Source organism: Parasteatoda tepidariorum, chromosome 3, assembly GCF_982258835.1.
Source record: "Parasteatoda tepidariorum strain Cologne lab strain chromosome 3, Ptep-v5.0, whole genome shotgun sequence".
NCBI lineage: Eukaryota > Metazoa > Arthropoda > Arachnida > Araneae > Theridiidae > Parasteatoda > Parasteatoda tepidariorum.
In genome coordinates, this window is record NC_141757.1 from 111536 (window position 1) to 183624 (window position 72089).

The window sequence follows — 72089 nt, forward strand, 5'->3', positions numbered from 1 at the left end:
TAATCCATAGTTATAATCATACCAAACACAGAAGTATAAAAATGGAACCAGCCTCAGTGAATATCGATAATCAAAAAGAAGTCTGGAATAATTTATATAGTGATAAGGTGAATATTGATAACCCTGTTTTTCAAGTAGGTGACACTGTTCGCATTAGTAAATCAAAACTTACATTTGAGAAAGGATATGAAAATAATTGGACTCGAGAATTATTTGTCATAGATAAAATAGTTCATCGAAATCCTGTAGTGTATAAATTGAAAGATTTAATGAATGAATCAATCGAAGGTACCTTTTATGCAGAAGAATTACAAAAAGTAGTCAACTCGGGCTATTATCCCGTAGAAAAAGTTATCAAAAAGAGAAAGAAAGGAGGAAGCACGGAATATTTTGTTAAATTTCTAGGTTATCCTGAAAAGTTTAATGCCTGGGTGAGTGATATTCAAAAAGTATAAATAGTGAAACTTAACCTATGAAGACTCATTCTCAAAAATGTCTTTCTATGTGACGCTACCCTCTGATAGCTCCATGCAGTTTTTTCCTAACAACAAAATTTCCCATTTTAAGACGCAGTTACCGATACCAGTGGATTTAAGAGGTGAATGGGAAGTAGGCCTATCTGAAATCATCTATCCGCATTCTTGGCTGAACGTAAATGAAAATAACAATTATTTTCATTACAAGATAAATAATGGTAATATCATATCGACTGCTAAGCAAACAATTGATGTGGGCTGTTATGAATCAATGTTCGATATTGTATCAGCTATACAACTTGCTTTACCTAAAAATCCTAGTCGATTTACAATAAATTACAATAAAGCTACGAAACGAGTTAAAATTAACGCCGTTCAAGGTTGCAGCCTTCATTTAGAGAAGTTAGGCGAATTGTTAGGATTTCAACGAGATGCAGTCATTACGGGTAACCAGAAAAGCGAATTTGTGGCTGACGCATGGTCTAATTTTTCCGTTTTTTACGTCTACTCAGATTTAATTTCACCACAAATTGTCGGAGATACGCAAGCTCCTTTACTGAGGATCGTTCGAATAAAAGGATATGATGGTGAAACAATTAGCCAGTATTATGATAGACCTCAATACTTACCTTTAACGAGACACTCCTTTCAAACTATCCATGTGGAGCTCAGATTGAATTCAGGTGATTTCGTACCTTTTGAAAGTGGTAAAGTGATTATAGTTTTACATTTCCGCATGAGACAAATACTATAAATAGTACGATGCGTTTTTTGAATCATTCATTTGAAGAGAAGACGTCAAGATGAGTGTACCGTACGTTTGTTGTGCTGAAAAATTCGAAGATCATTATGCGAGTCAAATTGGCTCGGGTTTGTCCTATTATAAAGGTGTTAATTTCCAAAAGGGCTATGGACTTGGTGGTATATTTCGTCGATTATTTAGAGCAGCACTACCCTTTTTAGTAAGAGGTGGTAAAACTATTGGAAAAGAAGTTTTAAAAACAGGAACTCGAGTAGCATCTGATGTATTATCTGGAGAAAACTTTGAGGAAGCCGTCAAAACAAGAACTAAAGAAAGTGGAAAAAATCTAGCACGAAAAGCTATTGATAAAGTGCAGTCTATGGTCGGGAAAGGAAACTATAAAAGGAAGCGTAAGAAGCAGAAACGATTCATTTCATCTAAAGCACGCAAAGTGAGTGGACGTGATATTTTTGATCCATAAAATGGCATTTTTGTTGAAAGATTCTCCTGAGTGCGTAAAATCGGAATTGGAACTTTTTACTTTACCTGGAACTCAAACAGTTATTCAAGATGGTCAATGGATACAATTTCATCCTCTTTCTAACGTTTTTGATAATGCTCCCGTAGAGTTTCATGTCTCTGGAAGTGTAGAAGATTACATAGATCTCAGTCAAACACAATTGTATGTGAAAGCGAAAATAGTAAAAACGAACAATACAGCTATCACTAAAGATGATGTTATAGGACCTGTGAATTTATTTCTACATTCATTATTTTCTCAAGTAGATGTGTCTTTAAACGATCGTACAGTTTCCAATTCAAGTAATACCTATCCCTATAGGGCCTATATTGAAACTCTCCTAAACCATGGATATGATAGCAAAACATCTCAATTAACTGCTGAGTTATTTTATAAAGATTCTGAGGATGGTTTAAATAAAAGAACTGCTTTTTTCAAAGAAAGCGCAACAGTGGACATGATTGGCTGCATTCATTCAGATTTATTTCATCAAGAACGTCTTTTACTCAATTTAGTGGATTTGAAAATAAAACTAATAAGAAGCAAACCAGAATTTTGTCTACAAGGATCTGAAGGATTTAAAGTAGTATTGGATCATGTCTCTTTATTCATTCGAAAAGCTCGTGTGAACCCTGGAGTGCTTCTTGGTCATGCTAAAGCACTCGAGAAAACAAGTGCAAAATACCCCATTAATCGAGTCCTATGCAAAGTGTATTCAATTCCTAAAGGGAGCATGTCTTTTATTCAAGATAATATATTTTCGGGTCAAATGCCTAAAAAGGTTATTATTGGTTGTGTAGATAATGAAGCTTTTCATGGAACATTGACAAAATCTCCTTTTGATTTTAATCATTTTGATTTAAATTTTATTGGAGTGTATGTAGATGGACAACCTGTGCCCCATAATCCATTGGAACTCAACTTTTCACAAAATCAATACATTCGTGCCTATCAAACTTTATTTGATGGAACGGAACGAATGGGTCAAGATAGAGGAATATTTATTTCCAGAGAAGACTACAGGAACGGAAATACATTATTTGGATTTAATCTCTCCCCAGATCTATGTTCAGGAGAACATTTAAATCTGATTAAGCATAGCAATTTGAGATTAGAACTGAAATTTGCCAAATCACTGGAAAAAACAGTATGCGTTATCGTTTTTGCCGAATTTGAAAATTTGATTGAAATTAACAAGTCAAGAAATATTTTATTCGACTTCGGAAATTGAAGAATGGATGGATTGCAACTATTCTACATTTTATCGCAAGATAAGATAACAACACCTTACTTTCAAGGCGTATATTCAAGAGATACGCTTCCGAGTCTCCGAGAAAACACATGTGCTATCACGAATTCAGATGACTCATCACAACCTGGAACTCACTGGCTAGCGTTATTTGTGAATGATCAAAGACAGTTAGAGTTTTATGACTCATATGGGAAACCTCCCGGATTTTACAAAGTGAATACCGCTTCCTACACGGACGTACTATGGAATTCCAAAGTGTTTCAATCACCTACATCCAATGTATGTGGACAATATTGTATTTACTTTTTACTCAAACGCTGTCAAGGCTATTCTATGTATCATATTTCAAATCAATTATATGTAAATGATTTTCAGATGTATCAATTTGTAAAGAAAAAATATGGTGTAAGATTTGTGTTTAGAAAATAAAAAAGGAATGAAACTAAATCTAGTGTCTCTCATGTCATTATTATAAAATTTTACATTTAAATATTGTTATGTAGGCAATAGTGTAACATTTTTAATTCTTTTTAACAAAATTTTCAGAAAATATTTTTATTCTTGAGGAAAACTTTCTATCTTTTTATGAAAATATTTGTTTTTTGCAAAAAATTTTCTCTTTTAAGATAATATTTTTTTGTTTTTGTAAAAATATTTCAAACGTTTTAACAAAATTTTTCTATCTTTTAAGAAAACATTATGTTTTTACACAAAAAATTTTTATTTTAAGAAAATATTTTAACTTTTTGTTAAAAATTTGCTAGTTTCGTAAAAATATTTCAAACTTTTTAACAAAACTTTCTAATATTTCAGAAAATATTTTTATTTTTATAAAAAAATTTCTATCTTTTAAGAAAATATTTACGTTTTTGCAAAAAGGAAATTTCCAGTTTTTCAGAAAATTCTATCCCTCTTTCTAAAACTTTTTGTATTAATTAATAAAGGGTGAAATTTTTCCTTGATAATATAAACTTTTTCACCTGTGAAAAAAATGATCAATAAAGACAAAATACATTTTAATAAAATAAATAAAATTTTATTCAAAGTTTCACCCAAGCACTTCTGCGGGCATACATCATAGGTTTCTTAACAATTTTATTTTTACTATACAATTTTTTATTTACATCTAAATGTGATGGTAATTGAATATCATTTAATGTTTTTAAAAATACATTTCTCCCCACTGGAGCTGATTTTCTATTTCGCAAAAAGTCATTGATAAGATTAACTATATTACTTCCAGGAACAGTTTTATCTTCATGAATAATTTCACCTTTAGCGTTCCAAAGGAGAGATTCATTATTTTTTAAGAATTGATACATATCTTTAGCTTTTTCTTGAAATCGAACTGGAACAGCAGTTAGAATTTTTCCCTCCAAGTCTTCAGTTTCTTTTTTGATATTTGAAGAGATCTCTTCTGCAGACTCTACTAGAGGATCGTCTATGTTCGTAATTTCCTCATGATCGGTTTGAGGTTCTGGTTTTTTCGGTCTCGAAATTGAAAAGTGCGTATACTTCTGCAAGATTTGTAAATACAGAGTTGCTTTCTCGTCATCTTCTAAGTCCTTTTTCTGTAGAATATTCTTCATTTGTTGATCCAATTGTGATAAGTGTTCCGCAACTTGTACTCTATCCTCCGGAACCAACACAAATTTCTTACTGTACTCCATGAATTAAAGAACTAATCACAGAAATAGCTGCAGGTAATAAAAATGATAAAAATCCTTCTCCTTTCTGTACAAGAATTTTTTTCTTCTTATACAATGGCAATTTCTTCTTAGAAAGTTTTCTTAAACTTTCTTTATGAGGAGCTAATTTATCTTTCTGAGATTTCGTGAGTGGTATATTACCACACAATACATTCAATACACACTCACACAAAGTTTTTATTTCACTTTTTGAACACTTTTTTAAAAGAGACTTGCAATGTTTAGTTTTAGAGATCAATTTCATGAGCTCTAATGTTCGCTCATTACATACGGACATCTTACTTTCAAATGATTTGAATTTCGAGTGCCTGTCCTATTTATAGGTGTTGATAAAAGTTGAAAACCTTCAAAAACAATGGTTAAAGTTGTCATCTAATTTCCTTGAAATTCACAGTTGAAATGAAGTTATCGAGGTTGGTACACATAATAAGTATCTCCAGGAAACATACCAGTACGCATGCGTAAAGATTCTTCCGTATCACACTTTAAATCAATGAGTAAATAACCATAAGGTTTTGATGTGGCATCAGCATAACATTCTTGAAAAAAATTAACTTTACGAGGGTACAATTGACGTCCTAAATGTGTAATTTGCGATTGATCTCTTCGATTCTTAAATAATACAAGATAATGAGCATTTAAGGATATTTCTCTCATTTCCTTTCCTTTATGAAAAATGTTTTGAACCACAAAAATAATGCTAAGAGATTTATGATGGGAAAATTTTGTAAATAATTTCGTCAATTGAGGATCATTTCCCAATTCACTCATGAGATCATCAATCACAATTAGTGCATCTGAATATTGATTCAAATCGGAGGGAAGTCCTTCTTGAAAAACAACATTAGGCATCTCATCATATAATTTTTGATAAACGCCATAACACCATACCACATGTTTTGGAAAAGGATGTATCATTTGGTTTTCAATCACATTTTTTATGAAATAACTTTTACCACTACCTGTTGGACCTGCGAGGACAGCTGTAAAGGGATGTTTGAACTTCAAAAGATCCATGATGAATGAAAAACTTTACTCTCGCCACCTCTATTTATCGTTATCTCTTATCACCACAAGATGAGTTCAATCCTCAGCATTAATTATATTTAAATTAAATAATAAAATAGATTTAAAGTTATTTTATCTCTAACATTCCCACACAGATGGCGCCACTAGAGTTAAAATATGATATCATGTATTTATTATGTTATAATTAACACGTGTATGGTCAGTACCGTTGCCATCCAGAGAAAGTTATAATAACATTAAGAGGGGCAGAAATAATTATTTAATAACTATCAAAGGTTAAGTGAAACTATATCGATTAAACTGTATTAAGATATCGATATCAAACAGTTTTTATTTATACACGTGTTCAAAATACAAAAGTTAAACTTATTAACACATATCTAACCAAGCATTCGTGGGTCAGTGGTTATGATATCCAACTACTGACCCACGAAGGCTTTTTAATGGCGCGAGTTCGATCCTCAGCCTTAATTATATTTAATAAATAATAATAAAACAGAATTAAATATTAAAATAGATTTAAAGTTATTTTATTCCCACATAGATGGCGCCACTAGATCAAAAGCATGATATCATTTATGTGTTATGTAATAAAAGATGACGTCATAACTTCATAATATACAATATCTCCCCCAAATAACAAAGTTTACAAGTGTTGCCATCCTTAAAAACTAATATTAAAAATAATAAGTGTTGCCACCCTCAAAAAACTAATAAATTAAATAATATTTAAAAAAACGAAACTAAATTAAAAACAGAAACCGAAACTAAAAATATGTTAGGCTTAAGAAAAAAAGAAATAAGCTCCCCATGACGTTGCAGACGAAGTTTCGATTTTCAGGCGGGCAGAAATAAGCAAGCGGGCAGAAATAAGCAACTTCCGGTTTATAGGAGGGCAGAAATAAGCAACTTCCGGTTGGGGCAGAAATAAGCAACTTCCGGTTGGGGCAGAAATAAGCACCCCTTGACTGCCTATCACTTCCGCCGCATAGATGCCTGCCCTTACTACTCATATACATAATTACAAGTAATGTATAAATACATGCGTACATTTAAATATATGTAATTACAATATACACATACATTGCGCATATATTAAAAAAAATTTATATAAGTAAAGATATTAAAGTTTGTTTTAAAATTTATTCTAAGGCTTATAAAACTCGACCTCATATTTTTTGAAAGCAAGCGATAATTTTATTTTAATTTTCTAAATATTATTTTCACACATAAAATTTACCGTTTTTTTTTGCCATTTAAAAAATTTCTATAAAACATGCATTATGTTATTAAAAAAAAAAATCTGTATTGTCAAACAATTCGTGAAAATACCTGAAAATAATTCTTTATTCAAAGAATTTCAAAATGACTTAGAATAATTAAAGCTGATAACTAAATTTAAATGTCGTTTGATTTTGTCATTTAACTTGCTTGAGTCATTATAAGTTAACTTACATGCATTTTATTTATTGCATTGTACACATATTTAGACGTAAATGTATTGTACATATGTATACGTGTAATGTATGTACGCATGTACAATGTATGTACAAACATTCACGCATTGTACATGCATATATAGTACAAATGGATATGCATACATGGAACATACGTGCATGGTACATGTGTGGATACATTCATTGGACATATGTACATTGCACCATATGCATAGATAGGGATAGCATACATGTACACATGTAAAATTTGTACGTAAGAATTATGCTCAATATATTTATGCACATATGTACTGTATATGTACATTATATGAATATGCATCAGTACGCTATATGTATATACATTTCTACAATATATGCATCTCAAATGTGTGTATGTACATATGTTATGCCTGTCGAATGTATGCATGAATATATCTAAAATATAAATTGCCCAATGTACGTACAATCGTACTCAAATGTATTATGCATATTGGAATACATACATTGAGCATGAACATATTGTGTATATGTACATCCATACATTGGACATGCATATCATGTACATGTATAAATACATATATTGTACTAACTATATATATTGTACATACATATATATACCTATATTGTACATACTACATATATACCTATATTGTACATACTACATATATACCTATATTGTACATGCATACATATATTATACTGTTCATAAATACATGCATGCATGGGGCATACATCGTACAGACAATGCATGTATGTTTGTACAAACAACAAGCACTTGTATATACATGTGTACATGAACATAGATATACATTTTACATACACAAATATTTGCATAAAATGCATATATTCATTGTATATAAATGTACATGTCTGAATTGTTTGCAGATACATACGTAATTATTAGCTATATACATACATACATATATTTTATACTTACAATATAAGTGTATGTACATATGTGTGAAACTAAAATGTCTCAGCATATGCACTAGATAAAATCATATGTACATACATTTTAGTTACATTCATTTGTACGCATACAAATACATACAAAATGCAGTACATGTAAATGCGTGCAAAATGTATCATTATAAAATACATTATACTATCTAATGTAAAATATAATCATTTATAAGAATACAATAGTTTTGTAATCGTGCATTTAGATTACATGTAACCATAATGACATGTAATCATATATTTTGATTACTTGTAATCATAATTACCCGTAATCAGTTTCGTTGTGATTACTTGTAATCGCAATTACTTGGAATCATGATTACAAGTAATTGATTACTGTAATCGAAATTGTAATCATGATTACAGCTGTAATCAAAATTTTTTGAAAGTTGTAATCACGATTACAAGTAATTGATTACTATAATCAAAAAATTTAATCGATTACATTTTTGGCCAACTCTGATACATACATACATACGTACGTACATACATTAACATATGCATACATACATTCATAAACATATATGCATACACACATGCATAAATATACATACATGCACATATACACACATACATACATACATAAACATATACAAACGAACGCATATGCATACATATATACATAAACATATATATGCATACACACATACATAATATACATACATGCACATATACAAACATACACATATACATACATACATAAACATATACATGCACACACATATACATAAACATATAAATACACACACATATATATAATATGATAGATACATAACATGATATATATATATATATATATATATATATATATATATATATATATATATATATATATATATATATATATATATATATATATATATATATAAATAAATAATGTGATATGCATATGTATTTATATATAATATATATATAAATACCACTAGGCTAACTGTTGAGTTTTCCATGGTCTTCCTCTCCATGCAACGCAAATGCGAGTTAACGCAAATTATATATATATATATAGTGGTGAAATAAATAGGGAGAATTTGCATATTTTATAGAATTTGCGTTACATGGAGAGGAAGACCACGGAAACCTCTACAGTTACCCTAGTGGTATATATATAAACATACATATATTATATATCTATCATATTATATATATGTGTGTGTATTTATATGTTTATGTGAATGTATGCATGTGTGTATGCATGTATATGTGTATGTATGTATGCATATGTGTATGTATGTATACACATGTATGTATGCATGTATATTTGTATGCACGCATGTGTATATATGCCTGTATGTATTTGTGTATGCATGTATGCGTATGCATATTCATGTATATGTGTATTTATGTAGATGTGTATGCATGTATAAATGTGTGTGTACGTAGATGTGTATGCATGTATATGCATATGTATCTATATGTGCATGTATGTGTATGTATGTAAGTAGATGTGTATGTAGGTATAAATGTATGTATGTTATGTGTATGCATGTATAGGTATACATTTATGTATATGTATGCATGCATATGTGTATGTATGTATATGTGTATGCATGTATGTATGTAGATGTGTATGTATGTGTATGCATGTATATGTATGCATGTATATGTGCACGCATTGTATATGTGCATGCATGTATAAGTGCATGTATGTATGTACATATGTATGTATGCATGTATATATGTGTATCTATGTATACGTGCATGTATGTATGCAGATGTGTATGTAGGTATAAATGTATGTATGTTATGTGTATGTATGTATGCATGTATAGGTATACATTTATGTATACGTGCATGTATATGTGTATGCATGTATATGTGCACACATTGTATATGTGCATGCATGTATAAGTGCATGTATGTATGTACATATGTATGTATGTATGCATGTATATATGTGTATGTATGTATACGTGCATGTATGTATACAGATGTGTATGTAGGTATAAATGTATGTATGTTATGTGTATGTATGTATGCATGTATAGGTATACATTTATGTATACGTGCATGTATATGTGCATGCATGTATATTTGCACGCATTGTATATGTGCATGCATGCATAAGTACATGTATGTATGTGTGTATGTACATATGTATGTATGTATGCATGTATGTATGTATACGTGCATGTATGTATGCAGATGTGTATGTAGGTATAAATGTATGTATGTTATGTGTATGTATGTATGCATGTATAGGTATACATTTATGTATACGTGCATGTATATGTGCATGTATGCGTGTATGCATGTATAGGTATATATTTATATGTATGTATATAATGTGTATATATATACATATATATAATCTAAGTATATATATATATATATATATATATATATATATATATATATATATATACCGCTAGGCTAACCGTGGAGGTTTTCGTGGTCTTCCTCTCCATGTAAAGCAAATTTCATAAAATATTCAAATTCTCTCTTTATTTTACCATTATATGCATATTTATATAATATATGTATATATACAATGTATGTATATATATATATAATATATGATGTATGTATATATATAATGTATGTATATATATAATATATGTATATATATATAAGCTATGTATATATATATATATATATAAATAATGTATGTATGTATATAATATATATATATATATATAATCTAAGTATATATACATACCTCTAGGCTAACCGTAGAGGTTTTCGTGGTCTTCCTCTCCATGTAACGCAAATTTCATAAAATATTCAAATTCTCTCCTTATTTCACCAATATATACATATTTATATAATATATATATAATGTATATATATATAATATATGTATATATATAATGTATGTATATATATAATGTATGTATATATGTATAATGTATGTATACATATAAATAATGTATGTATATATATAATATATATATATATATAATCTAAGTATATATACATACCGCTAGGCTAACCGTGGTGGTTTTCGTGGTCTTCCTCTCCATGTAACGCAAATTTCATAAAATATTCAAATTCTCTCTTTATTTCACCAATATATACATATTTATATAATATATATATATAATGTGTATATATATAATATATGTATATATAACTAATGTATGTATATATATAATGTATATATATATATAAATAATGTATATATATATATATATATATATATATATATATATATATATATATATATATATATATATATATATATATATATATATATATATATACATACCGCTAAGTTAACCGTAGAGGTTTTCGTGGTCTTCCTCTCCATGTAACGCAAATTTCATAAAATATTCAAATTCTCTCTTTATTTCACCAATATATACATATTTATATAATATATATAATATATGTATATATAAATATATAGTATATGTATATAAATAATGTATGTATATATATATATATATATATATATATATATATATATATATATATATATATATATATATATATATAAATAATGTATGTATATATAATGTATGTATATATATAATATATATATATATATAGATAATCTAAGTATATATATATACCGCTAGGCTAACCGTGGAGGTTTTCGTGGTCTTCCTCTCCATGTAACGCAAATTTCATAAAATATTCAAATTCTCTCCTTATTTCACCAATATATACATATTTATATAATATATATATAATGTATATATATATAATATATGTATATATATAATGTATGTATATATATAATGTATGTATATATGTATAATGTATGTATACATATAAATAATGTATGTATATATATAATATATATATATATATAATCTAAGTATATATACATACCGCTAGGCTAACCGTGGTGGTTTTCGTGGTCTTCCTCTCCATGTAACGCAAATTTCATAAAATATTCAAATTCTCTCTTTATTTCACCAATATATACATATTTATATAATATATATAATATATGTATATATATATATATAGTATATGTATATAAATAATGTATGTATATATATATATATATATATATATATATATATATATATATATATATATATATATAAATAATGTATGTATATATAATGTATGTATATATATAATATATATATATATAGATAATCTAAGTATATATATATACCGCTAGGCTAACCGTGGAGGTTTTCGTGGTCTTCCTCTCCATGTAACGCAAATTTCATAAAATATTCAAATTCTCTCCTTATTTCACCAATATATACATATTTATATAATATATATATAATGTATATATATATAATATATGTATATATATAATGTATGTATATATATAATGTATGTATATATGTATAATGTATGTATACATATAAATAATGTATGTATATATATAATATATATATATATATATAATCTAAGTATATATACATACCGCTAGGCTAACTGTGGTGGTTTTCGTGGTCTTCCTCTCCATGTAACGCAAATTTCATAAAATATTCTAATTCTCTCTTTATTTCACCAATATATACATATTTATATAATATATATATAATGTGTATATATATAATATATGTATATATAACTAATGTATGTATATATATAATGTATATATATATATAAATAATGTATATATATATATATATATATATATATATATATATATATATATATATATATATATATAATCTAAGTATATATACATACCGCTAAGTTAACCGTAGAGGTTTTCGTGGTCTTCCTCTCCATGTAACGCAAATTTCATAAAATATTCAAATTCTCTCTTTATTTCACCAATATATACATATTTATATAATATATATAATATATGTATATATATATATAGTATATAAATAATGTATGTATATATATATATATATATATATATATATATATATATATATATATATATATATATATATATATAAATAATGTATGTATATATAATGTATGTATATATATAATATATATATATATATATATATATATATATATATATATATATATATATATATATATATATATATATAAATAATGTATGTATATATATAATATATATATATATATATAATCTAAGTATATATATATACCGCTAGGCTAACCGTGGAGGTTTTCGTGGTCTTCCTCTCCATGTAACGCAAATTTCATAAAATATTCAAATTCTCTCTTTATTCCACCAATATATACATATTTATATAATATATATATAATGTATATATATATAATTAATGTATACATATAATATATGTATATATGTATATATATATATATATATAATTAATGTATACATATAATATATGTATATATGTATATATATATATAATTTTATAATTTTTTTGTTTTTAAGAAATTGAAAAATTTAATGGAACATCATTAAACCATTTGTAATTAATCTTTTATTTGATTATTTAATTTGATTATTATTAAAATATTTTTTCTAAATAATTTAAAAATTTATTTGAATATAATTATTAAATGTATTTACAAGAGGGATTTAAAAAGAAAACATTACTAAGAAAAATGAATAAATAAATAATGAAATAAGTTTTATCCATTGTAAACGTAAAGTGTAACGTTAAGAGTCACGTGATATATGACGCTTAGGCAGCGACGTCAGAATTTAAAGTAGAATCATGTGACACGAGACTCTTGTTCAGCCTCTCAACTGAAGCTCCGCCTCTTCCTTGCCCACAATTATGTCCTTTGATGTGCTCCCTGGATCGCTTGCGTTGAATCGCGCCTTGGCGAATCTTGTTGGCGTCACAGATCACGATACGGAAATATCCCCAAGCTATGCTTTAAATGCACAAATTCCTAAATGACTTATTTTTAAATTATTGATTTAGAAATTATTATTTAATAATTAAAATATGATCCTTTAACTTTTCCTAATATATTGATATTCTGTGTTTCTGTAAGGAGTTACTAATACCATCACCAGATGGCAGCTCTACATGAAAATGCATTCTACCAAAGGCTTTGTCAATAGTTTGGTAGGTAGGTGTTTTATTTACGTCGCACTGGAGCTGCACAATGGTCTATTGGCTACGGTCTGGAAACATCCCTGAGGATGATCCGAAGACATACCATAGTAAATTTGATCCTCTACAGAGGGGATGTCAGCAGTTTAGAATTGTGAAATTGAATTGCCAAATTAATTATTAATATGTAATGGATGGTTGACCGTGAAAAACTAAGCAGTCCCTCTACAAATTCTTGCAAGCTTGAACGAGTGCTCGACTTCGCGTGTAGGTCGTCGGGCTACCGAAGCGGGGGTGTCATCCAAGCAACCAAGCCGCAAAACACTTCTGATTTTTTACTGCTATCTATTAAGCCTCAACTCAAAGAGACATTAATGGAAATACAAAGCTATAAGCTAACGCAATGAGCTCGTCGCACTATTCTACAATCAACAAATATTGCTTTTTTTTGAAAAAACTGGAAGAAAGGACATTTTTTTCCTCTTACGGATTTATTTTATTGACGAAATTGCCTTTTTCTACAATACTCTTTGACACAAAGCATGGCCGGCCAACTTTATAAAGGGTATTTACGACTCTGTGAAAAATGGGGTGTAGATGTTACTAAAAAAGGAAGAGATTTAGGTGAAGTCATTCGGCAGCAAGTTGCAAAAGAATTTTCACGAGGTGAAGCGACTAACATATCAAATTTAAAAGAATGTGAGAAGAAACTAGAATCGTTGAATCGTTTGGCATCCAATTATTATGGAACCAAATATAAACGCGGAAAATATGTTTCTGCGAGTAATTTGACATTAGAACAATGTAGAGAAGTACTTTCTACTGAAGGATTAAAACGAATTGAAGAATCAAAGTATTCGATTTTTGAGAGAATCAAGCTTTGGATACAGAGAGCTTATAACTGATTCATTCTTAATATTTCCTCGTTTTGGCATAATAATTGCCAAGTTTTGGCAACTTTTGGAGTGTCCTCAACAAAAATAGCAATCAGGAATACGAGCTGGTTTTTAGTGATCTTTTTTAGATAAGTAAATCTAAAATGAAATATTTAACTTCCTAGTTCCTGTATAAGAAGAGAGTGAAAATTAAGTTTGATAACTAATGTCAAAAGTTCGGAGATTTCCATATCGTGATTTGTGGCATAATACTCGCCAAGTTTTGGCAACTTCGGGGACAATATTTTAATTTTACGTAAATTTTAAAATGTTGATTTAGTGTAACACAAGTCACATTATTTGTTGTAAATCACTCCAAGTAACATGAGTGCTTTAAAATAAAATTCTGTTGTTGAAATTACAGTTAATATCATTGTATATTGCTTTAATTAATCTTATTGATGAATACTAATTTTAGAATTCCTGTATGATTAAAAAATGCGTTACATGATAGAACTTTAATCCTTGAATTCATAAATTTCTCCACCTATTTAATCTTTTACTGAAATAAAGTTTATTAATAAAATAACTTTTGAAAAGTAATTAAATCACGGCCTAGGTGCATCATGAAGGAGAATGGGGGGGGGCACAAAAATTTACTTTAGAATCTGCTATATATTTTTTAAAGAAAGTTAATATTAAATGGTTGCCACTTGATTTCAGTGACATTTTTATTTTGCTATGATAATTTTATAGAAAAGAAATTAAAAGCAATATAAAATTTGAAACCTTTTATAGAAATTTTATTACGAATTAAAAAGTGAATCAGAAAATATAACAACTAAGTAAATGTTTATCAAATCCTTATTTATTTTTATTTAATAAAGGCAATATACCCATCATATTATTCATTTATAATATCGACTCAAAAGAATGACAGATGGAAATTTAAATGGAAAAAATTTAATCTGAGTATATATATTATTGAACTCGTAGAACTAAAATATTTATTGCTGCAAAGTTCGTTAAAAAAAACTACTAAAAATGTTTCATAACTTTAACGAAAGTGCTAACTAAAATTGTAGTCAATATGTGAAAACAATTATTTATGCTGAATCCAAAATGCATAAATTCCCAAGCATATAAAAATATGAACCATTTCAATAATCAAAAAGGAAGTAAAGGGAGTTATTTCAATTAACATTTGAAAAAAAAATGAGATTCTAAAGTTAATTTTGCTTATATTATACACTAAATATACATTTCAGTCCTTATTAAATGCTTTGATAAAAGAAACTACCCAGACTAAAATCATTTTTCTTGAAGATTTGACGAAATGATTTGTCAACATTTTGAGTCCTTCAAGTTCCATTAATTATTTTGTTATTTCTTGCTCTATATTGTTTGTCTAATATAGGTACTCTTCCTGCCACAAAGTCTGCATCAGTCTGGTGTTATGGGAACAAGAAGAGGGCATTTTAGGGAGGGTATCTTCGATGAAGAGATCTCCTTTTCTCTCGCCGAAACCAGTCAGTCCTAAGGAGGAACTCCGCACACCTACTTGAAATAATCATACCTCGTTACCATAGTCACCGCCACAGCTCCAGGCGAATGTCTGGAAGAATACCTATCTTAGACAAACAGTAGTCATTAGAGCAAATCCAGATTTGAAGCGAAAAATAGATACGAAAACAAAGTTGTTGCTTATTCTATGAAATTATGGACATTTATAGTTTTGAAAAGAGGGAAACTTTATTTTTTGATGTATTATTATCATCTTGTTAAATATAATAAAAGATATATGAAACTTAATTTAAAAGAAGTTTTATATATCTTTAAATCTTATATAAGAATTTTTAAAAGGCAGCAATTTTTGTATTATTTTCATTGACCATTGACCATACATATCGTGAATGAATTAAAGTAAGTGATATTAAGCCACACAATTCAAAATATCTTAACTAAGAAGAAAGGCAATTTGAAACTATAGTATTTTCTTTAAAAATAAATTTTAAAAAGACAATTATTTACTTTGATTTTTAGACAATTATGGTAACTGACATTTATGCACATAAGAATCAAATCTTTCAAAAATATGCCAAAGACTTAAACACAAGGCACTAAATGTGTGTGTTTAAATTGTGTAACTATAAACTTTTTTTTAAATAAAAATAAGCATTGCTAGAGAAGTGAAAAATTATAAAACATTGTTTAATAAATTCTTAAATAGATAAATATATTCAGTAATATTTAGGTCTTATAAAATATAATCGATTTTATTTATTATTTTTCTTCTTTCCCTTCCAAGGGTTTCTTCAAAATTTGAGAGGAGATTAATCAGTATTTTATGATATCACTAAATATTTACATGTCAAATATAAGGGTAAGAAATGCATATCATGGCCACGTCGAACAATTTAATTTTCAAGCTGTGCTCAAAACGGTAATTCCCAAACGATTTTAAATTTACGCTGTCGTATATAGTAAGTATGCACTACATAAATGCAAACTTTAATACACTAAAAAATAACAACCAAAGGCAGAAAAAATTTTGAAAAATACCTTATCAAAACAAGGAAAACCAAGAGATTTTTCACTTCATTTTTTATTTTAATTTAAGCATTAGACTAGATTAGTGACAGCTTAGATTGAATTGTGAATATTTATAGTTGTTTACAACCTTTTTTTTCTTCCTTAAGTATAAATGATGGTATGGTAATGAATTTCTCTCATAGAAGATTTAACTTTTAAAAAGTTTGATATAAATAAATTATTTTTTATGGTGATATTTATTATATTGAAAGGGAAAGATTTTGTTTGACATCTGAATTATCTGCAATTAGTTTTATTTATTTAATATCTGAATTCAAGACATCTAACTAATGTTTCATTCTGTCAAGAATTAGTAAGTATGCCGGTAAAAATGAGTAGTTAAAAAAAAACTATACTATTGTATAATAAAACTATGTTTTATTACTAGACCTTAATGTTATTAGTACAATTTAATTAAATATTTTTTTTTTTTTTGTATAATCTTAAAATAAAAATATTCACTTACCATAAAAGAAATGTAATTTTTTAAAAATGGGTGAAAAGAGCAAATTTTTAAAAGTAGGGGAGAGTGGGGTCAATTGTAACATTTTTTACTTAACTATTTTTAACTAATAAAAAATCCAATATATTATCAGTATTAATTGACAGACGAGTAAAGTAGACTATTCTCTACTAGAAAAAAATAAATAAATACCTTATTTTAAATGTTATTATATTAGTAATTAACAATTTTCGACAGTCGTGCACTTGTTACAATTGTCCCCACTTACGGGGTCAATTGTAACAGTTCATAAATTCAACTAAAACATACTTAATTATACATATTATCATAGTTGTGATATATTTTTTTATTGATCAAAATAGTAGTGATATTTTAGGAGTAAAAATAATAATGAGCAGAGACCTAAATGGTTAAACTTTTAACTTTGAGGGGTTAAAAATTTTAATTTATGCTGTGAAAGGTGACAAATAAAATAATGCGCATGCAACATAATATAAATGATACAGGAAACTATTCGTGGTTCTTAAAGAGTTAAGTAATTGTTTGTAAGCATAAGATTATTTATTTTCAGCTGTTACAATCGTCCCTTTACTTATTGTTACAATTGTCCCCAAGACGCCATTTCAGCTTCATTTGTTAAAAACAATGCTAGTTAATTAACTGAACTAATCTTTTTTTTTCTGAAATGTTAATTAAGGTGTCCACTTACATATTCGGTTAATAATTTTTATTTATTTAAACAAAATTACTTTGTTACAATATAATATTCTAATACCAAAAAAATTACGTAGCGTGAAAATATCTTTTGTGATGTAACTCTTTCAAAAGTACCTAGAAATGGTTGCTAGCAGGGGTGTACATGTAGATTTATTAAATACACCTTGTGCGCCACCTAAGAACCAAATCTAAAACCCGTCACTCGAAATTTTTGCTCTGTTACAATTGACCCCACTCTCCCCTACTTCTCCTTAAGAGTTGAAATTCTAATCTTAAATGAAACTGTCTTGTTTTGAAAGACCAAACTTATGAACGAATACACTCCAGAAAATAGATGCATTCCCGAAGTCTTAATTAGTAACCAACCCCTTCCTTCAAAATAGACCGATATTCACTTCACATGCGTTCTCTAACAACTGTTTTTACCAGCACCAGAGCCGGATTATACCTTTCGTGGGCCCTAGGCATAGCCTTTTTTGGGCCTTCCCCCACTCCTCCCCTCTTTTCAAAATATATGCTAAAATTTTCTTGCATATTTTTTTTTTACATTTTTATTAATATGGATTTTAATTTACAAATTTGTTTATCGAACTTTATCTGCAATACCGACATACTACCGATATTGCAGTTGATATCGATAATACCATTATGATTAGTTCGATCGATAACAATGTTAAAGATAAACTTGTGAATACTTTTCCTAACGTTCACATTGCATTAAGTATATATTTGTCGATTCTTGGATCAAATGCAGAAGGAGAAAGATCTTTCTCTAGATTAAAATTGTTAAAAAATTATTTGCGTTCAACAATGATCGTTTGGCATCGCTCGTACTTATGTCTATTGAATAAGACTTTTGCGTAGTTTTGGAATTCGACAGCTAATACAAGATTTCGTTGAATCCAAAAATCGCGAAAAAGTAATATATTAGATCATAAGATTCTGCAAAATAATTTATTACCGAAAAATATTATATTTTTATTTGTATCTTCATAATTTTGTGCAAAATACACCTGTTGCTTTTAAAGCTAAATTATTTTTGTCAACAAATTTTTTTTCCCAAGTTTTTCGTAGGCCCCTGAATTTCGTAAGCCCTAGGCACGTGCCTAGTGTGCCTATGGATGGGTGATCTAATGTAAACAATAACAAGCGTCCTTAAACCGGAAGAAATTTAGAAAATTTCCGGTGTATCCCTCCGCTTATGTTATGACTACGAGGCGATGTGAGAACAAGCCTAATATTCTATGCAGTTTTGTTATTGTAATTTGGGTTCAAATCTAAACATAATTGTACCATTCATAAGAGCTTTCAGAAATGTATTGCTTCTTAGAGGTCGTAAGGCCAAAAAAAAATTTTGGAAAGTAATATCTCATAGTGAATAATTCTTAAGGTTTGCCATGTTTTGTATTTTATCCCTTATTTGGCTACATTTGAATAAAATGTCGCCAGAAATATCTCTAAAAATATATCTTTTTAAGTTAGCCTAATTAGAAAATATTGTAAATTATAATATTAATATGATAATGCTGAAGTTTAAGGGCCGAAAGAAAGAACTCGGTACATGTGAAATACTGCAAAAGATATGATGCAATAATATGATGGAGCGTTTTTTCAATCTGCGGCGTAAAAATATATCGGAAGTAGTAACCCGGAAGTCTTGAAAGAGCAATTTTACCACTAGCACCACCACCCTTAGCTTTACACGATCACCCATCCATAGGTTAATCCGGCCCTGACCAGCACCCATGAGTTAATACATGGAACAAAAATACCCAAATAGCTTCTTAAAGCAGACAAGTCAATCATTTAAATTTGTTTTTAAAGGTGACCTTACATCTTTTATGAACACATTAGAATAAGCCAAACTAGTAAGAAGAAAAATACAGTCAAACTCCGCTATAGTGAATCTTCAAGGGACCAGAATTTCGGTTCACTATATCCGTTTTGCAAGCGATTTTAACTAATAGTTCCAAACTCCCCCTTTTTATGACACATTATTTAAATAAATAACCAATAAAATGACTGAAAAATAATACGTAGTATCAAAAAATGTGTTGACTTATATTTTGTATCACTCTTCACTTTGCGGACAAAAAAAAATTAGTAATCCTTAGCTGATGCACAATCCTCAACACCGGAAACACTTCCCGACTCTCAGATGATTTTTCCAGAATTTATGTTATTCCGCTTTTTAAAACCTGTCTAACCAGCCATTCGAACTCATAAAAGTCTCACTTTGCAAATTCATCGGCTTTGACTTGAAGCATTTGTCCAGACAATTGCGGCATCTTTGAACCCATTCAATAATGAAACGAACAAGAAAAAATGCTTGTTGCTACATTCCATGCAATAGATGGATTTAAAAATCGTTTATTTTGAAGTAGAAATTTCAAAATTATTACAAAAATGGGGGAAAAACAGTCGAAGACAGAAAAAGTTCATTCACTCCTCTCTTTTTTTAACTCACTATATCCACAAAAAATAGCATTATATGTGTAGCAAGGCACAGGTGCGAATATTTCGTTCTCTATATCCGGGAGTTCACTGTAGAGGGGTTGGACTGTAATAATAAGCGGGAAAAGATATAATAAATGCGCATTTTGACAAAATATTGAGGGCAACCCCCCTCCCCCCACGTTACGCCTATGAATCACAGTTCATATGTCTCTACTCATCTCATGAAAAAAGTATCTTCGTAAAATAAATTAATGTGAGCAAATTTTATGTTAAGTCATAATGTCTCTTAAAATACTTGACCATCATCAACTTTTAGTATTTAAAATTAGTTGAGGTATGAATGAAGTAATTGAAAGAGTTTAAAATTCCTCAACACTATGTGGCAACAAACTTTAAACTGATTATGTCTGATTCGCAGGGCTGAATAAAGAACATCAATACAAATAAAAAGTATTTTTCTTAAATAAAATTAAAGTAAATTTACAAAATAAACAAATTTATATAATTTAATAAATTTAACGCTTTTTGCAGAGGATCCGGTCAGAATTTCTCAACTAATCAGAAAGAAATCAGAAAATTTCTCAGTTAATTCTTTGAAGGGTTTTCAACACTAATCACGTATTTTGCGATTTTAAAGCAAACTTAAAATAATTTTGACATTTCTGGTGTTTTATTTTTTAAAAGAATTTCCTGAAGGGCAAGATATATATATATTTCATTTCAACACTATTAAATATAACCTGATTTTGTACACAAACTTCCCGTCAACACAAGTCATCTAATAGGTTTTTAAATTTCTGATAAAAATATTTTCAATGTGGGTCTCGAGTTAATATTCCTGTAAAAAAAAATATTATCGAACTCTAACGAATTATTAGGGATAAAGGTTCAAATTCAGTATACTCCGCGGAATTGGAGGTACTGGGATCAAGTTTCAATGATATATATCAGTTACTCCGTGGATTTAAGCGGTGATTGGAGGTACTGGGATCAAGTTTTTAAGCAAAACAAAGTTACTCCAAGGACTAAAGCAGTGACTTGAGGTACTGGGATCAAGTTTTAAGCAGAAGAAAGTTACTCCGAGGACTTAAGCAGTGATTTAGAGGAGAAGGGTTCCAGTACTCAATTGAAGAGTTACTCCGATGATTTAAGCGGGGATTTGAGGTACTGGGTTCAAGTTATAAGCAAAAATCAGTTACTCCGCGGATTTAAGCGCTATTTTGAGGAGATTGGTTCTAGTACCCAATTGAAGAGTCATCCCGAAGATTCCAGTAGAATTTTGAGGATTGGAGGTACTGGGATCAAGTTATTAAGAAAAACAGAATTACTCCGATGATTTAAGCGGTGATTGGAGGTACTGGGATCAAGTTTGAATGAAAAATCAGTAATCCCACGGCTTCAAGCCGCGATTTGAGGTACTGGGATCAAGTTTTAATGAAAAATCAGTGATTCCCAGCTATAATTAGAGAATTGGAGGTACTGGGATCAAGTTTTTAAGCAAAACAAAGTTACTCCGAGGACTTAAGCAGTGACTTGAGGTACTGGGATCAAGTTTTAAGCAAAAGAAAGTTACTCGGAGGACTTAAGCAGTGATTTAGAGGAGAAGGGTTCCAGTACTCAATTGAACAGTTACTCCGATGATTTAAGCGGTGATTTGAGGTACTGGGTTCAAGTTATAAGCAAAAATCAGTTACTCCGCGGATTTAAGCGCTATTTAGAGGAGATTGGTTCTAGTACCCAATTGAAGCGTCATTCCGAAGATTCGAGTAGAATTTTGAGGATTGGAGGTACTGGGATCAAGTTATTAAGAAAAACAGAATTACTCCGATGATTTAAGCGGTGATTGGAGGTACTGGGATCAAGTTTGAATGAAAAATCAGTAATCCCACGGCTTCAAGCCGCGATTTGAGGTACTGGGATCAAGTTTTAATGAAAATCAGTGATTCCCAGCTATAATTAGAGAATTGGAGGTACTGGGATCAAGTTTCAATGATATATATCAGTTACTCCGTGGATTTAAGCGGTGATTGGAGGTACTGGGATCAAGTTTTTAAGCAAAAGAAAGTTACTCCAAGGACTTAAGCAATGATTTAGAGGAGAAGGGTTCCAGTACTCAATTGAAGAGTTTCTCCGATGATTTAAGCGGTGATTTGAGGTACTGGGTTCAAGTTATAAGCAAAAATCAGTTACTTCGCGGATTTAAGCGCCATTTAGAGGAGATTGGTTCTAGTACCCAATTGAATCGTCATTCCGAAGATTCAAGTAGAATTTTCGGAGAACCTCTTTCAGTAAAACCTCTGACTGTTCTCCGCGAATTTATAAAAGTTTTCTTACTACCAACAACATTTATTATTATTATTAACGGAATTAACTCAATTTTGTGCTTGTAACGATGGTAACTCTTTATCTCCGTCTTTAGAAAAGGCGTTCAACGCTTTTTGTTTCAGTGTTTCATAATCGAATTATTCTTTTTCTCCTCACTCACTTGAAAAGCGTGTTTAAAATTTTAATTTACAATATTATTTTATTCATTACAATCAATCAAAAATATTCATTTAATATACTGAATCTAAAATAGTTAAAGATCAGAATCATTTCAGTTTAAACCATGAACGCGTGTTAGAATTTATAATCGAATAATTGTATAACGTGTAAAAAAATGTATTTCTAGAAAAAGACTTTTATTCATTATTGCAGTGTGGTGGCCCATTTACCTTAGGCGTCCTACACACATGTTTAATTTGTTTAATGATTAATCCGGCCCTGAGGATACCAGCAAGTGACGCAGTAAAGGGTATCTCGATCCTAATTGGTTCTCAAACGAGGCAATTGTTTCTACCACTATATATTTACACAAACACAGCACGTAGCCATGTAGAACATAAACAAACTTATTATTACATGACACAAAAATATATATCGATTACAATAAAATACATAAATAATAAATCTAAGTTAAGTAAAAAAAAAGTAGACTAGAAAAAATTATATTTCAACAAATTCGATGTGTTTTTCGGTTCTTAATTAAATTAACTGACAAACTTAACTCAACTTTAATGCTCCATATTATTGATAAAGATTAGCTGGTGCAGACGTCATAGGTCACAATCGTTGTAGGGATTGTTGTTGTTGTAGTTCATTTCCGTCGCACTAGAGCTGCATAATGGGTTATTGGCGATGGTTTGGGAAACATCCCTGAGGATGATCCGAAGACATGCCATTGCAATTTTGATCCTCTGCAGAGGGATGGCACCCCCGCTTCGGTAGCCAGAGGACCTGCACTCGAAGTCGAGCACTTAACGATAGAACAGTTTAACGAGGACCAATACCGCACACCCTCGGTCCCTACGCAGACACCCAAATGGTCACCCACTCACACACTGGGTATGAATGGTGCTTTCAATATAAATGTAAACAATAACAATCTCGAGCTCCATACCTGCTCAAGTTCCGGTTAGAAAGTTTAAAGAAATGAATTAGATAATTTCTGAGCGCAAAACTGCCATATTTCATAACATATTTATGTTATTAAGTAATTTTGGTGAATTTGAAGTGAAAATTTATTTCAGTTATTTTCACTTCAAATATTCAGTTTATTCAGTTCAGATATGTTGTTAAAAAAGGTGACTTGGTTGCTAGATTTTGAAAATCTCGCTTTTTTGGCAGTCCTGATTTGGCCTCTTTCCATTGGTTTGTCACTGTTTGATCTTGTTGCAAGCTGCTTTCACCATCTTGCGTTAGTGTTAGCATATTGTTCGAGCAACAAGATTAAGTTTATAAATTATAATTCAGCTTTAAATTTGAAAGTTGGCATACATTATTCAAAAGGTAAGAAGTGTTTTATAACGATTCTTTTTTCAAATGTTAGGTTTACATATTTATTATTGATATAACCACATTTTACTTCTACCTAACTCTACTATTTTGCAATTAATGTTAAAATTATATACCCTTTATAATTTTAACATTAATAATATAATATAAGCGAACTGTCTTTTCACTATTTTCTTATCATATAACGACATCTTTAGTTATTGCATGTGATATTTGAACTTAGAATTTATTGTAAACACAAGTTAAAAATAAACAAATACAACATTTTCAGGAAACAACTTAAAAAACAACGATTACGTCCTGAGCCAAATGGCTTCAAAATACACCAGAAACAGTAACCCGGAAGTATAGGCGATAAAGAGCCTGCAGCGCTTTCTAGTATAGAAAACACTGTCCATTGGTTGTCTTCTTTTCAGACTGCAAGTGCTCGATTACTAACGGCGGCTGCTGAGTCTTGCCAACAATACAAATGTATCAATAGAGACTCATATTTTCTTAATTTTGATGTTTGCTTTTTAGAAGAAATTGGTAGTCGGAAATGTAAAGGATTTAGATAAATGTAAACAAATGATCAAAGAAGTTGTAGACTCTCAATTGGTTTTTGATATCCTCCAGTAAACTGTTAAGATTAATTCGCACTACTAATATGAAATAAAAATGGTCATAAACACAACAAGGTTGTAAAAAATAACTGAAATGCTCGATAAAAAGAATTTTTCACATTTATTTGGCTTTTTAAGTCTAGAAAGAGTTACGTTAGGTAAGATGAGCAAAAAACTAACTTAAAACAATTTATTTTATTCAATAATATTTATATTTTGTTTATATTTCTTTGAAATATTTACTTGTTTTCAAAAACGAGTGCTTAAAATTCAGACTCCTTTGTTAAGGAAAATAACCTTTCTTAATAAGTTTTTAAGCAAAATAACCTTACGACGCTGTTGAAGATTAAAAGCGTGGTTAAAAATTAATTATAAAATCTTTAAACTTTTTGATAAGCCAATTTTTATTTCACCGTTTTCCATGCTTTTGTTGTAGAAGCAGTTAAAAAAAAAATCACAAGTATCTGATTCTAGTGCCATGAGTATATAATTCATAACAGTACCTGAGCGTATCAACAATCATCGCTTAGGTGTCAAAGGGTTTTTTAACTTGCAAAATTTTAAAAAACATGAGGTTTCACATTTACGCTTCAACAAGCATTCTTAAAGAATTGTCAAGAAAAAATAAAGAAAACTTGAGTGAGAGAAATAAAATGCCAAAGTTTATAAAGGAAAAAAAAAAACACCTCTTGATAGGCTTTGTTTTGATTTAAATTATAAATTTTAAATTAGAAAATTTTTCTTTTATCAATACAATATTGCGAGGAGCACTAAAAAAAAAAAGAACTTAATAAGAAAGTATGAGAAATAAAATAAATAATTGCAAAATAAAACAATCAAGCAAAAAATAGAAAATAAAAATTTATTTTCAAGTTAAAATAGTTTAAAACTACATTCACCTATAGATTGTAGATTGAAATATATATAGTTCTGCATTTCACGACAGGCAGAAATGTCTATGGTGAAAAAAAAATTCTAAAGTCGCTAAGTTTCCTGATTTTGACAAGTTTTTCCAAGAATTAAATGAAATGAAGTGTAATTCTTTTGCTATCATTGAGTGTTGATGTTAATAATAAATATTGAAGATGGGAAAGGCTTATGAAGAAAATAACTTAACTTGTGATCTCGCATAAAAATAAAGAGTTGAAATCGTAAGAAGGAAACGTAATAAAAATATCTGTTTCATATGATATTGTTTAATTTAATAGGTAAAAAAATGTGTTCATAATAGTGGAAGGCTAGTCAATTGTTATCTTTTATTAGCATTTGAAAAGTGACTTGGGAATAGATAATGTGCTGTCATATAAAGTTTGTACTGTATTTATTAAAGTACTTTTTTTTATAAGTCCTAACTTTAATAGCAATTTTCTTTATTTCGAAAACATGTTTTTTCCAGGGTTGTAGTTTTGGACCTCCTAAACTTGTTTTGGGGTTTTACAGTCTGTCCTAAACTGACTAATAATTACATATCTCAATAAATATTTGATATTTCTTATACAATTTGCTTTAACCTATTAACTTATAAAAGCTCCACAATTCATTGAACAACAAAAAATGAATACCTTAAATATGAATAAATCTGCTTTTAATACTGATAAATTGTTATTGCATAAGGATAAATAATACAACATTAATAAACTTTTTTAATGAAACAAAAACTTTTCTTCATTCTGTTTCTTGTTCAAAAATTAACCTTTTATTTTTCACAATATTTTTCTAAAAATTGTTACATAACTTAATAATGAAATGTACTTCTTCAGTTAGGTGATGATAATGATTTCATTAGAAGGGAATGTTGGAACATCTCCCATAGAAGTGTTTCTGGTGACCTTCTTTGTTCCTGCTTCTTCATTGTTGATGCTCATAATTTCAAGTATTTTTTATTCAGATAAGTGAGTTAAACAAATAATATAAAATATCTGTAAAGACTTGATTGTAATCCTTAATATTATTTTGCTACTCTTAGTTAGAAGCAAAGGTAGAATATTTTTAACCCTGTGGCAGAATTTTTTCTGGCTTTATGCAACAAACCTCTCTAATAATAATATCTTTCTGCAAGATACTTTTAATAATAATAAATATGAAAGTTACTTATTTAAAGTAACAAAAGCGTCAACAACAAAAAAAGCAAATAAATAAATAAATTGGATGAAATAAAACAATTTTTTAAACTAAATACATAATTTTTCTATTCTAATATTATGGCCAATATTCTCGCATTTTGTAGGGGTAAAACACACTAATTATTTCCTTTTTCGCATTTTGTATAAAATCGCACTGAAAAAGAATCGCACTGAGATCTGTAACAGTAACTACCGAAAAAAAAAAGATCAAAGGCGAATGCACGCAAATCGAACTCTTCAAAAAGGGGTTACTGAATGAGTGTTTTCATTTCAAGATTCAGTTGTTGTAATAAATAATATGTTAAAAATATAGGATTTTAAAAAGTATGTGAAAATCAATAGTAATAACTGCATATACACCGGAAATTTCTGCAGAAAAGAAAACGAAATTTTTTTACCTAATTATTCTTTAGTTTTCATTGTTCTCAAATGAAAATAGAAAAATCACAAGCATTTTTTTCCACTCCGATGCAGGAGAAAGGCATCTTTTGAATATAAATCTAAGGAAAAGATGAAATCTTTCAAAAATTTTTGCAGAAAGGAAAAACCATAATTTTTTACTTCCTAAAGGAAAAATCTTCCTACAAGAACTTTGCGACAATGCTGTCATGTTGCCACAATTGTGCCACAGGTATTTTTAAATTGATGATGTAAAATAGGGGTGGTCAGATAATGCCTTTTCGGCAAAAATTGTAATAAATTCATATTTTATACCAATTTTCATATTTTAGTTCCGCCTTAGTCAAGATTGTAATTTCAACCAGTCTGATATTGACAAGTGGTTTTTGTGTTGCAAAGCCAATTGTCTGAATGGTTTTAAAGGGTATTAATTTTAATAATTAAATTTTATGTTATTCAAAATAACTTGAGTATTATAAGCAAATGATTTCAAGCAAAAAATCACACTTGTAACATGTGGATTAATAATAGTTATTTTTATAAAATCTCTTTTTTTTTTCTAATAGATTTCAGCTGCTAGTTTTTTTTCCCCATTGCTTGTCTAAGTAATTTTAACCTGTACACATTTAACACATTGTACTAGCTTAGCCGGGTTTTGTTAATAGTTAATTGTCCTTTTTAATAAATTAAAGTGTAATTTTTAATCTTAATTTCAAAATATTTCCTTCATTTTTTTAGACTTTGCTTTTCACGTATGAAAATTTTCTTTTATTCTAATAATTATTTCCAAAGCTCTAAAGAAACTTTTTTTCTTCCTTTTATTCATGAGTGAAAATAATTGTGTCGCTTCAACAAAATGCATTTTACTTTGTATGTTCTACTTTCTTAATTTATATATATATTTTATTTTTAGGATCTTTGTATATCTTGAAGTTGTAATTCTTAATGTGGTTCTGTTACTTATTCTTACTTCATTCAGTGATCATCTTCTATTACTGTTTATTATTTACATCATATTGCTTGCTTTTGCATTTTGGTTTGCCTTCCACAAGTTTACATTCAGAGAAATAAATCTGAAGATAAAGTAAGTTGTGCATGCTGTATATTTTGCTCTGCAAAGAGAGAGAGACTTTATGATAACTATTGAATAGTTTAACTTCTGTCTTAATAAGCAGTTGTATATGATTTTTTTTACAATATAAAATTGAATTAAAATAACTACTTGTTAACCTATTAGACTTCTCAATGTAAAATTCAATCTTCAATTTGATTCACGTATAAATATTTTAGAATAGAGTGAAAAAAATAGGGTATCCAGTGATAAGGGAAACCAGGAGTTATCAGAAAATTTATTAATTCTGGAAATTTTGTAGAATTTCCCAAAAATCTTCGTAAAATTGGGAAAAGTTTTAAAACAACATGCAGCCGCTGACTACTTTAATATTTATTAACTTTAAATTCCAGTAGATAAAAAATATATTCCAGTAGATTTTATTTACTTTATTTTATTTGCATTAATCTATGTTATAACAGTATTAGAAATCTACCATATACATTTATTTAGTTCTACACTACAGAAACAGGAATTAAAATTTATAAATACATATAAAAACAACTTATCGCCATTGTAAAGTTCCTATTTACTCAAAGAATAAAATTATCGAGAAAACATCTAAACATTACTTTCTATTTTTTAATTATTTAATAAATAATAAAGAATGGACACTAGAATTTCTTTTCATTTTGTTTAAGATTATTTTTTATTATTATTTAGCTTTAGTGAAACAAAAACAACTTAATGGTATTTGCTGAAATTATGCAAATAAACTAAATTACATTAAGTGAAATTTTAAGTATAGGTAGATTCTTGAAAGTGTTGATTTATTTTCGGCAATATCGAATTCTTAACCTGTTATCCTTAACTATTTTAATTAAAAATTTTAGTTTAAAATTTATAATATATTAATTTTACTATTTTAGAATTCTTCATTGCAAGCACTGACTAATAGTTAGCAAAAATAAGCAGAGAAATTAACAGTAACCATACTTTGAAAATACTATTTTGCAGGAACAGGAATTAAAATTGAAAAATAAAAAGAATTTCTAACTGTAGCGAGATACTTGTTTGCGTATTTGTAGTGCATCTACCACCACAAAAATATAATTCCAATTCACCAGTTTATAAAACATGTTAAGTCGTTCTATGGTGGCATACCTTTTCATTGATGAATGTTAACATAGTCGATGTGACTCCTCTCACATTGGTCACCCAGACAGGATGTGAACATGCCTTCCTAGGCAGAAACTCCCACCATGATTTGAACACGCCTACTTCGATGGATGGTCCACATTGAACAGTTGACTTGATAGTTGTGACTGCGACATTGTCCTCCTCACGCTTTTGCTTCTCAGTCTCAATCACACACAGCATGTACACTTGGCTGCTAAAAGTCAACACGGGCTCGTGCACGACCGTGAACTTAATACAGTCCTCACAATCAGCACTAAAATAAGTACGGTGATCTTAATACAGCTTCTCACAAAAACAGCATTGTGGTATCCATTCATCGAATTCTATCACAGATATAATTCTGGTGGGTGAGTGTATTTATCACTACAGAAATATAATTCAAATCTATGGTGAGGTACCACAGATGACGATAACCACTCACTTTCCCCACAAATTTAAGAGATGCTGTAATTGAATAGCTTACTAAAATCCAATAAAAGTCTCACAATTTTTAAATTTCATTTCTAATTTTTGTTTGATTTTCAATAACAATTACTACAAATTAATGGACTATACAGTATTAAAACCTTCATTTCAGAGATTGGCCAAAAGAAAAAGTTGTCAACAAATCTTATATTGGAGACTATCGAGGTCATTTACTGTTGGCCACTTCAATCTGTATTTTGGCTGTCGATTTCCGAATTTTCCCTTCAAAGTTTGCAAAGACTGAAATGTTTGGGTGGTCAGTCATGGATGCTGGTGTTGGATCTTTTGTTTTGCTTCACGGTCTCTGTTCAGCTCATGGAAAGCAGCTCAAGGAAAATAGGTTTGATTTGTTTTTAATAAAAATTTCATCATCATTACATGAAAGAAATCTATAATTGTGCTAGAATTTTTCTATTTTTAAAATTTTTTCTGAAATTGTGAACATTACCTCTTTAAGATAAATTATTTACTCGCTTAATTGCTCATCAAAAATAAATTCACCGCTTGACAATTGAAAAGTAACAGTTACATTTTTCGGAATAATTGACTATAGAGATTGATTGAAGAAATGAAACTAAGTACATTTTTGGATTATTAAAATGATACAAATATTGTCACATAAAATAATCAAATTAAATGTAGAAAATATGCTCCTTAGACGCCTTTCATAATTGCAAAAGGACACTTTTTGAGATTCCCAATCTGTAGCCACAGTTGTAGGCATCATTTGCTTCCACTGTGTTAGCTTTCATCTGCTCCAACATCTCGTCTATGATTGTAAGCATTGAAATGTTTTGCTGATATTTGTATTCAGATTTCAATACACCATCCTTGATGTACGTAAACCACCCCAAGACCTTCCATTCTTAGAATTGCCTCCCTTGTCTCTTATGAAATCACAGATGTAACATTCCTATCTGATTTCATATTTAACCTTAATTACCACTCTTTAAATTAAATTTTTATGTAATATATAAATAGATTTAGAGTAAATACATATATAACATTAAAATTAAAAAAATTTTTTATTGTGTTCCCAAAGTATGTAGGCCATCGATATAATAATACATTCCTCTGCAGCACTCTATTTATTGGGTCCCCATAACAGTGTTGTAGCGAGGTTTTGCTGTATTTCATGTTTAAAAAAAAAAATTTCTGAACATTTTCTATTTTTAAAAATATTTATTTATTGTTTGCATAAAAAATATTCAAGAATTACATAAAATGACCTTCATATAAGTTGTTAAATTTATCATTTAAAATTAGGACTTAAAGAGCATAATAAATGCAGTTTAAAGATTTTTTTATATGAGTCTTATGTCAACTATTAATGTAAATACCCAATCAATTTAAACTTGACCAATTAATTTGAAACCAATTAATCTCAATCTTAATTGAAACCAATTAAACCAATTAATCTCAATGTGGAGAACATACTGTGCTATAGTTTCCATACAATCCCTACTTAACCACTTGCTCACGCTCAATGACGATTTTTTTAAAAAAATGCAAACTTTGATTTACAGAGACTGTTAGACTAGAATTTGAAGTTGATAATATGAAAAGTATTTCCAAAATCATGAACATTAATAAGATTATTCGATCTAGAAATTGTAATTTTTTTCTTCATATCTTAAAGAACTTAATGTTTTACATTTCAATGTACGACTGAGGGGAGATTTTGATATAAATTTAGATTTGTTTAAGAATAGTTATTCAAGCAATGTGGTACATTTGTATCTCATTTTTTTATTTGGTTGAAAAAGAATCGGTTTAACAGTTTTTACATGATCTAATGATATTAAAATTTCAAATAACTTGGGGCTTGTGATAGTTCTTACATAAATCAATTTGCAATATGGTGTTTTAATCATTTTTTTCAGCAATTATTGCTTCTAATTTTAACATGGCTTATTAAAATCTCATTGTCTGTCATCGTTTAGTTATTAATATTGAAAATTTCATGACTCTTAAAATCTCTCTCTCTCTTTTTAAAATTAACATGATTATGATTTGCAAAATGTGAAAGAAGGGAAGAATTAAATAGTTTCTTCCCTTCAAAATGTGAAAATGTCACCCATAATATTACAATATATATTTGTGCATTGTATGTAACAGAAAGCGGACTGTAGTGTTTTTATTTAACATTTATTAAACAAACTTAATAACATAATGAACTATATACACGAAGAAAATTGAAAATTATTATGACTGCTGCAATAGCAGTAAACAATGAAAGATAGCTCATGAGAGAGCTGACAAGTGAACTTCCTTGTTCGAAGTTCTTGATTGAACGAATGCTTGCCTCTCTGACAGAGATGCAAAGTGGAGTGGGGGGCTCGATAAGGGTAAAACGCGTAGGCGTATATTTTTGAGATCTAACATATTCTGCCCCACCGTGCAAGGTCTGTCAGATTGTCAAGACATTGCACAAACTATTCAATAACTAAAAATTAACATACATAGTAAAAATTATAAGTTTCACAACTAATCAAATATATGCATGACAAAAGCTATATATATGGACATAAATTATTTAAAATTTCACAAGTGTAATGGCTTACTAGAATAATAATAATAAAAGAAAAAAACACAATAAAATAATAGTTTCAGAATAACCAATGCTTAATTAGTTGAAACTGGTAATACAGCCAATTTGTTAATTGATCTTTTATATATGCCATTTTTTGTTTTCACAAGACAAACTCTGACGTTATTGTCCTTTCCAAAAAACAATTTCTCAATTTTTCCTAATAACCAATTATTAATTGGAAGATTATCTTCCTTAACTAATACTATATCCCCAACAGAAATATTCTGTTTTTGGAAAAACCATTTATTCTTCTGTTGCAAATGGTTTAGGTAGTCTCTATGCCACCTTTGCCAGACATATTGGACAATTTTAGTTACACGTTGCCAACGTTTTATGGAGTTATCTGACAAATCGGTCAAATTAGGTTCTACCATGGCCAAAATCGGTCTTCCGATTAAAAAATGACCTGGAGTTAATGCTTGTTCTTCATTTGCATCAGAAGAGAGAGGTACCATTGGTCTGGAATTTAAGATTCCTTCAATTTGATTTGTTACTGTTAAAAATTCCTCAAAATTTAATTTTAAACATCCTACTGCTCGTAAAAGATGAAATTTAAATGATTTCACTCCAGCTTCCCAAAGGCCTCCGAAATGTGGAGATCTGGGGGGAATGAAATTCCAACGAATGGCTTCAGAACTGAGATATTTCACCAAAATATTGTCTGGTTTGCTTACTAGTTTAAATAAGCGTTTGAGTTCATTATTCGCACCTACAAAATTACGGCCATTGTCTGTAAAAAGAGTTGAGACTTTACCTCTTCGAGACATGAATCGTTTTAAAGCAGCTATGAAAGAATCTGATGTCAAATCTGTAACTATTTCAAAGTGTACTGCGCGAGTTACAAAACAAATGAAAATTGCAATGTAAATTTTTTGCAATGGACCTTTTCTTTGAAATTTGTTTTTAATTTGAAAGGGGCCACAGAAATCAACTCCTGTAATATTAAATGGGAAAGATTGAATGCATCTTTCCGCGGGTAAATCTCCCATTTTTTGCACTGAGAATTGAGGATTAAATTTTGCACAAATTACACAATTATGAACAATACTTCTAGCTAAATTTCTACCTCCAATAGGCCAATATTTTTGTCTTGTTAAATGCAAAAGTGTTTGAGCTCCTACATGACAGTTTCTTTCATGTATATCTAACAGAATTAATTTAGTGATGTTATGATTTTTAGGTAAAATCAAAGGAAATTTTTTATCATAAGATAATTCTGAATTCCTCAGTCGACCTCCAACACGAATAACCTCCTGATTTTCATCAATAAATGGAGATAAAAATTTTAAATAGGAATTTTTTACCTGTTGAGAGTTGCTCAACCTATCATAATCTTGATTTAGGCTTTCCTTTTGAATTAAGGAAATCAACTTTAATTCGCTTCCATTCAATTCTTCTGCGGTTAACTCACCTGATTTCTTTTGTTTTCTGCAGTTTCCTATGAACCTAAGGACGAAACTAAATACACGGATTAATTTTCTATAATCATTAGTTGATTTCAAAAAATTATCTATAAAGTCAGATTTGACAGCAATTAAGTTCTGAGTATTAGTGTCTTTTAGTTCACACAAAAAGTCTGTATTTGATGAAGGATCATCTAAGTGGTTTGATGCCAAGGAAGCAGGTTCTTGCAGAAAGGTAGGTCCCTGCCACCAAAGTTTGTTAGCAACGAGCTCATTTGGAAGCATTCCTCTGGAAATTAAATCTGCCGGGTTGCACTTCGATGAAACATGTTGCCAATTACAGTTTTTGCTTAATTGTTGAATCTTTCCAACTCTGTTGGCGATAAAAGTCTTTAGCTGATGCGGTGGTGTCCGAATCCAGGCCAAAGAAATCGATGAATCGGTATGCATGATTATTTCATCAAGGATAATGTTCAAAGATTGTTCGACTCTTGTCTTGAGTTGAACAGCCAGAAGGCAGCCACATAATTCCAAGCGAGGTATGGAAATGGTTTTTAGTGGCGACACTCGAGACTTGCTAGTGACCAATCTTACACTAGCTGAATTGTTTGGAAGTATGCATTTAATGTATATAACTGCGCCATAAGCAGCCTCAGAAGCATCTGAGAAACAGTGTAAAATAACCTTTGTTGGGTTATCTACTAAAATCCAACGGGGAATTTTTATTTGTTCAATGTCCTTTAAAGACGAAAAAAAAGCACACCAGTTCTTTGTTAGTGCTTGGGGCAAAGTATCTTCCCAATTAAGTTTTTGTAACCATAATGATTGCATGAAGATTTTAAACTTGCTAATAACTGGACCCAGAAGACCAAGTGGGTCATACAACTTGGCAATTAACGAAAGTATGGTTCTTTTGGTATAAGTAGTGTCCTGGTTACATTCAATTTTGTAAACAAAAAGATCATCGAAATTTAACCAGTTCATTCCAAGAGTTTTGGCAGTTGCATGCTCAAAAATGGAAAAAGAATGTTCTTTCAGTGAACTAGATAGATCATTCAACAGTTCTGGGGAACTAGATGTCCATTTATGAAGACTCATTCCACAATTAGCGAATATACTTTTCAACTGTTGTTGAAGTATTTGTGCTGATTCTATGTCTTTGGAACCCGAGATACAATCATCCATATACATATCTCGTAAAACTACTTCAGATGCTAATGGGTGATTCGTCGCTTCATCGGTTGCAAGTTGCTGAAGAGTTCTTATTGCAAGAAATGGGGCACAAGCAGTTCCGTAGGTAACAGTCTTTAATTTGAAAGTTACAAGCTGATTGGTTATATTATCTGTCCACAAAATACGCAAATAGTCCCTTTGTGAAGGAGTTATGAGTATTTGCCTGAACATTTTTTGGACATCGAAAGTAAAGGCAAACTTATGCGTTCTAAATCTGAGTATTAGATCAAAAATATCTTCAACAATATCTCCTTTCATTAATACATCATTAAGTGAATTTCCATTTGAGGAAAGAGACGATGCATTAAAAACAACTCTAAGAGGAGTGCTTTTAGATTCTGATTTGAGAACACAATGGTGAGGTAAATAATAGTTATGAGAGGGTAATTTATCCTCATTAACTCTTTCCATATGATTCAAATTCTCATATTCATTAATAAAATTAGAATAAAGTTCCTTCATATGAGGGTTTTTCTCTAATCTTCTATTTAAACTATTTAACCTTTTCTCTGCGATATGTTTTGATTCCCCTAAATTAGGTGGTTCCTCTTTCATTGGCATCTCAATTATAAATCTACCAGTAGAATCCCGTTTATGCGTTAATTTAAAATGCTCTTCGCAATAAACCGATTCCTCACTTAAAGAACAATTTGTATCTTTAATATCTTCGATTTCCCAAAATCTTTCAATTAAGTCTTCAATTGGATCAATTTGAGCTATTAAACCACAATATTGTTTACTAACATTTCCTTCAATAACCCCACTGGTTAAATATCCTAGTTTTGAATTTTGGAAAATTAAGCTACCTGTGCTATATTTACCTGGTAACAAAATTTCAAAAAGAAACTGAGCAGATAATAAAATATCTATTTTATTTGATTCCCAAAATTTTGGATCAGCTAAAATTAATTCCGAAGGAATATTCAACCTTTCAACATTTATGTTATGCGACGGGATCCAATCTGTAATCTTGGGAGTGATTAAAAGATCAACAGTCCTCGAATAGGACTCATCTTTATTCGAAATATCTGTACATATCTTTGAATGTAGTTGCGTAATACATCCATTTATTCCCGAAATAGATATATGATTTTTAACCTTTTTTATATTTAATCTATTAGCTAATTCAGTCGAAATAAACGATTGCTGACTTCCCGTGTCAATTATACCGCGCGCTATTAATCTGTTACCAGATGCATTTTTTATGTATAAAACACATGTGGAGAGTAAAACACTTTGTTTCGGAATTATTTCCTTCCCAGCGATAAGAGAAAAAGATAAATCTGACTGTGTTTGGGAATCTACGAATTTATGGGTTTTTGAGTTTTCCGACTTCAAAGGAGGCTCCTGAAGAGCGTGTTTCTTATCAATCTTTCGGTGTAAGAGGGCGTTGTGTTTCACATTACAGATGGTACAAGCACGTGTTGATGGGCATTGAGCTAACTTATGATGGGGGCTTAGGCAATTGATGCAGCAATTATTCTGTTTTACGACATGAAATCGAGCAACTTCGTCTAAACTTAAGAATGACTCACATCTGAAAATGGGATGGTTTTTTTTACATAAGACGCAAACATATTTATGATCATTTTTTACAAAAAGTGCTTTTCCCTTTTGATTCTTTTCAAATGAATGTTTTGGTTTTGTTATTATATTAGCCTGAATATTCTCTAGCATTAAACATCTTTTTTCTAAAAATTCAATGAATTCTTTCCACGCCGGTAAATCAGTTGATACCAATGAAAGTTCGAACTGTTTTTTAGTTTCTTTATCTAGCCTTTTCAAAATTAAATTAATTAACAATGCTTCAGAAAAATCATTTAACTCTAAACCAATTGTTTTTAAAGCTCTAACATGTTTTTGAATACAATCAACAAAATTTCTTAACCCTTTTGCGGATTCTTGAAAAGGTATTTCTAAAGATAATATTTCATTAAAATGACTGTTAACAATTAATCTTTTGTTCTCAAATCTCTCAGACAATGCTTTATATAATGAATCATATGAATCATCTGAAGTCACTATGTCTGCTGCTGGACCAATTAACGTAGACTTCAAATAAAACAGTTTTTGAGCATCTGATAATTTGTAATTTGAATGAATTACATTCTCAAATTGCGATTTAAAGTTATGCCATTCCTGATATTGCCCAGCAAATTTAGGTAATGGAATTTCTGGCAATTTAATGTTGACACATTCTGTTTTTGACAAGAGTTCTGAATTATGCACACTATTTTCAGTTGAAATAGTTTGTTTACTAGAGGTCAAAATTGTTTTGAGACTTACCTCTAGTCTTTCTATTTCTTCTTCCAATTCCGAAAATGAAGTTTCAATCGTATCCACATCATCATCTTCAACGATTTCGAAGTAATCATATTTTAACTCTTCAAGTTTGCATTTGATTTTTTGCAAAGCTTCCAATTTTGTTTGGCACTTCACATTATCCAAGACCGTTTCAGGAACTAGAAATTGGTCAATTTTTGTTAATTGAGACTTAAATGAGCCTCTTTTGCGATTTAGGATAGTAATTTTATCCTTTGAAGCCATTTTTAATGGTAACAGCTCCGGCTGTGTGCGACCAAATTTATGTGCATTGTATGTAACAGAAAGCAGACTGTAGTGTTTTTATTTAACATTTATTAAACAAACTTAATAACATAATGAACTATATACACGAAGAAAATTGAAAATTATTATGACTGCTGCAATAGCAGTAAACAATGAAAGATAGCTCATGAGAGAGCTGACAAGTGAACTTCCTTGTTCGAAGTTCTTGATTGAACGAATGCTTGCCTCTCTGACAGAGATGCAAAGTGGAGTGGGGGGCTCGATAAGGGTAAAACGCGTAGGCGTATATTTTTGAGATCTAACAATATTTATTTTATATGTTGAGGAAAAAAATTACTTTTACAATTTAGAATATATATATATATATATATATTCAGCTTTATTCTATAAGTGCAAACCTTTTTTTTTTTATAAGCACAAAGTGCTTGTGATCTTTTAAATTGGTAACAAATATGTAAATCACTATTTAAAAAAATCATGCAAAAATCTATTAAAATTTAAGAAGATTTGCGCAGTAAAGCCAAAGGAAATGCTTCCACGCGGCTTCTTGTAATATTCAAATAATCCAACCCTGAATGATATGAAATGCAGTTTAAATAGTTGCAAAATAACTCTAAAATTAAACGAATATTTGATGATACTCTGAATAATTCTCTAAATAGTAAAATGGAAAACATGTGAGGCAAACTTATTATGAGATTCTCGATTTTTTACCTTTAATTCTAATTATTCTGTAGAAATTTTATGGGTAAATTTTTGAAAGAAGATTTGTTAAAATATTTACAAAATAATTCTAAAATAAAACTAATGTATGATAATACTCTGAACATTGAAAAGTAAATTGGAAACTTATTATGAGAGAGTCTTGATTTTTTACTATTATTTGTAATTATTTTGTAGAAATTTTATGGGTAAATTTTTGAAAGAAGATTTGTTAAAAATGTGTAAAATCTAACCAAAAAGTTTATGATATTATTGTTAGTATCACACTAAAGCAGCATGAATGGGCTAATGGCAATGACATCTGGAGAAAACATTATATTGATTGTAGTGTGGGTGTAACAGATAGTTGTAGTAATCACCCCATTATATTCTTCAATCCTATAATTATGTATTGAATTAATTTGATTGTATACATAATAAGAAATGTTTTATATTTTATATAAAAAGTAATCAAAATAAAATAAATCATGTTATTGCAGTATGAAAAAGTGTTTTAAGACATCTTTCCCTCTCCTCATTTTGGGTTTCTTGAGACTTGCATTAACAACGTCTGTTGGCTATCATAAAGTTGTCCAAGAATATGGAATTCATTGGAATTTCTTTTTCACCCTCGCTTTTACAAAGGTGAGTTGAGTTACTTCATTTGAAAGTTTTTGAGGAGTTTAGTTTGAATTAAGAATTTTCTTTCTTTTCCAAATACATTTAAAATGTTATAATAATATTTTATAAGAATTCAAATAATATCTTTTGTGTACAATGTTTTTGGTGACAGATGCACATTTTACTCACCAAAACATAAAATGTTTTGATAAATCTGTGTATCAGCAGTTAAAATTAACTAAATGTTACACATGCTTAAGATAATTTTTAAGTTTGTGTAAATAAAAATTAGTATTGCAACCATCATGAAAGTAAGTAAAAACTGGAGAAACTTCTTTGAATTAACTTACTGGGAAGCGAAGAAAAAGGAAAAGTGTAAAAGTTTAATTAATGGAAGTTTGTTAAAGATTAAAGGAATTAAAAATTGAAAATAATCAAGTTATGAAATTGAAACAATTAATAAATGTTAAGATTAAAAATAAGGTTAATCTTAAATGACTAATAAAAATTAATGCCTGATACTCGTACAAGAGAGACAATTGATTCACAATTTAAGTACATGAGATCTAAGGAAAACCATAAAAATCGTGTATGTGGCAAGTCAAACCCACAAGAATGCATAAGGAATTAAAACAAATTACAATTTAAATGAATAGAGTAAGGTTAAATAATTATACGTTAAATTGCGTTAAGTATAGGCCGAATAGTGGTGGTCCAGCATTGTTGAACACCGAATAACCCAATAGGTCCATTGGGTCAAAATTTAGAAATAAGTTAATAAACAAGAGCAATTAATATAATGATAAGGAGTGATGCATGTAAAAAATATAAGGAAATAGCATTCTTGTAAGTATGAATATTATCTGTACTAACTATTAAGTAAAACATGGCTACTCACCCTACATGTCGAAGACATAACGATCTGTGGCGATTGATAAAACAATTATGGAAAAAAAACACACACACACAGAGTCGAGTAAGTTCAATTCATTGGCAAATTCATTTATTTATTTCATATCACTGCCAGAAACAGAAAGGATTCACCAACTAACAAACGTTGCATCAGCTCACATACACATTTTATTACACACGATTTTGTCTCGTAAAAGTAGCACAAATCTTCAACATAAAAGATACCCTTTTCGCAAGGTATATCCGAGTTTTCACAAAAAGAAATCTTTCTTAGTGTACACTTATTAAAAAAGTGGGGAATTTATCAGATTTACTCTGGGGCAGACTTCAAAGTAACTGAAAATAAATCTACAGAAAGAAACTATTTGAATTATAGATCTCTAAAATTTCTAACCCGCAAACTTACCAACCTCTAAAATCCTCACTGATTTTACGCTGTTAAACTACTTACTATTACAGTAATTGTGGTCTTCCAGAGTAAATTTAAAACCGTTTAGCGGTACCTTCACAAATTCAACTTTAGGAAAAGCGATAGTTTTACCAAATACTTTTAAAAAGGCAAGTTTTCCTTGCAATCTATGGAAAAGAGGAGCTTTTCTGCGAACTGTCTACGAAAAAGTAGCAGGTGTTTGGTCAGCTAGTGCAATGTGATAAGCCTAACCGGTCATTTATGCCATATCAAAGCAAGCTTTTCTTTGCTGAGTTTTTTTTTTAAAAAAAATGAATGAACAAGGCTTTCTCTCTCTATGAATTTTACAGGAAATCAAAGTTTAAACATTATTCTTAACATTCGAACATTTTCTTAAATGCTATTGTAAATTTATTTTAACCGACCTTTATCTTTTGTGAAACATGTTTTTTTTTCTCTGGGAAACTTTTTTCTGTATGATCTAGTCAAAAATGTTCTTATAATGAAAATAACTTTTAGTGCTAGTACTGTTAAATGCATGTTTTTATTAAATTGAAATTTAACTGTGAAAAATGATTTTTATGAATTTTTAAATTTGAATACAATTTCAAAAGCCCAAAGTTTTACAATATCAAAATTATTTTTTAATATATGGAGAAAAATGTATAGAAATTAGCATCATAAATTTTCTTTATTTTTAGTGATTAGTATTTTTAGTTTTTAAATTATTTTTATTTTTTTAAAAATATTTTCTTACTTTACCATATTTTTGTATTGATTATTTTGATATAATTTCACAAATTATGCCTAAATTTTCACAAAATAATTCCTCTTAAAAAACCTAGGCAGACCCCTGTATTAGTTAAAGTTTGATTTCCCGCAGTGGACTGATCGTTAAGACACGGTTCCCAGCAGATCACCGAAGTCAAGCATCACTGGCTACGGTCAGTGTGCGGGTGGGTGACCACTTGGATCAGTTTGCGTAGGGACCGAGGGTGTGCGGTATTGGTCCTCGTTAAACTGTGCTACCGTAAAGTGCTCGACTTCGCGCGCAGGTCGTCAGGCTACCGAAGCGGGGGTGCCATCCCCTCCGCAGAGGATCAAAATTGTGATGGCATGTCTTCGGATCATCCTCCGGGATGTTTCCCAGACCGTCGCCAATAGCCCATTGTGCAGCTCTAGTGCGACGTAAATTAACAGCAGCAGCAACAGCCAAATTATAATCATTTTAATGATGACATCTATAATTATATTGCACAAGCTAATTGATATTATTAAAAATCTGATATTATTTAAATTTGAATAAAAACTGGGAAAAGGATTAAAAATTATTAAGTATAATTATCATCAATTTTACTTAAATAAAATTGGTTTTTCTTTCCATTAACCTTCTATATACATATGAATATAAGTTTAAAAATAAGCAGGGAAAATGTAAACAAATAATCGATGTAAAATCTGCCAAATTCTAAAGTTCTCAAAGCCTAAGCTATGCAAATTTCAGAGAGTCTACTGTGGTAAAGAAATTTTAACATAATGTTGGGTGGAAATTTTGTACGGATCAGTTCAATTACTTAATGTTTATAATAATCTTTGTTCAAATTACAAAGAGTCTAACATTGTGGTAAATGGTAATAGTATGTATAAATAATCTTTTGTTATTATTTGGTTGTTGTTAATAATAATCTTTTTTCAAATTACAAAGAGTCTAACATTGTGGTAAATGGTAATAGTATGTATAAATAATCTTTTGTTATTATTTGGTTGTTGTTAATAATAAATATATTTATGACAGTCAATATAATTTTAATCAAAAAGTTTGTGTAAATTATTATATTTATTAATTCTATTAAAAATAATGAAAAAGACATTTTTTAAGAAATTGTTATTTTGAAAAAAAATGTGTGAATAACTTTCTAAATTATTTTAGATATTGTTTTTTTTTAGAAAAATTAGTGTCTGTTTCAATATGAAATATAATAAATTCAACTATTCTGTTATATTTAACTGATAGAAACATTCTTATATTGAATTTATAATGAATTAAAAATAGAATTAATTACTAAACATTATAATTTTCACTTAGCTATTTATTATTTAATTTAATAATGATCTTATTTTTTTTCTTTCACTGGTTAATTTTAAATAGTAAAATCCAGAATTTGAATAAATTTTTTTTAATTGTTTCAGAGAAAACAATTTCATAACAATAAAACTTCATTTTTAAATGTTATTTTTCCAGAATTATTTGATTGATTTTGGATTCTAGTTGTTCAAAATTACATATTTCAAGTAAAGTAGCATTTGTATACCTTACAATTTAAACATTTTTCTGATCCTTATAAAAAGAAAATGATAAAAGCCTATTTTTTCAGTGAAATTATTTCAGGATAAACAAGTTTGATTACTGTGTGCAAAATTCTTAAACAGTTTTGAAGATTTGGTGAAATATTCAAAAAAGTTAAATTAAAGGGATCAAATTGACTCCTTACTAAACTATTGGGACCCTATTTTCTGTACATTCCATCTTTTGAGTGTCAGAAATTTGAATCCGCCAAAAAAGAAAAGGTATATTTACTATTCAAAGAAAAGTACAATTTTGCATCTGATATTACAACTTAAAATATAGTCTGCACTAGTTATTTTAAATATTCAAGATCTACCACTTGAACCGTAAAAGTTTGTGCATTAATCAAATTATTACATAATAAATTATTCAGTTCATTTTTTAAAAAAAAATTTACACACTGTACGTAAAATATGATTCATTCTTTAATACAGTAGAATCATAATCCATCGTTCTCACATCTTTCACTTTCCCACTTACATTGTATTATTTTAACTGTCCCTTTACAAATTCTATTCTTTTAATGTTGATAATTGTAGATCATTTTTGAAACTACCAGATTATCGTATCTATCATTCAGAAATTTTACCAACATTTGAAAAAAATATTGAATTTGTTTTGTGAAGAAAAACAGTAACTCCTGATAATAAGGATAAAGAAAACGTGGATTTGTTACAGTTTGGGTAAAAATTCTCAAATAAGAAATGTTGAAGTTGTCAGAAATGACAGAAGCTGAGGAAGTACAAAGTGATATCGATGAAGGCCGAACTTAATTCAACAAATTATAACAAACATTTGTGGGAAGTTGCAAAGTATTTAAAACAATGAGTATTCACACGAATTTTCAGGACGCTGTAGCAAATGTTGAAAATTTATTCTTTGCACTGGGATGAAAGAGAGCCAAAATTTCCAAGTATTTAAATAAATATATTTATTTATCCTTCTCCCCGTGGCAGGATCGCAGCTACACGGCGACATTGTACAGAACAGAGAGTTCTTGCAGAAAATTTTTTCTTTTGAAAGGTAAAAAAAATAAAAAAATACTAGTATTTTCCTTTTCTACGGAAATTTACATATACTATTTTAATCATGCATTTTCAGCAGTTATTGATATTGATTTTCAGGTGGCTTTTAAATATCCCAATATATTTCGAACTATATGGAAATTTGAATCGTTACATTTGAGTATTTACTTTTTAAAGCAATAATCTATTGAATTTTTGGCAGTTATTGCCATAGTTTTTAAATCCGATATTTTTTATACGATATTATTTATTACAACAACCTAATCTTGAAACAAAACACGCATTTGAGGAATCACGTGATTTCGTCGTCGATCATTTCTTTTTCGGCAATTTCTACAACAGATCTCATGATTTTTAGTTCTTTCCTTTATTGTGATGATTATTTACAAAATAAGAAGAAGGAAATAATGTGTGCACCCCTACACCAACAAAATTAGAGAATATCACCCATATTAGAATAAAAAATTATTACATGTTCAATTAAAAGAAATTTATTTATGTATAGTTCTTTTTTGTAAACACAGCGCTTTTGTTATTTTAAATTTGTAACATATATATTTGTTATTATTGAAAGTATCTTGCAGAAAGATATTAGTGCTAGCGAATTTTGTCTCAGATAGCTCAAAAAAGTCTGCCAAAGGGATCCTACTTTTGCATAGTAAATATCTTTTCAACAAGTACTTAATTCTTTCTTTTTATCTTTTTGAAAATTTTTATACATATTCTAGTCATTATTTGATATTTAAAAGTTTTTTTTTTGTAATGAATGGTCCCCTGAGAAATGAGGTCTACTGTAGTCTTTACTATAACGGTTTCTAGCAAATAACTCTAAATTAATTATTTGCTTTAAATGTTAATTTTTTTTCTTATGAATTTCACAGGTAATGTGTTCAAGCATTCTAGCGATATTTAAAGTCAATGCTGGGCTGTTAGCTGTTATCATTGTGATCATTCATCAGTTTCTTCTCACAAAACTGGGATTGTCTGATTTTGTCTCATCACCTGAACGACGGAATTTGTTAGAAGCCAACAAAGAAGGCATTTGTTCACTACTCGGCTTTGTCTCACTTTACTTTTTTGGAGTTCAACTGGGTCATGTGGCTTGGGGAAAAAAGTAAGTTTCTAATTAGAATTTCTATCATGTCTCATTTATTTCTTCCTATTTGAAATTAAAACAGAAAATATTTGTTGAAAAGAGTTTATTTAATGTGTTTAAATTTATAAATAAGATAGGACTTGCGTTAATTGATATCTTATTATGTTTATCTTTAAAATCAGGCTAATTTTTCATAAGATTGGCTAATTTTTGTCCAAATAAATAAATAAATAAATGAATCAAAAATGAAATAGACAGACCAGCTAATTGCCAAAAGCAACTCGTATTGTTGTATAAAATTTAAATATACAGGGTGTTTATAAATTCCCGGACCAATTTTGATGTTTAATAACTCATAAAATAATGAAGATATAAACAAACTTATGGCATTTATTGATGGAATAACTCATATATTTTCCTTTTCAGGTTTGAATATCTTTACTTTTGTAAATATCGTCTGCGCGTGTGGTTAATTTCAGATAATTTCATTTTCCAGTCTAAATATCTGAACTTTTCTAAATATTGTCTACTTATTAATTGCATTTTTCTCTCTTTTGTTTTTGGCAACTATTGGAATGTTTTGTTTACTTTTGATGTGTTTGTTCTATGTAGTACTTTTCTGTGTGATGTTTTATTCAAGCGGATATTAAGGAGAATGCATACACCACAAGAGAAAGCATAGATTTTATGGTGGTTCATAGAAACGAAATCGATCGTGCAAGCACAGAGAAATTGCAGAAGAATTTACCAAAAAGATCCTCCATCCAAAAGCAGTATCTTGGGGTGGAAAAAGAATTTTCTAGAAACTGGAGGTATCGCAGATAAGACAGTTCCGGACGTCCCTGCACAAGTGATTTTGACGTTGAGCGTGTCAGACAGACATTTTTAGACTATCCTAGAAGATCTGTGAGATCAGCGGCAAGAGAATTGGATATGCCAATTTTGACCGTGTACAAGGTTATTAAGAAACAATTAAGACTGCATGCATACAAAGTTCAAATTGTTCAAGGTTTGGAACCGGACGATAGGCCTAGGAGGATGGCGTTTGCAACAGATATGGTAGGAAGGATAGAAGATGCTGCTGATTTTCTGAAGCGCGTAATGTTCTCCAACGAAGCATCCTTTCATGTTTCTGGCATTGTTAATCGTCATAACATGCGCATATGGGGATCTGAAAACCCCCATGAATACCGTGAGACACAAAGGGATTCCCCAAAGTTAATGTGTGGGGTGGACTAATGCATGACCGAGTCATTGAGCCTTTCTTTTTTACAGAAAAGACGGTCTCATCTGTCGTATACTTAAACATGTTGGAAAACTTCGTATTTCCACAACTAGAAGAGGTTCAGCCACATGTCTTTTTGCAACAAGATGGTATACCACCTCATTGGGGTATCATCGTTCGTAGTTCTTTGAATGACCATTTTCCAGGAAGATGGATTGGGCGAGGAGGTCCAATTCCTTGGCCGCCCAGATTACCTGATATAACGCCGCTGGACTTTTGTCTTCGGGGATTTATAAAGGACAATGTTTACAGGAGGATCGTGTCAAACATTGATTACCTAAAAGTCAGAATTACAACCGCAATAGCCTTTGTGGATGCCGACATGCTTGCCGTCACCTGGCGTGAAATTGACTATCGACTTGATATTCTCCGTGCGACGAAGGGGGCACACATGGAAGTTCATTGACAAGGGTCATGAAACTTTTTGAGTCTATCTAACCATTTATGTTATTAATTTTAATCTTTATTATTTTATGAGTTATTAAACATCAAAATGGGTCCGGGACTTTATAAACACCTTGTATATTTTTTCGCAAACATGAACTCAACAGATATTAGCATTCAGAAGCTAGATACATTTAAATGAAGGCAACTTCTATGATTCAAATCTTTTGAATCAATCTTTCTGACGGCCAGTTTTTACAAACAACATTAGGTCATAGTTAAAGTATAACACTACAAACGAAAAAAAAAAAAAACTCATTTTCTTAATTATGGGTTGGAGGCTAACTGTTTTCAGGATGAGACTGAGAATAAACGAGAACAAAGCCTGTACTGAAACACGCTTCAATAACACCCTAACACCCATTTAAAAATTGAAGAATATAAATTTGAGGTTGCTGACAACTTTGTTTACTTGGGTTCCGTAATACAAAGGGGAATCATTATATAGATGTTTTGATGAAAATCTATTGTAATTCATCGAAAAAGGAGATGCTTTATTATATAAATCTCCTTTAAGATCAATTAACATATGCTTGTGACCATATCTTGTACAGATGAGGTTATATTGGCAGGGCTTAATCCAGGTCGATTTTGGCACCGTTTTTCGGTACCTTCACAAAATTTTTAAAAAAATCGGTACCTTCACAAAATTTTTTTAAAAAAATCGGTACCTTCACAAAATAAAAATAAAAAATCAGTATTTCAACGAACTTTGGAGAAAAAAAAACGCATCTTCGCGAAAATAAAAAAAAAAAAAGTTCGAAGGAATTAAAGTGCTGAATAGTTTTCCGAGCAGTTATTATAATTTTATCTATGTATTCTGTATTTCTATTATTTTTTCCACCATTAATTCAAAAGTAAAAGTTAGCACAATATCAAAATAATAATTTCTTAATCATAATAAGTTCAATAAATTTTATTAGTAAGTAAGTTAAAAAAAAATTTTCAACTTTATGTAAATCTAATTTTTAACCATAATATTAATCTGTATAGTAAATTCCATAATTTCTATGCTGGCTGGCTGCATAATTTACATTGAATTAATAAATGGAATTAATCTGCAAGCTGTCTTATAAGCAATTCCTTGCGCAATATGTGACTGTTTTTTTATAGTATTGTACTTTTTGTATACATATGTAGTTTTTTTTATTTTTTTTTTTAGCAATACTAAATTTTCACAGAAAAAAATTTTTTTTTCACAAAAAAAATTTTTTTTCTTCACAAAAATAGGTACTAGGATTGAAAACCTGGATTAAGCCCTGATTGGGTACCTTTGAAAGAAAGGTCTTGAGAAGTATATTCAGAGGAATTCAAAAAATTGGTGTGTGGCTTAGGAAAACAAATTTAGAGCTTTATCACTCATATAATGAGCCTGACATTATTAACTTCATTAAACAACAAAGAAATAAAATGGGCAAGCTACGTTATCAGAATGGATGAAGACTGTACCACAAAAAGAATTTTCAATGCCAGACCAATTGGCACACAAAAAAAAGGTAGGCCGAATTTGAGATGGATAGATGGCCTAGAAAAAGACCTTTTGGTCTTAAGTTTTTTTAATTAAATTTTTGTTTTTAAACTAAAAACCCTTTCATGAAAAATGTTAGCCTGAAAAAAACTTCTTGAGAAGGCCAAGGCCCACCCTGTGCTGTCCAGCCATTGATGATGATGATAACTGTGTTAGTTATTGTCTGCAGTTTGTCATCTGTAATAATACTCTAGTTTTTAAATATTTTATAGTATTAACTAAATGATTTTTCAAAATGATGAAAAAAATTAATTTTGTTCGGAACAATTGTTTTAAACAATTTGACAACTGATTAGTTTTCATTTATTTCATTTTCAAAATTTTCCTTTTAAAAGCTCAATCTTTGTGTTATAAATTAATTGGTAATGTTGGACAATTTTATTTATTTGTCAAAAGAACACACACGCATCTTATCTGATCGAAAACTCACTCTAATTCTGAATGAAAGCAAATTTGTTTCAAAGCTATGATATACTTTATACAAAATCATAATGAATGAAGTAAGGTATTATAGATAATTATGAATAACAAGAGGCTATTGATGAACATCAAATCATAAACAGGGATCCCAAAATTAATTTGTTATTCAAAGTATTGACATCTCTTTATTCAAAACTAGTATCACATTGCTCAGTTACCTCAATTTTGTGCAGAGTGCTTGAATTTAAATGAGGTGGAAAATGTTTATTTTTGCTCTCCTGCAGAATGTTTGTTTGTTTAAATTTAACTATCAATGTACAACTGATTGCAATTGTCAGTTGACAAAAAGTGTTTTAAATATTAGGAAACAGAATTTTTTTATTAACTTTTTAATGAAAAGTAGCAGTTTGTTTGAATTTTGTTTCAGTCCAGGCATTTTGGCTCTGCAATTTCAGTCTCTTTCTAATTCAGTCCTGTTTGTCTATTTTGATAAAGACATTCCATTCCATTTCTTTTTTTCATCATTACAGTGGTTCTAAATATACTTTTCTCAGTTTATCAAATTATTTATAATTTTCAGAGTTCTCCCTACGAATAAGAAAGAGCCACAGCGCCTAGAAAAGGGCACTCGCTTAACACCATTAAAATTTAACAAAAAAAATGTAATATTATGTCATAAATGAATTTGATCCTCAATTTTTAAATTTCACAAAGTAATTTTCACTCATTATCAAAATATTTTCACATTTCATTCAACCACCATCTATTTCGGTCTGTCCATAGTGTATGAAAGCGCTTTTACATGTTCAATGAAATACTTGCTAGTCCCCACGTATGGAGCACTCTCACGTGCATCTCTGCTGCATTTTGCAAGATATTCTCTGGCTTCCACCCTCTGATGTCGAACCGAAAAATCTCTCGATCATTTTATAATGTAATCAAGAAAAGAGTTTGTTTGTCAGAAACTAGTTATTTAAAAGGTGTTTTTTTTTTTTTGTTGAGAGACACACCCTGTAATTTTTCCAATCATGAATGACCAACTTAAAATGTTTTTCTCTTCTTTGTTTTTTCACTACTCTTCAGTTATGTTATTCTGACAAATCTTTAAGTTGAAGAACATTTTTTCCATTCACTCTGATTTATTGCCAGACTGTGTTACTGATACATTGCTAAATTAACTTTTGTATTCTAATTAATTGCTTTATGTTTGTTTGAGAGATATAGTTTTAATTTTAATTAAAGTTTTAGCTTCATTCAAGTTTTTTTTAAAGCTTAATTAAAAATTTTAATTTCACTAGGGAACACATTTTTTGTTGCAAAGATTCAAAATATGAAATGAGTTGTGTTCGGAAAGCTACAGATTTTTTTCGACGCAATATTTTTATTTTTATTTATTTTTTGCCTGAATGTACAAGTTTATAAAGAATGTATAGGTTTATATACATACTTAATACAGTTCTTTGCTCTTTTTAAAATAACACTTAAGGCAAAAAAAGATATGACCTTAATGTATTGCATCCTTAGCTGAAATGTATTATCACCATTTTTCTACCACTCTCTCTATGTACCAGAGAAGTGGGGACATTTAGTATTCTTTTGAGTGAATTCCGGCTTCCCACAGGTCAGAGAGAACAAGGAAATCCTGGAATTATAGGAGAATTTTTTTTTAACTTTAAAAATCAGGGAATGGGAAAGCTGCACTTTTTTTACAAAAATATTCCTAAATGTCCATACCTGGAAAATAACCAGTCTTAAAATTGTCCGGAAAAGCAATCAGTTATTGAGACTTGAGTTAAATAATTCTAACAAGTATTACAACTCTTTGTTATAAAAATTTCACATTTTAGTCAAACTTAAATGCTCCCATCCTTATTTAATTATATTTTTTTACGCAGAAAATCTAATGTTTCACATCACTAATAAAAGGAATCAAAGTTTTATGATGAAAGTAAGGGTCTCGATTTTCATTTAAATTTACCTGGAAAAGTCCGGGTTTTTTTTTTCTGATTGAGTGAGAACCCTGGAATTTAAATAAATAATAAAAAAAAATCCTGATTGGGAATATGCTATTGAAATGCATAAAAATTGATTTCAGATTTGAAGTGACATAAAAATACCTAAAATTCCATTCAAAAATCTCATGCAGCAGAAACCAAGAAAGTTTTGTTCCTCAGTGTTATCTAGCAATTAATAAAATAAAATAAAACAGTTGATATCTATGATAAAAAGAAAACAAAATTATTTACATATGGGCAAACTCTACTGAATTTGCCAGTTTCTCCTAGTTTTCTGGTTTAATTAAAATGTTCCTGGTGTTTGTACATTTTATAAAATTCCCTAAAATTGAGTAAGTTTCCTAAAAAAATCCCTACTTAAATAGAGTTTTCGAACAGATTATTGCTTGCTGGAATATTTAAATAAGTATTACTAATACATAATGACCTCATTTATAGAAATCAGTTCAAAACTTTTTTTTATAAAATTTTAAGTTTATTTTTATTCTGAACTCTCTTTTTAAATTAATGAAAGAAATCTTTTAACTATCTTTGATAAATTGAATGCCTATTAATGTTTGAAATGAAGAGTATGCGTAATAGATAGCATTTCAAGTATGTTTAATGTCCATCATAACTGGAAAATATTGCAGTTTTTCCATTTTGATGACTATGTATTTAGTTCATTTACGATTATTGTTACAGAGACTATTGTTATCTACTTGTGAAGCTGTGTTGCCTTGGTTTGTGTGGATGGATTTTGATGCTTATTTTTCATGAGAATTGCCAACATGTCTCCCGAAGAATGGCTAACTTATCTTATTGCATATGGATTGTAAGTAATTCTATTTTCTCTTTTATCATAATAATATTTACTGAAAGAACCCATTTGTAACTCAGGGGTCTGTTTAGGTTTTTATGAGAGGTACCTATTTTGTGGAAATTTAGACATAATTTGTGAAAGTTAAAAATTATATTAAACAAATCAACACAAAAATATGGTAAATTTTAATATATATTTTTCCCTTTATATTAAAAAATAATTTTGTTATTGTAAAATTTTGGGTTTAAAATTGTATCTAAATTTAAAAATCCATAAAAATCATTGTCTATTGTTGACCTTAACAACATGAACTTAAAAGAAAAAAAACATTAATTAACCTTACTTTCACTAAAAGTTATTTTCATTATGAGAACATTTCCCACGTGGTCATATCATAAAAAGTATCACACAGAAAAAAATGTTTCGGAAAAAATAAAGGTCTATTAGAATAAGTTTAGATCAATGTTCGAATATTTAGAATAATATTTGAATTTCCTGTAAATTCAACATAAATGTAAATTGTAATAATTAACTTCCTGTAAAGTTTACACAGGAAGCGCCTCGGCATTTAATTTTTTAAAAAAAAAAGCTCACTCGCTATAATATCCACTATAAGAATAACTGGTCGCTCCAGCGAACAGTTATTCTTACCATACCGCACTGTCTGACCAAGCATGTCCTACATATTCGTGTATGCGAAATTAACTCAGGATTTATCGTTTCTTACGGGGATACAAAAACAAAATTTTAAGAAGTGTGGTGGGGGGAGAATCTTTGAACTTGCTTTTTCAAAAGTATTTTGTAAAAATACCATTTTTTCATAAAGTTGCAGTTGTGAAGTTACCGCTAAACGGTAATAAATTTGCCCTTGACAGACCCCTGTAACTGCTTTTGTAATTGGAGAACCCTTTGTTTTGTGAAGATTATTCAATAAGAGCAAATCCCATTTTAAGCTGCCTTTTCATCAATGAATGAGAAAGCAAAGCCCATAAAAGTGCATTAGAGAGGGCACAACATAAAACTTGTAGTTGACTGGGCTACCTCTAAAGATCAGGATGCATAGCATTTTTTGAAAAGTACTTAAAGGTTCTTAATTTTGATTTACATTTTTTAAGAGCCTTTAAAGGTGCTTCTTTTATTTCGGATTTGTAAAAAGTGCTTAATTTTCTACCTTTTAAAAAGAGATTTTTTCTTTGCCATGTCGACTGTCTTTCTAAATTATAAAAAATGCATGATTTTTACATCTGCAATATTTATCAGGAACTAGTTATTTTATCATGATCATGTAAAGTTTTTAAAAATGTTTTTGATTTTATGTTCATAAATTAAGAACTTAACAAACGATAGAAAAAATAATTTTTATCTGGCATAATTATGATTTTTTTTTTGGAAAGTGATTAGAAATGCTTTTTGAGTACTTAAAAAGTACTTAAAAGGTGCTTATTTTTTGTTGAAAAGTCTGGCTGCGCATCCTGAAGATAGAACCCCATAATGATCACAAGTGAGACTCTTTAAATATGTTATCAAACTTTTAGTGTTGAAAATAATCTGTATCCATTATTTATGAATTCATTACCAGTTGCAAAATAATATAAAATACTATTCTCACATTGTGAAGAAATTTTTTTTTGTGCAACAAAATTTGCAATAAAGTGACAATTACTGCACTTTTTGTGTGACAAGAGTTCCGATGGGTCATAATAATAGCTCTGGCATATTTTTTTCCTTGAAGAAGATTTGCTTCCTTTATTTTTACACTCATTCTTACGTGAATGAACTCCAAACATTTGTAAAGTTTTAATAACTGATAAAATTAAATTCTAAATATTTAAAAATTGCTAATGACCTTTTTGAATTTCCTTTTTTTTTCTTCAAATCATTTATGTTAGGATAAGTTGTATATGCTTTAGAAACATATCAGTTACTGCAGAACAATATTTTGATTTTATCGTAATAGAAAAGTTTGTACACAATTTTATAATGAATAACAGCATCTTACAGCCTAATTGTGACTAATTGCTTGTCAATACAATATAAATTTTTGTACAACTAAAAAGCAATACTTACTAAAATTGAATTGAAAGTTATTGCAGATTTTGATGAAAAGTACTCAAGAATGCTATACATGCACAATACACTAGGATGGCTATTCCACACCCACGTTGTAGGATAGCCATCCATAAGCAAAACAAAAAGATTGAAACATATATAACAGACAGTTAGAATTCTGTTTTCTTAATACAGTGCCTGCCACCCATTAACATCACATTTATTTTGTAAAACAGCTGATTTCATAAACTAGACCACAATATCTACACTTAGGAAATAAATTTTAAAAGTTAAAATTCACACTAAAAACAAAATTGTTTTGTATATTTCTATTTTATTTTTACTATAGCTACATTTTTTGAAAAAAATTCCAGAAAAGTCTTGAAATATTGGCATGTTTGTTTGATTTAAAAAAAAAAACATGGTTTGGAAGTTTATAAAAGTTTTTGAAATTTTCAATACAGCTACTGCGATATCCAACACAACAATAACTCTTCTTATTACGATAATGTCTCGTGGTCCCGACAAACTTGCTTATGAATTAATGTCGTGCTCCTCTCAATATTATGATATTCTCTGAAGCAGTAAACCCCCGTAAAATGATTTTTTTCTAAAATTTCAACCTTATTTTCTCCATTTATTATTGGTTTTTAAATAATGTAAAAAAAAATCTTATTTTATCATCTTTTGACTTTTTTTCTATCTTTTCTGACAAGAGAAGACTCGCTGCTGACCACCCCAAGAGCTTCCATTCTTAGAAATTTCCTCCCATATCTCTTAAGAAGTCACAGATATAACGTTCCTATATAATTTCATTTCCTTCATGTTAAATGCTGATCACGAGTCACAAATGACCACAAGCATCGCAATAACACCGGAAAAAGAACTTTTTCTGCAGAGGGTGGGTGGAGCACCATTCATGAACAAAAATCATTTTTGCATACTTTGTTGGTTGACTTGACATTCAAAAAAATGAGTAAACAAACAAAAATATCAGATTATTTTCATTAAAAACGGTTTTCAGGGTATGTTTAAGATCTTATTTTCTGAATTTATTTCATTTTAATATTTAACCATAATTACCACTCTGCAAATAAATTTTTTATATAATATATATACTTATAGTTAATACATATATAACAGTTAAATTGAGAAAAAAATGTTATTGTGTGCCCACAGTATGTTGGCCCTCTATATAAACAACATATCCCTCTATAACAATATGTTTATTTGATCCCCAAAATATTGTTGTAGAGAGTTTTTATTTTAGTTCCTTTTCTTTGTTCATCTTTGATTGATTTACTGAATGAGTGACATTGAAGGATGATGATAAACATTTCCATAATTTTTTTTAAATTCATAAACAATTTACATGCAGATTCTTTTACATTCTTATGTTTCATAATTTAACTTTCATCATTCAATTTTCCTAAAGAAGTGTCATCCACAAATGTAACTTTGTTCTTTTTGTTTGAAGATGGCACAATAAAATTTGTTATTTATTTGCTTTACAAAATTTGAGAGAATATAAAAAAACTGAGTTTTTATTTATTTTGAACCTATGTCTTACTAAAATTTTGATTTTGCAACATGGTGATCACTGTTTTGTAAAAGGATGGTTTTAGCATGTTTCGATATCGTAATGATCCCGTACACCTTACGGATTGGGTTTTTTTATTATCAGCAGTTGATTTTATTACTGGCAGTCACTCTATTGAACTTGCAATGTTTTCTTTGAGAATGTTGAATTAACTTTTTTCTGAAAAACATTTTGGAATTTGATAAGACTTTGGTTTCATCTAGACGCAAATTCTTTTTTTTTTTTTTTAACCGTCCTTGAACAGCCAATCCAATGTTTTGGGTTTACGACTACTAATGTTCAACTACGTAGCCTTTTTCATTTTGAACCAATCCAGAAGACAAGGAAACTCCTGGATCAGTACCCCCAGAGGTATGCTTTATTATGGGAACATGAAGGACTTTGTGACTAAACAAATTTAGCGTGCATCAGTCACCATTTACTGCACAGGTAATCTTCGGCCGCAGGGATCTAACCCAAGACCTCTTGGACAAGGGCCCAGTACCCTACCAACCAGGCTATCCCAGCCAGACACAAATTCTAGAATTATCCTGGGTTCAGGAAATTAGACTCGTGAAAATATCCAAATAAAACATTTATTTCCACAAAACACAACAGAGTCCACACACCCAACATGTTCTCGTTAAATACAGCTGCTTGAAAAAGAATACGTAAAGAGCAAATATCAAATCCATGTCACAGCATTTATAGTTTGAAGATCAGGACGACTTCAGTTCGCTTCATAAGCAGCGACGCCACAAAGCCTATTAGATATAATTTATAATTTTAAATGCATTACTGAAGTAAAAAAGTTTTATGGAATGTTATATAGTGATTAAAGTCGATTTATTAAGATAAATCAGAAGGCTGTCCCAAAACTCATGGTACATTTATTAGGGGTGATAGAAGACAAGCACAAATCATAAAGTTGCAACGCAAGTTGTAAAGCACAAAGCATGCACAAAATGATGAGAAACAAGATAGAGATGGAATGACATTTTATTCAACAAAACACTGGAACTGCTCAAAGTTGTGGCAAGTTTCAATCCCTCGAAGGAGTAACTTTGTGGCATCTTTCTTATGATGTCGGCATAGCTGCCAACTCGAATAGGGAAAAATTCCAGTAAATTTTACTAAATAATATAAATTTCATGAAAATTCTTGCAAAATATATTACAGATAGGGAATTTTAAGGATTTTAATAGTCATTAAATTCGAAAAACGGCCATATTTTCTAGATATCATTTCACATTTAATGGTCTTTGAAGCGCTATCTTTATTCATAATTTTGAATAATGATAGGCATTTAATTCATCGAAGAAGTTAACTGAATTTTATAAATGAGGTTTTCGCTTTACTATGTGACACGCATTTAAATATTCAAACAAGCTATAATCTGCACAAAAATTCTATTTTGATAGGGATTTTTTTAAGGAAACTTACTCAATTTTAGGGAATTTTCTAAAATGTACAAAAAACCAGGAGAATTTTTATTTAGCCAGTACTCTACTGGATTTTCCAGTAGAGTTGGCAGCTAAGTGTCAGGTCTTTAGGTGAATCTTCGAAGATGAGGCTCTTCATATGACTCCAGTGGCGTAGTTTTGGGGATGTGTTTGGGGGACGAAAACCCCCTCCGAAATCATACATTACTTGATTAATGAGCTATTTGCTTTGGTAAGTAAGATGCAGACATAAATTTTTTTTATTATAAATTTTTTTCACAATTTAAGCATTTTGAATACATATATATATGCATAGCTGCAAACTTGTTAGGCCGTTGAGAAAAAAACTTCTTATTAGTTGCAACATTATAGTAGTTTGACGTATTAAATCTTCAATTTAAAGTTTAAAAAATAAAAATATCAACCTACCACGACAAATCAATAATTAAAAAAATTTGTAAATGTGATCTATTTGTTAGCATACTTAGCTCTTCAATGTTTAATTATTGAAAAATCTTCTTATTCTTTACTTGTTCATTTACTACCATTTTGAAAAATCTTTTACAGCGACCGTCAGAAGACTAAGTGATTACCCTCTCCAAATATACAATAAAACTACGCCACTGTATGACTCTATAAGAAAAAGACATAAAATTAAAAGCCCTCTGCTGCATTGTTTTTGAACCATGGGTTGTATGGCGATGTGTACTTGTCTAGTTGTTCTCTATTACATATACCATGAGTTTTGGGACACTCTATATAAATTTTTTGTGGGGAACAGATGATACTCAAATGTTGTACTTAATTTTTGGAATTTCGAATTCTTCTTCTTCTTGGGCACTACAACCAATGACAGGCCAAGGCCGTTCCAATAAGTTTTTGCCATCTTCATCTCTTCTGTGCCATGACCTTCCAGTCAGTTATTCCCATTATCTTTAAGTCCCTCTCAACTGCGTTCAGCCACCTAGTCAGTAGACGACCCTTTTTTCTTCTACCTTCTGGCTTAAAAAGAATTACTTTTTTTGCGGGGTATTGATCTTCAGGTCAATAAAGTTGTCCCAACCATCGAATCCGATTGACCTTAACAACATGAACTATGTCTGGTTGTTTATACTTCTTATATAACTTATGATTGTAAAGGGGGCGCCATTTGTTATTCTCATAGACCTGCACCAAATATTCTTCTAAGTATCCCTCTCTCAAGAACCAGCAATTTGTTCTCTTTTTTATTAGGAGTCCAGCACTCACTACCATATAGGATCACAGGCCGTACGAGTGTTTTGTATAACTTGATTTTTGTCTTTAGTTTAAGAAATTTACTTTTTAGTTGGGACTTGGAATTATTTATTTTCTCTGACTTTTCCCTGCTCTGTGATTTGTACTATTTTTGTTTATCCTAAAAACATTATTTATATTTTTTCAGGTTTCACTGACAAGCTTACAGATTTCACTTCATTTGTGTCATTTTTCAATTGTTGATGTCATCAAGAAGTTGCTCAAAGTTAAATTACATGAAAATTTATTGTGGAATGTTCTCAACTATAATGGCCTTTTTTATTTTTTGCTTGCTAATTTGATGACAGGTTTAGTTAATATAACAATTAATACTGCTGATACATCCAATTCAAAATCATTGTGTATTTTATTTATGTATCTTACTATCTTATTTGGAAGTTCTTTTATATTGTTCAAATTAAATATTAAGTTTCTTCGTTTTTAGTATTTAAAAAAGCTTCATTAAATCTTTTGTTATTTCTTTTTTTTAAAAAAAAAAAAAAAACAGTATTTTATGCTCTACAATGAGTCATTATTACTGCCAGGCATTTTATTTCAAAGTAACTTATTGTTACCTTATTGTAAAAATTGTACATTGACACATTTCGTATTATATTGTGATAATTGCCAGTTTTTATGAATATTTTTGTCCTCAGCATTCATTTTTTTCCTCTGGTCATTAGCATCCAAAGTAATACTCATTACTCCAGTTCTCTGTGAGGCTAAGTTACCTGCTGCATAAATGTTGCTTGTTTCGATGGTGATAAATTTCTATTAAAATGTTTAATTGATGCATTTATTGTAAAAAAAAAAAAATTGTACTATTCTTCACTTTAAAATTTTGTATTTCCTTATAGAAAAGAATAAAATTATTTTTTTTAATAAATTTATAGTATAATCTGTTCATATTGCTAAGAAATCTGTTGGCAAGTCTAACATTGCAAATGTACTAAGTTAAAAAGTAATTGTGCTAGATCAAGATAACCATCTATTACAGCTTTCTTTTTTTAAGAAGGCTTATTCGAGAAAAACTCAATTTCTAGAATAACTATAGCTGAAATTAAGAAACTACTGAAGCAAATACGAAAGTATAAAATTGGTAACCTAAAAAATAATTTTGAAATGGTAAACATTGAAAAGATTGTTTGCTAGAAAAAATGGTGTTTTTCTCCTTTTTTTAACTTATATTTTAATGAGTAGCAAATTTGTTGCAAATTCGAATTTTCAACAGAAGAATTATTTAATCAATGTGATATGTTTGCCTCTTTTTTTTTATTTGGCTGCAATAAAATTGAATTATTTTTTATATAACATTACGACTTTGTTTGAAATTTCGAATTGCGCATTTCAATAATGACTTTTCAATGCACTCTCTACCGTTATAAATCCATGTTTCAATCACTTTTTTTTCAATTGCTGATAATGCAATCTATTTTTTCACAGTTTTAAAAATTCCGATGTTATTACAATATTCAAAATTTGAATTACACGTTTGATGAATCACTTTTGGATGCTCTCATCTTGTTTAGATACCATCAAAAATCCATCCATTTGTCGCAATAACAGCCAATCCTTTTATCCACTATTATTGCTACAAATTTTCTCAATGTTTTTTTTATATTTAAAATCTCTCTATTTTTTTTTTTTTTAATACATTATCATTACAACAGACGAAATTCAATGCGTGCACTTTTTAGGCACTTTTTGCCAAGATGATACTGAAACTTTTTCTGTAGTTATTGCTACTGATATCCAGGTGGTTTATTAAGTCCCGATATTTTAATATGATATTATTAAGAAACAAGAAAACAGTAAGGAATTTTACTCACTTAGGATCAATGATTACTATTGACAACAGAATGTGACTCCTGAAATTAAAAACCGACTCTATCTAGCAAATAGGGCTGAGAAGATTTATTAAATCTAGGTTTCTTTCAAGAAAAAGAAAATTCTTAATTTACAAAACTCTTGTCAGTCCAGTCTTGACATATGCTTCTGAAGCTTGGACAATGACAAAACTGGAGGAAAATTGTATCGCAAATATTTGAGAGAAAGATTTTGCGGAGTATACTGGATGGGGTAAATGAAAACAATAACTGGAGAAGAAGATTTAACTTTGAACTGTACAAGATTTATAAACACAACCCGATATTATTAAATACATAAAAATAAACGGAATGAATTGGATGGCCCACGTGATTCGAATGATGACAATGCAATAAAAAAGATACTGCTTTTCAGATCCAGTGGAACAAGAAAGCGGGGGGGGGGGGGGGAGATGGGCTGACTCTGTGAAGTCTGATTTTCTTGTAATTAATGAAAAGATCTGGAAATCAAAGATAAATCCGAAATCATTATGGAGAAATCTTCAGAGGATGGCATTGAGCTGTCTGCCCAACTATGATGACGATGATGAAGAAATTCGAATTACACTTTAAAGTAAATACTTTTTTACATGCTCTATTTGCACTCAATCTTTGTGGTATTTCGATCATTTTTTTGGCGGTTATTGGTTTTCACATGATTTTTTTAAAATCTCGATATTATGATACCGAAAATTCAAGTCATGTTGATGAGTATTTATTATTTAATGCGATAATTCTGTAGTTTATTTTATTTATTTTTTATCAGTTTTCTGGAAGTTATCACCACTAATTTCATATAGTTTTTAAAATCTTGTTATTTTTAATACATAATTACTTATTACAACACTTGAATTTCGAAGCACATTTAATTAACATTTAATTCTCTGACACATCCGATTCTTGGGATTTTGTCGTAAATACACATGGTTTTATCATTTATCTTTTTTCAGTTGTTGCCATAAATTTTGCATTTTTTTTAATTTTAAGGAAGTAAAGGAGTCTGTGTAATTTTTTTCTCTTTATATATTCATTTATGTGTTGATGTGGGAGGGGGGGAAATGAGATTAAAAATTCTATCTCTCACTTTAAACTTTGTAACCTTTTCTTTAGTACATAAAAATGACAGCTCTTCTATGTACAAAAAAAAAAAGAAACTATTCTTTGAGGGAAAAGAATTTCAGATAATTCTTTTTCCCTGCAATCACACGTCTTTTGCTTATACAGTCGGACTTCTATTTAACGAACTTCCATTTTACGAATTTCTCTATTTTGCGAATTTTTTCGTGGAACCAAGAACATTTTGGAAATTTCTTCGTTAAATAACTTCTAAATAGCGAAGTGAATTTTCTATTTAACGAATTTTTTTTTGGATCTACTTTCCCCATTTCCCAAAATATTTGAGAAAATTATTAACTAGTTAACGCATTTTATGGGGGAAATAACCTTGAACTGATTTTCGCATCCCCTTAACTTCTAGAGAAAGCAGTAAAATTCCTTTCCCTTTTTGTTTGCATTTCATACAGGAAATGCAATCCCACTAGAAAAGGGGGGAAAGGGTCAAATTCCTTGAATAGGAAATGAGCAGAGAAGATAAAAGGAATGGGTCATCAAAGTGTGTGGTCCCTGGTCCCTTATTGACATGTTCTATTATCTCCACCCCCACTGTTCACTTCCTTTCTAGAAAAACTTTCTTGTTGTTCACTCCGTAGAGCTCCTGTTTTAAGATTGCTGATCAGAGTGCTGCTTGTTGCTTTTCTTACGGCTGCAAATTGTCGAAGCGAAAGTGCCTGACTATTAAAGAAAAAAATTACAAGATAAAGGTGTATCAATTGCAATTTTAATTATTTCTAGTATCCATGAATTTAAAACCTATTCTACGTTGTGTAAGTATTTCAAAAGATGATTTTCTATTTAACGAATTTTCCATGTAACGAACTTTTTTTCGGGATTTAGCGACTTCGTTAAATAGAGGTCCGACTGTAGTTTCATTTTTGAACAAAACGGACTGCTATGTAGTATACCCTGCACTAGAGCAGTACCACATGTTTAATATTTCCTTAAAAGTTTCTTTCTTTGTTCTGCTTGACAATAGTAACGTTTTTTTTTTTCCTAATGTATTATGAGTAATACATTCACACCTTTACACACTTCCAAATAGCAAAGTGAAGGAGTTATTAAATTAACTTTTCTTTGAGATCCACTTTCCCAAAATATTTCAAACCGCATTTAATGGAGGAAATGACCTTAAATTGATTTTCAAAGCTAATTCACTTTTAGAGAAAGCAGTAAAATCCTTTTTTGTGTTTGCATTTCGAACGAAAAACTCAGAGAAAATTTAATAACGGATTTTATCAGTAGCCATTAAACTTAAGAGCGCATGTGGTAATGGTTGTTTAAAATTACTTTTATAATAAATGCAGCTATCATTTTATACATAAATTTAGCTTTTATTAGTTGAAAAGGTACAGTACAGAACCCGTTATCCGGAAATCAGAAAACCGGAAAACCAAAAAACCGGAACGAAATTCGATAAATTTTCCAACCATTTTTAAAAAAAAAATTTTTTTTTCCTCATAACATTTTGGTATTTTTCTTTCTTTTTCGAAAGATGTTTACCTTAGAATCATTTTGGAAATAATCATTAGTGTATTACTTCATCATTTTTTCTTCTTTTTTAGATTATTTCCAAAAAAAATGTTTTTTAGTTGGGTTTAACAATAAAAAAACGGCTTTTTGTAGCGATTCAGAAAACCGGAAAAATCAGTTATCCGGAATAGCAATGGTCCCGATCGTTCCGGATAATCGGTTCCCTACTGTATGTAGCATGTACTGGATAATGTTTTGCTCTATTCTTGCCTTCCATGCAGATTTCTTTTACGGTTAAAATTTATAAAATTAATAGTAGATACTAGTTTACAAGATAAAGGTGTGATGAATTGCTGTTTTAATTATGTCTAGAGTTTAAGTATTTCAAAAGGGGATTTTCTATTGAACGAATTTTTCTTATAACGAGCTTATTATCGGGATTTAGCATCTTTGTTAAATAGAGGTCCGAGTTTATATACATTATTTAAAATAAATGGAAGAAGAGATGCGTTTTTTCATATACGTAGATGATTTTCAATAGCGAAAAAGAATTTTGCAAATGATTTTTATCCTTTTCATTTATTCCGAATTCGTAATTTCGAGTTCATTTTCTGATTTATTTTCAAAGAAATGTTAATAAGAAATTCGATAGTGTGACACTCTTGCAAATACAAGAAATTTTTCCCTTTTTCAAAAATGAGATTTTTCCTTTATTATGTTGATTTTCGCTTCGAATTATGCAAAAAGACACAGTTCACGTTGTTCTATTCAACATTTTCACAATTTATTCAACCCCAATTTATTTCGGCGTATTGCCAGTCGGTTGCTTATGAAAACAACATTCGTTTTACCTGATTCAAAATTTCATGATTTTTTGACAATTGTCATAAACAATGCCAAAAGTTTTTTTTTTTTTGACAAGATGGCTAAAACAAGATAAAACCGTTAATTGTCAAAAACTTTCCTACCCATCCTAATTATATTTTTTTTAAAGTGCTTAAAAATATTTTTTGAGTGCTTGAAAAGTACTTATTTTTTGTTGAATAATTTGGCTACGCACCCTGTTAGAGATAAGTTATTTATCACGTGATAGGTTTTGGTTTATTTTTTCGAATACTAGTTTTGACTTTGATGGAACCTAGTTTTTTTTTTTTTAATTATTTCTCTTCTACTGACACAATTATTACGGCAAAATGTTAAAAATCAGAACGTAATATTTTCAATCAGGAATGCTAAATATTACAGGACAACAACAAATGTTGAGTAAAAACCACTTAAAATTGGAATTTTGAAGGGGAAAAAAAGCGTTTACTTCCCCCAAAATAAAAAATGATCTACCCGAAACTCTGAAATTTCGAACTAATAATGGAATCCTATTTTGTTTTCATTTATTGCATTATAGTCCTTTTTCTGTATGTAATAATTTTAATTTCAAGTTGCTGTTGTTGTCGCCGACCATTAAAGCAGAGCGATTGTTCTTGTTTTTCTCTAGTGGCGCCGTCTATGGCCAAGAATTCTGCCGTTTTATAGGGCGGACCCATTCATTAGTTCACAGATAATAATTTTGTCCCGAACCAGAGAACGATCCATTTCGAATGCAGTACCCCCAGAGGTTTTGATTTGTTATGGGAGCATGGAGGACTTTGTGATCCGACGGATTTGAAGTGTACTAGTCACCATTTAGAGTCTTTGGCCGGCTGGATTCGAACTCACAAACGTGACTCCAGTGCGTAATTTGAAGTTTATAAGTCTTATAGTTTTTGTACAGCAAAACAAAATGTAACCTCGAAAAAAAACAAATTATTATTTTTAAGAGAAAAAAAAAGTTCATCAACTCTTCAATTTTGTAGATAGCATTTCAGTGGTAATTTTTTACTACTGGTTTAACAGTCGATAACTCTTTATCAAATGTGTATGTAATTTTTAATTTAGTAGTATATTCTTCAAAATTTTACCTTCTATGTCGAATGGTTTTTGGACTACAAAATAAAATGCTGAGTAGCACAAAACATTTGCTCTCACTATTTTTATACCAATATTTTCAACCTATCTTAGGGTTAACTATTCTTTTTATAATTTTCCTATCTTTTTTAAATTACCGAAAGTCAACTTCCATTTTGTCTTTCTCCAAAAAAAAATCTTTCTGTCCATAGTTAATTCAACTTTAAGAAAAAACATATATTTTAAAGACTGCTGACTGTTAGTCTTAAGAAAAGAGAATGCTGAGGCCGATACACGAAAAAAGACAGACGATAATAAGAATACTGTTTTCAATTCAAAGACAGAATTTAGGTTTTTATTTCGGCAATTTTAGGATTCTTAAAACGAAACCTTGCAATCTGTCAAACTCTTAATTAAAAATTGAAGCTTAGAGATATAAATTAGAATTATTCACAAAATTTTTTTTTTTTACTTATACATATTTTCTTTTTTCATTGACAGCAAAACAGCAGGAGTGCTTTTTAGAACTAAAATATGAAAGTAAGAGGAGAATGACAAGCAAACAATTAGAAGTGTAATAAAAGAAATATTGACAGGGTGCGTAGCCAACTCTCTCTCCCCAAAAAATAAGCACCTTTTTAAGCACTATTATACATTAACAAAATGCAAAATTTACATGATAAAATAACTAGTTTCTGAACTCTTGATTATATTAGCCACCCTAAAAAGATTTTAGAGGGTGTAAAATGAATATGATATTATCTTGCACATGCTCCCAAGTATTTCATCAAACATGATTGGTACTAAGCTGAAATGGATTGTGGTTAAATAGAACAATGTGAAAACCACGCTTTAGCATAATACGCAGGGAAAATTAAGCACCCCCATGAAAAAAGCCCCTTTAGGGGTTTTTGAAAAACGCTACGCACCATGATTGATATATTTTTGTGGTCAATTTTTTTTAGTAAGTTTCCATCGGATGACAAGACCACTAACATGAGTGCATTTTTGTTCCATAAGTCTTAATAACGTCCTTGAAAAAGTTGCCGCCGTAATGTATGATTTTTTGGCAAAACATATTTTCAAAATACTTCAGGAGGAAATTTCGTTAAAAAGATTTTTTAGTAAAGTAGTTTAGTGCAGCGAAAACTGATGTTTATTGTCACGTTACGCTAGTAAGAATTACAATTATACACGTTCCGCTAGTAAGAATTACATTGTTTTAGTAAAAACTAAATTAAAATATCTTATTTAAAATGGAAGTTCTAGTGTACAAATCTTGAAATTAAAAAAAGTATTTAGAGAAAAGAAGATATCGAGGATTGTATCAGCTGCTCAAATTACTCCAGAACCATGTTACTTCTCCGACCAGCTCCAAATGTTATTTTCCCGGCAAAAATGCTTCAAAAATCTTATACAGGGTAAGTAGCCAGAATTTTCAACACAAAATGAGCACCTTTTAAGCACTTAAAAGAAAAACATTTTTAGTTACTATCCAAAAAAATCATAATTAGGATCTGTGCAGTAAAGTAATAGAAATTATTTCTTTATATCTTTACTTTTCATTGTTCTCAAATGAGAATAGAAAAGTATTTTTTCCCACTCGGATGCGTGAGAAAGGCCATCTTTTGAATATAATTCAGAAAAGAAGATAAATTCTTTCGAAAATTTCAGCAGAAAAAAAAAAAAATTTTTTTTTACTTCCCCAAAGAAATTTTTTTTTTTTTGCAAGAACGGGCTTTTTATGAACTTCCCTAAGAATTTGAAACTTCCAAACATTGAAGTGAAGCATCCGAGAACTTAAAATGTTTCAAATAAGAAACCAGTGATTTCCTAAAATAATTTCTTTTTTTAGAATCCATAATTGGTCTTTCACTAACTTTATTTAGGAAAAAAAAAAAATAATAATAAAGTAACTCGGAAATACAGTCAAACCTCACAATAGTAAACAAAATGTTCGTTCCAGTGCCTTGCTACACACGTATAATATTATTTTTTGTGGATAGATAGAGTGAGCCAAAAATAGAGAAGAAATCGGATAGTAATGAACTTTTTTCTTCTTCAATTTTTGTTCATTGTGAAATTTATACATAAAATACATATAGGGTTAACTAACCAGTGAAGGAACACTTAAGCTTCGCTTGCCTTTTAAAAAATCATATTAATTTCTAAATTCGGAATTTTAGTTAAATGACAGTGTCAACATATATGTTACTAGTTGCAAATTATGTAAAAAAATTTTTAGAGAACTTACATAAAGTTTTGGAGGTTCAAATAACAAGTAGTAAGAAGACCAAGTGAAAGAACAGCTCTTATCAGTGAATGAACACCCAGTAAAGGAACACTTAATTTTGGTTATTTTTAAATGCTCTTTATGAATTTATAAGCCATACAAATATTTAAAAACAAGCCTATTCTTGAAATTATAACATATAAATGCTTGGAAAATGTTAACTTTTTTTTGTAATCATGAATTGAAAATTAAAGTGTCAACATATTAACACATACTGTTAAACTGTACACTGTGAAATCTATACCCAGTAAAGGAACATGCCTGTTCCCTCCCTGGTTAGAAGTTGTTTTTCGTATTTTTAACATACTTTTGATGAGGAACATCACTGAAGGTACAAGAAAATTAGTTTATCTTTTATTTTCCTTAACTTAGAAAAAAACCCAGTAAAGGAACACTTGTTCCTTCACTGGTTTTTCATCGTTTGGTGATCCAGTGAATAAACACCCCCTTATCTCAGTACAGTGGCGTACGCAAGGGAGGGGTTTAAACTCCCCCCTTGAGCTCAGACAAAATGGTAAAAATGAAAATTTCAGTAGAAATTATGCGAGCTATTATTTTTTAAGACTATATATTTTTATTTGCCTTATGCCTACTTTTTTTTTCCTCACGGAATTTCTCAGAACACTGAAAAAACATTTACCATAATAGGGTTGTACTTTGGAAACCAAATTCACGTGATACTGTTACGGACTGGTTTCTTTCTGTCCTGCCAGTCGCGATAGTTTTCGAGACTGGCTTTCATTCGCGAGGTCTTTACGCGATGATTCTGGAATCCTACACGTTCTGTCGTGTTTGAGACAATTCGAGAATTTTGGAGTTGCGGTGAAAATTTATATAAAAGAGGGAACGGAGAACAGTGGAGTTAGTTAGTCAGACTAAGAGTTATCTCTGCCGTTTGTCTTTCGGAGCTCGTTGCTAAATCTGATTTGTTTTGTCTTAACAAAAAGTTCATTCAATCGCCGAACCCGTCGTCGTCATTTCGACTAGTGAAGAAATCAGTAACAATACCATTGGAGATACTGTGCTCGTTAAAGTTATTCATTCCAGTTCGAAACTTTAAGATCGTAGCATAGCGGATATTTCTCTGCCAATATATATATTTGCTGTTCTTGGATCTTTAGGATGTCAAAACGCAGAAATTTAACAGTTTATAATTATTTTGAGAAAAAATCATGACCTGAAATTAGTGAGGTGGCAGCATCTAGTTGCAATGTAAGTTTTTATGTTGAACAGAAATGTGACACTTCCGTTGAAGAAAGCGTTTCTAGCACATCAAAATCTGATGAATCTTTCGAATGTGAAAGCGGCCCTCAAAGTGTTACTTCCCACCCATATGACATTGGACTTTTTTCAGAAGATATTACATTAGTTCTTAAACTTAAAAAATCAAACCAAAATTTAACTAAACAATGTTGTCGAAATAAAAAGTCAAATTATCTAGCTGTCTAAATTAGGGAAATAATAGTGCTTTATTACATACTCGAATTTCTTTTAGTAGTTTCAGAAAATCATGAACACCCCCCTTGAAAAAATTCTGCGTACGCCACTGTCTCAGTACTTTATTATGCTATGATGCTTAAAAAAAATAAAACGCAACTTCAATAACTAAATTTTGAATTCTCCTTTTCACAGTGAGAAAAATAAAACTATTACGTGCAATTAATTCCACTTCAAACATATAAATACAAACACTCACCTTATAATTTTTTCAAAGAAACAAGGTGTTGCAGAGGTTATAAAATATTCAAAAATTTTTCCAGAGAAGTCTATTTGACCAGGTAATCCAAAACATTGCTAGATGACTTCCTATTGTTTGGCGGTAAGATATTGTTTCCAATCAATCTAAGGAAAAACTTTCGAATTCTTATTTTTGATCAATATATATGAAATGTTCCTTCACTGGTTGGTTTACCCTACCGATTTTTAAAACCATCTATTGAGGGTAATGCAGCCATAAGCATTTTTTTTTTTCTTGTTTGCTTCTTCGTTTCCCATCCCTATAGTTTTTGTACGCAAGAAGACGAAGAGTTATAAAAAATGAACACTACAAATTGTTTTTATTTAAATAATGTGTCATAAAAGGGAAGAGTTGAGTTGTTTGCAGAACGAATAGAGTGAACCGAAATTTAAGTCCCTTGAATGTTAGAGGAGTTGGACTGTATAAATAACATGATTTGAAAAGTTCAGTAAACAAAAATTCTCACAATTTAAATGCTTTATTAAAGGCTTTTTCTTATATTTACAAAAAACTATATATTAACGCATACATCTCAGGCACAAAAGTATCACAATTCATGAATTTTTAATAAATAAACTCGGGACGGCATAAAACTTTATCACGAAATAAAACAAACTAAACAAAGAAAAAGTTTCTTCCCGTGTCACCCATCGTGTTGATGGCATCCCTCGCATAATCAGACAGGTGGACGCTGGAGCTACTCGAACAAGACGAACTGTCCTGTTCCCTCTGCAGATGAAAATCGGCAAATTTCTTAGCACGGTAGCAGGCCAGATCTGCGTATTTCACTGGGGCTGGAATGGATATAGATCTGTTGCATTTGTTGTACGTGTAGCACAAGTGGTAGGAAAGCTCTTGAAGTTCGTCAGGGCTGAACTTGTTGTCGTCGTGAAGAACTGTATAGTGGGCAGGCTTGCTGGTACCCTGGATCCCCTCGTGGCTGTTCAGGAAATAGTCGAACCGGTGCGGGTGTACTATATCCCTATCCACGGTCGTGCCGGGTGGGATATTACCGTGACGGCCCACACCATCTCTAGTATTAGCCGGTATGAACCGTGTTTGGTGCCTCTTCTGTACCACTATGAAAGTGATGGGTATGATTATTTGAAATGTGTCCTGGCAGGCCTTCTGTATCTCGCTCACTTCGTACTCGTACGTTTTCTGAAACTGTCCCTCGCTGACCCCGTCTCTGAAGAATATGATTTTATCGGGGTGCTTACCCCTCGTGTTGTCGTAGAACGCCTTCAGTAAATTGGCCACCATCGCCCGCATCTCCAAAATCAACTCCTGCGAGATCTTGTTCCCGTCTGGGTTCTCCTGCACTCGGCACGCTATTTTGTACTTGGAAGGGAAGGCGTCCATGCTCCCGACGACGGCCGCGATGGAGGGGCATCTGGCACCGCGGGGTGAGTGCACGGCGTCAGCGCCCAGAATCATGACCGGTCTCGTGAACACTCTGAGCTTGTTCCTCAGGATATGATTCACTCCTCCTAATTTGGCGTTTAACTTGAGGCACAAGTTGGTGGCTATCTGATCGTTGATGCGACCCAACACGTTGGAGTCTATGCACTGGTTTATAAACCGCAGCTGATAATCGGCGATGAATTTGATTTCGTCGTAGCTATGGAAACGATCCCTCCTGGAAAGGATGATGATCGCGAAGGCGGCTTTCGTCTTTTCCGCTTCTCTCAGTGCTATCTCGGCAGTCACGTTTCTTCCGCAGTGCCTCACGTCGCACGGAGGACCGAAATTCAGTCCCACTTTGTTTCCGGCGGCCTTGAAGTACTGTTCGAAGGTGTCGATCATCTTCCCGTTGCACTCCGCGAAATCTATTATGATCCACGAATTCTCGTTCTGAGATCTGAAAAACCGCTTACAATTCCAGACGCCGCGTTGATCGGGGGTGACGACACCTTGCTCGTAGTAAGCGAGGGTCGGAAAATTCAAAACTCTTCCGTTGACCCGGATGTTACGCAGGTCCAACAGCAAGTTGTAGTTCCTCATCTTTTCGCCGCACTCTTTAGACACGTCCTGAGAACTGTTTGCAATGGATTGAAATCTCCTATCCGGATTGATCGCCGTCTGTTTGATCATCTTCGCACCGAGTGCGGGGCTCAACTTTCCCAACTTTGGCTGACCTTTCATGACTTTACAATGCTCGAGGGGTATGTAGGTCTGCTTGTTGCTGGTCCGCATGAACAGACAGGGTAAGAAGGGATAGCGTAAACGTCCGTATCTCATTTCAAAATATTTTGCAACAGTCAGATCTTTACCATCCGCAGTGTTTAGGTTCATGTCCGAAGCGGGCTTTTTCGAAATGCCTTCCACTATAAATCTCCTCGGGTAGGGGAGGTGGGTTACTTCTACTCTTATTCCCTTCAGGGCATCGTTGACATTCTTCATTTCGTATGGCTTCATGGGTTCACCTCGCGTAACATCCCTTCTAAGGATGTCATTTATGTAACCAAGGACGGGTCCCTCTTTGTGAAAGGCTTTAGCCGCTAAATTAATGACGATGGCCGCTCCTTTCTCGGTAGAATGCACGCTCTGGTGACAACCGAACCAAATTTCGAGTCCCTCACCGAGAGTTATCTTGTTGGTCTGATTAAGGTAGAAAAACGATCTTCCAACTTGAATCTGCTGACTCCCCGCATGCCTGTAGTTCATGATCGAATTCAAGGCCATGATCACTTCGGCCTCGCTCTCGCTCGAATTCTGCAGAGCCTCCAAGAATATCTTATTGGTCCCGCTCTCTTTTTTCACGGGCTGTACGACTACTTCGTACCCCCGTTTTTTTTGTTCCACCTCTAGCTCTACGGTGAAAACGTTTTTCTCCTTATACGGTAAGAGCTTCGACGTGAAAACATTCTTCACGCCATCAAACACGGGATTAAAGCTTTCGAGAGAATTGGACCGGACAAAATGATCAAAAACTTCCTTCCGCCTCACCTTGCCGACTCCACGGTTCAATTCGTGTTCCAGTCTGGAAATGCCGGCTTGCGCAGCCTCTGCCGCGGTGATTTGCCTGGACGCGACGTTCTTGCCATACTTCTTCCTCTGATCGAGCGAGGTTATTTCTATGTCATAGTGATAAACAACTCCGCTCAACTTCATTTGGAAATAGTTGGTTATCAATT

The 72089-nt window shown here is 30.4% G+C and overlaps 4 protein-coding genes across 5 annotated transcripts in view; 3 read left to right on the forward strand and 1 right to left on the reverse strand.

The window, feature by feature from the left end:
* The first annotated feature begins 1700 nt into the window (after nucleotides 1-1700).
* On the forward strand, nucleotides 1701-3132 carry LOC147812683 (uncharacterized protein F54H12.2-like). Its single transcript, XM_087158508.1, has 3 exons — nucleotides 1701-2040; nucleotides 2179-2885; nucleotides 3037-3132. The coding sequence occupies exons 1-3, from the start codon at nucleotides 1701-1703 to the stop codon at nucleotides 3130-3132; spliced, it is 1143 nt and encodes a 380-aa protein (XP_087014634.1).
* An 11278-nt stretch (nucleotides 3133-14410) lies between these two features.
* Nucleotides 14411-15101, forward strand: LOC147812684 (ubiquinol-cytochrome c reductase complex assembly factor 2). Its single transcript, XM_087158549.1, has one exon. The coding sequence runs from the start codon at nucleotides 14546-14548 to the stop codon at nucleotides 14906-14908; it is 363 nt and encodes a 120-aa protein (XP_087014675.1). The 5' UTR covers nucleotides 14411-14545; the 3' UTR covers nucleotides 14909-15101.
* A 9813-nt stretch (nucleotides 15102-24914) lies between these two features.
* On the forward strand, nucleotides 24915-59415 carry LOC107436481 (phosphatidylinositol-glycan biosynthesis class W protein). Of its 2 annotated transcripts, none has more exons than XM_043054668.3 (8): nucleotides 24915-24935; nucleotides 27304-27435; nucleotides 28979-29149; nucleotides 30894-31121; nucleotides 39781-39925; nucleotides 45476-45708; nucleotides 52067-52196; nucleotides 58678-59415. In XM_043054668.3, exons 2-8 carry the CDS (start codon nucleotides 27311-27313, stop codon nucleotides 58972-58974), a joined length of 1329 nt encoding a protein of 442 aa, XP_042910602.2. In that variant the 5' UTR covers nucleotides 24915-24935; nucleotides 27304-27310; the 3' UTR covers nucleotides 58975-59415. The 2 variants fall into 2 exon arrangements, with proteins under 2 accessions (XP_042910602.2, XP_015903704.3); XM_016048218.4 differs by lacking the exon at nucleotides 24915-24935 and adding an exon at nucleotides 25469-25701.
* Nucleotides 59416-69411: 9996 nt separating this feature from the next.
* LOC107436482 (protein argonaute-2) overlaps nucleotides 69412-72089 on the reverse strand; it is a 12755-nt gene continuing 10077 nt past the window's right edge. The window contains exon 3 of the mRNA XM_016048219.4: nucleotides 69412-72089. This exon is cut by the window's right edge and continues 129 nt beyond it. Coding sequence (XP_015903705.3) covers nucleotides 69568-72089 — 2522 coding nt within the window. The 3' untranslated portion in view covers nucleotides 69412-69567.

Bases quoted from the DNA above. Each gene is read 5' to 3' on its own strand.
- LOC147812684 (XM_087158549.1), top strand. From the start codon at position 14,546: ATGGCCGGCCAACTTTATAAAGGGTATTTACGACTCTGTGAAAAATGG.
- LOC107436481 (XM_043054668.3), top strand. From the start codon at position 27,311: ATGATAATGATTTCATTAGAAGGGAATGTTGGAACATCTCCCATAGAA. The intron at 39,926-45,475 runs GTGAGTTGAGTT...TGAATTTCACAG, and splicing joins TCACCCTCGCTTTTACAAAG to GTAATGTGTTCAAGCATTCT. The intron at 52,197-58,677 runs GTAAGTAATTCT...ATATTTTTTCAG, and splicing joins TATCTTATTGCATATGGATT to GTTTCACTGACAAGCTTACA.
- LOC147812683 (XM_087158508.1), top strand. From the start codon at position 1,701: ATGGCATTTTTGTTGAAAGATTCTCCTGAGTGCGTAAAATCGGAATTG. The intron at 2,041-2,178 runs GTAATACCTATC...CTTTTTTCAAAG, and splicing joins TCGTACAGTTTCCAATTCAA to AAAGCGCAACAGTGGACATG. The intron at 2,886-3,036 runs GTATGCGTTATC...CTTACTTTCAAG, and splicing joins CCAAATCACTGGAAAAAACA to GCGTATATTCAAGAGATACG.